General features: G+C 31.8%; 1 protein-coding gene, 1 long non-coding RNA gene and 1 pseudogene across 11 annotated transcripts; 2 read left to right on the forward strand and 1 right to left on the reverse strand.

The window, feature by feature from the left end:
- Positions 1–12,437: 12,437 nt before the first annotated feature.
- Positions 12,438–14,623, forward strand: LOC149520511 (uncharacterized). The gene is made up of 5 exons (XR_016343683.1): positions 12,438–12,587; positions 12,713–12,823; positions 12,979–13,053; positions 13,205–13,585; positions 13,669–14,623. It is a non-coding gene; the product is annotated as an uncharacterized LOC149520511 (long non-coding RNA).
- A 5,145-nt stretch (positions 14,624–19,768) lies between these two features.
- On the reverse strand, positions 19,769–34,239 carry LOC111312218 (vacuolar protein sorting-associated protein 45 homolog). 10 transcript variants are annotated; one of them, XM_022912280.2, is made up of 14 exons: positions 33,957–34,239; positions 33,311–33,358; positions 32,414–32,615; positions 32,220–32,299; positions 27,642–27,869; positions 27,283–27,408; positions 27,125–27,205; positions 26,902–27,043; positions 26,613–26,791; positions 23,406–23,561; positions 23,001–23,108; positions 22,795–22,916; positions 20,791–20,922; positions 19,769–20,210 (listed from the first exon to the last, which is right to left on the reverse strand). In XM_022912280.2, the coding sequence occupies exons 1-14, from the start codon at positions 34,044–34,046 to the stop codon at positions 20,150–20,152; spliced, it is 1,755 nt and encodes a 584-aa protein (XP_022768015.2). In that variant the 5' UTR covers positions 34,047–34,239; the 3' UTR covers positions 19,769–20,149. The 10 variants fall into 10 exon arrangements, with proteins under 10 accessions (XP_022768015.2, XP_089620120.1, XP_022768017.2 ...); XM_089763994.1 differs by having other exon boundaries at positions 32,414–33,166; positions 33,311–33,393; XM_022912282.2 differs by having other exon boundaries at positions 33,311–33,396.
- Positions 34,240–43,409: 9,170 nt separating this feature from the next.
- On the forward strand, positions 43,410–48,218 carry LOC111310733 (putative UDP-glucuronate:xylan alpha-glucuronosyltransferase 3; annotated as a pseudogene).
- The last annotated feature ends 23,871 nt before the right edge of the window (positions 48,219–72,089 follow it).

The raw sequence follows: 72,089 nt of genomic DNA on the forward strand, positions 1-72,089 counted from the left end.
AGAGTTTTTTGAGCTAACCATTCAAATGGTGGATGATGAAGAAAATAAAAGTCGAGATGAAGAGTTGTTTGTGCACCATTGTCCTATAAATTTCAAGCTAAATAACTAGAAAGTAGTAGAGCTGCCTGTTGTCTTTAAAACTTCTAAAAAGTAATGTGAAACTCTAATTGCTTTTATGAGCATTTGGTGATCGTTGGTGGTGTCTTTATGTTTGTCGTTTTAATAAAAGACTTAGAAGATGCATTCATATTTCTTTTATTATTTTCATCTTCATTTTGCTTTTCATTTTCTTTTTTTTATCATTTTTTTACTATTCCATTTTTGTGTGTCAATATTCTTTTCATCTTATCTTTTTGCAGGGTCTCAAATAATGAACATGAAAATAATCATGGCAATAATCTTGGATTTAATTTTGAAAATTTAATTCATGTTGATGAACTTGATAATGAGGAAGATTAAGATAATTACACATTGCCTCCTGATTTGTTAAAATTAATGGAACATGAAGATAAGCCAATTGAACCCCACCAAAAAACTATCGAATCAGTAAATTTGAGAGATGGTGAAAACAAAAGAGAGGTCAAAGTTGGTACATCTTTTTTACCAACTAAAAGGCAAAAGTTAGAAGAGCTGCTCTGAGAATATGTAGATGTGTTCGCATGGTATTGCCATGTTATGCCAGGACTCAGTACTGATATTATAGAACATAAATTACCTTTGAAACCAAAATTTTAAAACCAGTACAGTAAAAATTAAGGCGCATAAAACCAAAGATGCTACTGAAAATTAAAAAAAAAAGTGAAAAAGCAATTTGATGCAGTATTTTTGGAGGTGATAAAATATCCTGAATGGGTAACTAACATAGTATCAGTTCTCAAGAAGGATGAAAAGTGAGAATGTGTATCGATTATCGAGACCTAAATAGGGCAATTCCCAAGGATAACTTTTCTCTGTCCCATATTGATACTCTAGTAGATAATACTGCTAGGTACTCCATATTTTCCTTTATGGATGGTTTTTCAAGCTATAATCAGATCAAGATGGCTCAAGATGATATAGAAAAAACCACATTTATGACTATGTGGGAGACATTCTGTTATAGAGCCATGCCTTTTGGGGTGAAAAAATGCTAGTGCTACTTATCAAAGAGCAATGGTGACTCTCTTCCATGACATGATGCATAAAGAGATAAAAGTATATGTGGATGATATGATCGTAAAATCTCGTGAAAAAAAAGATCATGTAGTCAATCTTAAAAAGTTATTCAACAGATTGAGAAAATTTCAATTGAAGTTGAATCCTGTCAAATGTAAATTTTGAGCCAAATTAGAAAAACTATTGGGTTTTATGGTCAGTGAAAAAGGAATCAAAGTTGATCCAGATAAGATACAAGCCATCCAAAACTTATCTCCTCCCCATACCTTAAAAGAAGTATGAGGTTTCTTAGGGAGATTAAATTATATTGCTCGCTTCATCTCTCAACTCATTTATAAGTGTGATCTTATTTTCAAGCTTCTTAAAAAACATGATCCTAGAGAATGGAATGACGAATGCTAAGAAGCTTTTGATAAGATCAAAGAATACTTGTCAAATCCACCTGGTTGGTGCCACTAATGCTAGAAAAACCTTTGATTTTGTACTTGACAGTGCATGAAAATTCAATGGGATGTGTGTCGGGGCAAAGAGATGAAACTAATAAGAAAGAACGAGCAATTTACTACTTGAGTAAGAAATTCATTGATCACGAGTCCAAATATTCACCATTAGAGAAGATGTGTTGTGCATTAACCTGGACAACTCGAAGGCTTAAACAATACATGCTTTATCACACTACTTGGCTTATAGTAAAGTTAGATTTTATTAAGTATATCTTCGAAAAGCCCTCATTAACAAGGAGAATAGCACGATGGCAAGTTATGCTTTCAGAATATGATATTGTTTATATGATTTAAAAGGCTATTAAAAGGAGTACAATAGCTGAATTCCTTACTGATCGTGCAGTCAAAGATTATGAGCCAATGAAATTAGATTTTTTTTATAAGGATGTGATGGCCATTAAAGAAAATGAACTTGTTGAAAAATCATTGAGGATGTATTTTAACAGAGCTGTTAATGCTTTGGGTTATGGTATTGAGGCAATTTTGATATCTTCTGATGGGCATTATTACCCCATCATAGCCAAGTTAAATTTTAATTGCACAAACAATGTGGCTGAATATGAGGCCTGTGTTATGGGTCTACAAGCAACAATTGAAAAGAAAATCAAAATGTTAGATGTGTTTAAAAATTCAACTTTAGTTATTTATCAGTTACGAGGTGAATGAGAGACAAGAGACTCTAAGTTGATCCGATACCATAAATACATCTCTAAGTTAGTCAAGCAATTTAAAGAAGTTCAGTTTGAGCATCTACCTAGAGAGGAAAACCAAATTACTGATGCATTAGCTACTCTAGTTGTAATGATTAAAATAGATGCAAATACTGAAATCTAATCCATCAAGCTGGATATGAAAGATGTACCAGCACATTGCTTAGGTGTCAAAAAAGAAGTTGATGGGAGGCCATGGTATCATGATATCACGTAATACATTAAAAGCTAACAATACCCAGAACATACAACAAAAAATGATAAGAGGACTATCAAAAGATTGGCTATGAGTTTCTTTATTGATGGAGATATATTTTATAAAAGAGATCGAGATCAAGTGCTCTTAAGATATGTAAATGTAGTTGAAGCAAAGAAGATTATTGAAAAATTGCATGATAGAGTGTGTGGGCACATGCAAATGGTCATATGATGGCTAGACAAATTATAAGGACTGGCTATTATGGGTTGATAATAGAGGACAACTATATTGATTATGCTAAGAGATGTCATAAATGTTAAATTTATGCTGACAAGATTCATGCTCTGCCATCAACATTACATGTTTTGGCTCCTTCATGGCCATTCTCTATGTGGGGCATTGATGTCATTGGTCTCATCACTCCAAAAGCTTCGAATGGGCATAGATTCATTTTTGTGATGATTGATTACTTCATCAAATGGGTAGAAGCTACATCATATGCTAGCGTGACTCGATCTGTGATATATAGGTTCATAAAAAGAGAGATAATATGCAAATATGGGCTTCTAGAGATAATTATTTTTGATAATACCAAAAACTTGAACAATAAAATGATGAATGAAGTATGCACTCAGTTCAAGATCTGTCATTGTAATTCGGCATCGTATCGTTCGAAAATGAATGGGGCAGTGGAGGCTACGAATAAGATTATCAAAAAAATCTTGGAGAAAATGACTGATACTTGTAAAGATTGGCATGAGAAGTTATCTTTTGCTTTGCATGCTTATAGAACATCAGTCCGAACATCTACTGGGGTCACCCTGTTTTTTTTGGTATATGGAACGAAAATTGTGCTACCGATTGAAGTGAAAATTTCCTCGTTGAGAGTCTTGATGGAGGTAGAATTAGAAGAAGCAGAATGGCTTCGAAATCGTTACGAGCTATTGAACCTCATTGAAAAGAAAAGACTTACAGCACTTTGTCATGGTCAATTATATCAAAAGAGGATGATGAGAGCACATGATAAGAAAATAAATCCCCATTACTTTAGGAAAATAGATTTAGTGCTGAAAAAGATCATTTCAAATCAATATGATAATAATAAAAAAAATGGACACCAAATTAGGAAGATCCGTATATGGTGAAAAAAACATTTTCTAGTGGGGCTTCATTTTGGCAGAGATAGACGAAAATGATTTACCTACTCCCATAAACTTAAATACTGTGAAAAAATATTTTGCTTGAAAGAAAAAAAATAAAAAAAATAATGACTCATCTAAGCTGAAAACCTGAAAAAAGCAGCTTGGATGCAAAGAAGAAGCATCATTCTATAATACAGGGGCAAGTATAGTTTGATGAACTCTAAAGGATCAAGGAAGTCATCTAATTTAGTTTTAGAAAAAGAATCTGGGAATATTTTGTTCATGATTATCTTATGATCATTATTTGGGCACTTTTGTTTTAACTCAAATACTTTACCATGCACTTGTTACCAGTCTAATAAAATATGCTATCTTTTCTTTGGAAATAACACCTATCCATTCCTTTATTCTCATTTTTGGTTCACCATACGAATAAGAGAAATGTGTGATTGTATTTTATTGGTCTTGGACTTAAAATAATGAAAAAAAAAAAACAAACATGAAAGATCTTAGCCTTATTTTTTAAAAGTTGACAAAGGCAAATGAAAAAGGATGAAAAAAGCATGACAAGAAATTGATGTTGCAGACTTTTTAAGAAGAAAAAATAATTATGGTTAGATGTTAAGAACAGATTGGTCATATGAGAATGCTAATAAAAGAAGCCAAAAAATGAGAAATTTCAAGAAACTTTTTACTACAATGAATAATTTTGATTGCATTATATGCATTACATTTAGAACACTTAGTACATGCATCCATGAGCAGTTTTAATAAGGACAGAGACTTTATATTTCTTAATGAAAAACAAGATCAAACAAAAGATTTCAAAAGAGAGAAATTTACTTGTTCAAAGATAAAAACTTGATTTGAAGCTTTTTTCAAATGAGATTTTTAAAGTTGTTGAGCCTCTGCTGAGAGAAACTTTTTTAAGATGCAATTTTAAAGTTATTGAGCCTCTGCTGAGAGGAGCTTTTTCAAGATAAGATTTTTTTAAAGTTGTTGAGCCTTTGCTGAGAGGAGCTTTTTCAAAATGAGATTTTTAAAGTTGTTGAGCCTCTGCTGAAAGGAGCTTTTCCAAGATGAGAATTTTTAAAGTTGTTGAGCTTCTATTGAGAGAAATTTTTTCAAGATGAAATTCTTAAAGTTGTTGAGCCTCTACTGAGAGGAGCTTTTCCAAGATAAAATTTTTTTTAAGTTGTTAAGCCTCTGCTAAGAGGAGCTTTTTCAAGAGCTTTTTCAAAAGCTTTTCCAATATGAGAATTTTAAAAGTTGTTGAGCCTCGTTGAGATGAGCTTTTTCAAGAGAATTTTAAAGTTGTTGAGCCTCTGCTCAGAGGAGCCTTTTAAATTTTTGAAAATGTTGCTGAACTTCTTGAGCCTTAAAAAAAAATTTTTTTTTGTGCTCAATGTTTTTTTCTTTCAAGAACAAAATGATTATTTATTTGTCTTTGCCTTATTCTTGATTCTCAGAATTAGGCAAAGAAGGGCAGCTGCAAACATCATTTTTTTTAATTGTTATTATTATTATCATCATCATCATTATTATTATTATTTATTTTTCTTCTGTTTATTTTTTCTTTCTGCTTTCTTTCTTTCTTTCTTTCTTTTTCCTTTTTCTTCTTCCTTATCAAGTTCAAATCTAGTGCATTAAATGCACAATCCCTAACGTCAAAAATCACCACCGCTAGTTGCCAGCGGCCGACCGACAAGTCGCCTAACACGTGTGGTAAGTGTGAATTTTCGGTTGAAAAATAGGATTCGAATCCCAGAAGATCTGAGATTTGGATCCCAGCAAGCTTTATAAATAGAGCTTGTAATTTGCAAACGAAAAGAGGAAGAAACCGAAAAAAAATTGTAAAAAAAAATTTACAAAAAAAAATAGAGCTTTCTGTCGAAAAACATTTTTGCAGAAACAAAAAAAAAGCAGAAACAATCCCCTGAAACAGGGAACCCAGCATCAAAATACACCTACGAAAACACACAAAAAAGGCAAACCATAAAAACATAACAAAAAAAAAAATTTTGGCCGAAACTTTGAAGGTCGATCTGGGTCGTTTGGGATACTTTCAAGTGAAACGAAGGTTGAATCTGTGTTTAGGGGGGAGAGGAACATTTTACTCTCTTTTGATATTTTTCAACCATTGGTGACCGACAAACAATGACGACGACGACGGTCGACCGGTCTCTTTGGTTTTTTGTCTAAGAGAGAAAATGAGAAGTTTTTTTTTTTTTTTTGTAGAGGGGAAAAATGAATGATAAAAAAATTTTAACTTTTATATAGAAAACCAATAGCCAAAACGACGTCGTTTTGAGACTTGAGGATCTGCGCGTCGACCCGTAATTGACCCGGGATCCGCGCAACTGACCTGATGACCCGTTCACCCTTTTGACCCTTGACCGATCTAGGTGAACCAGACCAAACCGAATCAGACTGCGCTCAAACCGTTGAATTGACCCAGACCAAACCACTGACAGCAAACCGATCGAACCAGTCCAGACCTGCGTTGACTGGATCGTTGACTGGTCCGGTTCAAGTAAAAAAAAATTTTTTTGAATTTTTTTAAAGATTTTTTTTTATGTTTTATTTTTGTTATTTTAATTATTATTATTAATATTTATGCATGTAAAAATATTTAAATTTACCAAAATAATTTTTTATTGTTTTATAATATTAATTAATAAATAATAAAAAAATAAAATTTTATCCGACGATGAAATTCAGAGGTACTCCAAGTAGTGATACCTATGAAATCTCTAGGTGAGAATTTTTTTTTAATACTACCAGTGCATTAGAGTATTTATAAAAAATTTTCAATAAAATAAAATTTTTTTTATAGAATAATAAATAAAAATTAATTAATTTATTAAAAATAGTATAAATAAGAAAAAATAAAATTTTATCCAATGATGAGATTCTAAAAGTATTCTGAGTAGTGATACTTTACAAAATCCCTAGGTGAGAAGATTTTTTTAAAAATATTACCAGTGTATTTGAATATTTATAGAAAAACTTTAATACAATAAAAAAAAATTTTCTTCAAAATTAAAAATAAAAAAAATTAATAAAACAATTAATAAAATTTTTGAAAAAGAGAATAAAATATGTGCATCAACATGTTATTATTTGCATTGCATACATGACATAATTTTTTACAAAAAGTAAATTCAAACCTCAAAAGATGAGATTTTAAAGTATTCTGAGAAATAATGCCTAAGAAATCTATAGGTGAGAAAGAGTTCTTCTAATGTTACCAACGTACTGAAATATTTTAAGAATTATTTCAATACAAAAATTTTAATTTATTTTTCTCGAATAATATTTGAATATAAAAACAATAAATAAAAAATAAAAAATCTAGAAAATTAATTTTCAAACATCGAAAATAGGTCTGCTTGTTATCAAAATCAAAGGATAACACGTAGTTAATTGGTACCGTTTTAAACGGGTGCCGTGGGGGTGTTAATCCTTCCTCACATGTAATCAACTCTCAAACCCAGACTGTTGCGTAGACCCAAAAATTATCTTTTTAATAAATTTTAAGATTTCATTAAAATGATATGTTTTAATAGGTAGCAAATCGCACCTTGAGATTGGTGGCGACTCCATTATTTTTTATTTCATTTCCAAATTTGTCAGACGGATACAAAATCGTTACGACATTTAGTAGAAGGCAGAATAAAGTTTTCCTTATCCTTAAGCAATTTTTTAGATTGTTCTTCAAGTTTTGTATCTTTTAGGTGGATTTCTTAGAGTGGTGAACTTTTATTATTTTGTATCCTTAATTAGAATTCTTAGGGTAGTGTTTTTGTATCTCTTAGTGTCTAATCTTGGTGGTGAACTTTTATCCCTTTCAATTCAATAATCATATTTTGTCATTATTCAATTTCTTGTGAGTTGTCTTCTTTGTGAGCTTTTTCTATTTACAGTTATTCTTCAATATCTCAACTATCAATTCTTGACATCAATCATGCCTCCATAATGATAGGAGAGTTTTCTTGTTCCTCTCTTTTATGTTTTTTTTTTGCTTGATGCTTGTACATTGATGACAATGTGTTGTTTAAAAATGAGGGTTTGAGAAAATTTTCAAAAATTCTTAGTAAAATTTTAATTTTCCTTGAGCTTGGCTTGAAATTAACTTGACATGCAGTAGTTTAAATTTTTATTATACTTTATTTAAGTAGTTCTTTATGAAGCCAATGATACGTAGTGATGGATAATGAATATAGCTTTAAGAAAAGATTGAATGTGTATGAATTATGAGATGATACTTAGGTCTAGTGAATTCTTGAATATAGTAATCATTTGTGAGTGATGCTTTGAACATAAGATTGCATTTTTTATCTAGTATTGATTATGTGAGAATGAGATTGTTTTTGCATTGATTTTTAGAGTTTTGCTTAACGATTTTAGAATTTGTTTTGATTGTCTCTAGAGGTGAAATCTTGGAGGACACATAATTAAGGAAATGATATAAGACATCTTTGGATCATTTAAGCCTTTCTTCAAGCCAACCTTAACATAATGTTTCCATTATCACCCCATTTGAGTCGTATGATTTTTTTTCTTTATTTTGAAACCATTTTACAAGCCTATAGCTTTATTTTGATAATTTCCTATCTTTTTGGTTCCTTGCCCTATATGCATTAGGACATTCATGTACATTTGTGAGTTATGCATCATTAGGGTGGATTTTGGAAAGTTTGAGAAATAAAAAAAAAGTTGTGAAAACAAAAGAAAAACAAAAAAAAAGTAATAAAGCGATGAAAAAGCCAAAAAAAAAAAAAAGGAAAAGAAAAGAAAGAAAAAAACCTAAATCAAAGTTTGAGGGGTGATTCTTTAGTCAAGGCTACCATTTTCACCTTGAGAGCCCAATTGTTGATGATCTTAGACATTTGATGTATTGTTATCCTAAATGACTTTTATTATACCTCAACTCAAGCCTTATATTACAAGCTTAATAAAATCTTAAATGATCATTGGTCATGTGTTTATCTACATTAGTAAAGACAGATGTAATAAATAAACTTATGGAACATGAGCTTGTTTTATTGATCCTTGTTATTAAAGTTTTATGTTTTGCATAACATTATTAGATTTCATGCAAGGATGTGTGAGAGGTGTTACTTGATTGTAGAACCATAGTTAGGAATGATATTAGCCTAGGTTGATTCTTGTATACTATCACTTATTCACGATTTTGCTTTAGTTATATTAATTGATCAATCCATAAGGCAATTATGTTGAATGAAGCATTGAGAGTGTAGTATGATTTTGCTCGAGGACAAGCAAAAGCTTAAGTTTGGTGGTTTGATTGCACTTAAATTTTAGCTTTTTCATGCTTAATTTTAGTGCAATTTCACTTATATCTTAGCTAATTCTTTGGTATTTTTGACAAAAATATTTCTAAGCGTCTATTATTCTTATGTGTAGACACAATTAAAGAAAATGAGAAATATTGATCAATTTGGATACAATGTGAAGGATTTTTTATGCAAATGTGTGCAAATGGCCTTCATTAGTGTCAATAGATCACATTGACACTTAGGGAGTTTTCTTAACTTTTCTTGTTTTTTTTTTGTATTATTTTAATTTTTTTTTAGAAAAATATATGATAAAAATGTTCATTAAGTATTGGAATTTTTCATAGAAAAAAAAATGAAGGATCCAAGAGACGTTGATGCAAGAAACATGCATGTAATGCATGGGAAGATTGAAGTAGCTTGCAAACTGCCTATGTTGGATTGGAGTGTACCAAATATAAAAGGGGCTAATGCGGCATATTGGAGGGATTTGATTGGCTATTGAGTTGACTTGGATGAAGACCAAATTTGGTTGAAGGAGAGCCACTTACAAGGGGAAGAAACAAGACCCAGGCATGCAGCAGCACCAGGTGAGCACGAAATCTCTAGATATTTTTAGGATTCAAGGTCCTTCCCCTCTGCCTATAAACAGGGGAAGAGGGTTGGCCATTAAGAGCACTGAGCCTAGCTTTTAAATTTCTGTTCTCTCTACATTTTCTTTTCCTGTTCTTAAATTTTTCTAGCTTTCGAACAACTGTTTTCTAGATTTCCTATTTAAACTCATTGCGAAATTACATGTTTCTATGTATTTTGTTATGATCTTTTCTTACAACAAAATTTGTAGTTTGAATCAATTTTCAAATTAAAACAGTTCATTTCCATTTAATTTTCAAAATGTTTGTGAAACTGATCAAGCTGACCTAAATGTGGCTCTTGCATTGAATCTCTAGCAAATCTGGTTAGATTTTGTTTAAATATTTTTCACAGGTTCCTAAGCTATAGATATTCAACATGTATAAAGTCTAGATTTAAACTTGCAGTAGAGAATTCCAGATCAAAGCTGAAAGGTTTAGCTAGAGGAAAGTGCAGGTGCCAAACGTGACAGTCCACTTTGGTGTGAAACCTCTCTCATCATAGAGTTCAAATTGATCTGTCTTCCTCTTAGATCTATAGTTTTATGTTTAGCTTGATAAATTGTGATTGAATGACTTGATTTTAATGGAAATCAGCTACTGTTTGGTTCAAGTATTTGTGAATAGATCCTGTTTGTTGCATATTAGTACACTATTTTGAGTTTCAGTTTGCTGAGTTGATTTTATATTTGATTTTTATGATTTTCTTATAGATTCTTGTGAAATATTTGTCAATGTAGCTATTTTTAACTCAGTTGAAGATCTCTTGCATTTCAGGATCGTATGTTAAATTTTTTTTCTTCTAAAGTTTATGCAATTTAGTTCATGCGTGAGTTAAAATAGTTTTTGGTTAAGCATTACTCTACTGTTATCAAGTTTTCTGCTGTATTTTAGTTCTTAAATTTTTCTTACAAATTTCAGTTAGATATATGTTCATTTGTCTAGCTTAGATTCATTCTACATTGCATTTTCATCTTCTGTTCATGCACATTCAATAAATGCAGTAGCTGTAGAAAAGTTCTATTTATGTGTTGATCATTGTTGTCCCTTTCATATTTGGTGTCATTTCAATCGTGCTATTTGGATGGGTATAAAAGGGGGACTTAGAATTTTTGGGCTTCATTTATGCTATTTGCTTTTGAGGGAACTTCTTGCTTTCTATTTTCTGTACTTTCCAAAGTTTTCTTCAAAAAACTTTCTATGGGTAATCTTTTTTATTTCTATTTTTTGTTTGTTTTGTGAGAAAGGAAAAACAATGACACCAAAAAGAAGAATAGTCATTTCTATTGATGAGGGTAGGGCACCAGCCACCAATATTGGTGGTCAAGATAGGAGGGAAACGGCTGAAGAGGCCTAGGATAAGGCAGAGGAAACATAGAGGAAAGGCCACGAGGGCCAAAGTGGGCGAGCTAGTGTAGGTCACGGTCGTGACATAATGATTAGAGTGGTGAGGGTCCTTTTGGTTGATGTGATCATCCTTGCCGCTACTAAAGGGAAGGGGAAAAAGAATAAGGGAAAAGAGGTCATCTTGTAGGAGCCCAAAGATTTTGCTCTCGATTCGTGGCCACTAGATAGGCTCCATTGCCACAGTACTCGTTCAATGATGGAGTCAACGGTAGACTATGTGGCCTTCAACTTTAATAACCCAATGTATGAGGTTTCACTGCCTCTTCTACGATTCACAATCAGCCAAATGGTCGAATTCAATGGCATGATAGGGTTCTACCTAAATAATTTTAAGTATGGGTTCCATCTTCTGTTGACCTGTTCTTTCATTTGCTGCAGGCCACTTTCAATGTTATAATAACACAAATCGTTCCAATTAACTGGGCGATCCTAGTGACGTATTTAATCTTCTGCAATATGAATGAGTGGGTCCTTTCAGTGAATGTCATCATCATTTTGTACATGCTGAGAGAGACTGGTAGTTGGCTATACTACCTCAAGGCGCGAGGTAGATCCTGCATAGTAGATCTTCCCTCCAACAACCATTCATACTATGATCGATATGTGGTGGCATGCATCAGAATGCTCGGGGTAAGGTTCCCTTTTAAAGTCACGTGGTTGTACGTTAGCCCACTAACAAAGAAGGCTCCTAAACTTGGAAAGGATGAAGTCAGGCAACTGCATATGTCTCGGGTCGAGATTTAAGTTTTGAATTCGTACGATTTTGAGATTTGGACATTCACTTTTTCGACGTCCCGAATCAGCCTGACCATCACGGTTCACACCCTTGTGAGGTATTATCCGCTTTGACCCCTTTGACTTTACGGTTTTGTCCTACAAAAGACGTCTCATAAGACGAAGGTGGTGTGAATCTTTTTATACCCCAGGGACCTTCTTATTATTTCGATGTGAGATTCAGGACTCTTCTTTAGCTCCGTGACATTCTCTCACACCCAACCTCGTGACGCCCTCATTACGGAGGCCGGCCACCCTACCTACCTCCCTCGAGGTGCTTGGCATAAATCAAACGGTTTAGGGTTGGCTTTGATACTACTTGTCACGGGTCGAGACTTAAGCTCCGAACTCGTGCGGTTCCGAGACCCGGGCATTCACCCTTCCAACGTCTCGAATCAGCCTGACCGTCACGGTTCACACCCTTATGAGATATTATCCGCTTTGACCCACTGATCTCACGATTTTATCCTACAAAAGGCACCTTATAAGGCGGAGGTGATATCAACCCTTTTATATCCCAAGAATCCTCTTATTATGTTCGATGTGAGATTCAGAATTCTTCCTTAGATCCGTGACACATACGTTAAAAGATGCTAGGATCTCCTTCAACAAATTGACCACTCTCGAGATCATCATGATTACTACCTCATCCCTAGGGAAGACCAAACTCTGGCTGCTACTGTCTAGGAGGTATTAGATGAGGAGAAGGCAAGAAGAAAGTGGCAACCAAAGTTAAGGATGCAGAGGCTCTTCAGGGCAAAAGATGTAAGTTTTTAATTTAATTGTTGTATACACGTGCTGGTGTTGAACTATCTTATTAAGGTTGATGTTGTTGCTGATTATGTGGTTTGCTTTTGATTTTTGTTATTGTTGTTACAATAATGAGTAAGGCTGTCAACGCCAAGAAACTTGAGGCCTGCCACGAGAATCCTTCTACTGAGGTTGTAAAGCCTATCCCTAAAGCAGTCTCTATGCAAGTACCTATGGAAAGGGTAAAGAAGGTAGAGGGTTTTGAACTTTTGAGGGGTAGTGAAGGAGATGTGGGGAGTGTAGGCATGCTAGTTAGCAAAGGCCTTACTAAAAGTAATATTTGATCATGTGATTGACTTTTCTGCTTGTGAACTAATTCTAATTGTTGTACATTTATTTTACAAAGATGGATCGTGCTGCCAAGCTCCAAAGGTTTATGGGTCAAGATGGGTAAAAGGGGAAAAGATCTATGATTCTTGTTGTGGGAAGCTTCAGCTCGCTGATTTTTGCTACTGTAGTGTCTACATTAACACCTGCCCCCACTATTGTGGTGCCCACTTCTATAACCACAAAGGTACCTTCCACAGCTTCTGTTGCCCTTCCACCCCCGAAAGCTCCAATAGCACGCCAAGTCTTGTAAGGTCAAAAGCAGACACTATTGCTACTGCATCAAGTCCTGTCGTTACTTTTGCAGCCCTAGATATATAGTGCTTTTTCCATCATCAATTGGCATATCAGCAGCAAGGGTAAGTGCTGATGCTGACAAGCTTACGATGAATAAATAGAGGCTATCTTAAGGGCCTAATGCCTTGGCTGCACGCCACTTTGGTGACAACCTGGACTGTTTATCCTTTGCGGACTTCACAGCGATAGATGAAAGGCCTTTACTTCTATTTCCTAATAAGGCTGCCTGTTTGTAGGCCACAACTAGCCTCTCTAAATTCATTAGGGATAGAGTGTAGTGGTTACCTCTGTTGAACAACCTTCAGGTAGAGTTGTGCGTGGCTGCAAAGGTAACTTTTTGAACCAAATGTGTTGTTGTTGATTATGTTATGTTATTCATTGACCTTCGTGTATTTTTTGTTACAATCCTTAGCAAAGAAGGTGCGCATCTACGAGCAAGTAAAGCTATTTGTGAAGGACCTACATGGGAAGTCAAAAGGACTTGTAAAAAAAGAGACAAACAAGGGTTGACTTAAAAGCCCTGGTTAAGAAAAAAGATGCCTTAATTGAAGGGTTGGAGAATCTCAACACCTCATACATAAAGATTATTAAGGAGTTAAGACGCCACGCCCAGGTGAAAGAAACCACGGGTAAGAGTCTGGCCATACAACAATTATTGGATGGAACAAAGTGCCCGCTTTAAAGAGGTGAAAGAAGAAAAGAAAAAGCTTCAAGGAGAGCAAGTGGTGGTGACTGCCCATGCCAGCCTAATACAAGTGAAGAGGGACCAGGCTGTGGTGGAGGGAGACAAAGCCTTAATGTGTGCCCTTCAATCGAATGAGGAGTTGGCAAAACTAAAGGCAGATTTATAGGGAGAAAAGGCAGAGTCTTTAAGAAGGATGGAATAGTAAGATGAGGAGCCCACTGAAGTTAGCGAGATCACCAAGTAACAGTATAGGCTCTCACTCTCTCTGAGATAAGGCTGCCTCTTTAGGGGTTCAACATGGAATTCTCTGAGGACTTGGCTCTGCTAGAGGGGGTTAAGATTTCTTAAGGGTTGGGTAAAGTCTCAGTAGGTCATAACCTTAATGTTTTACCTGCCCCAACTGATGATCCTGAGGCTAGTAGCTCTGGTGCTAAGCCTGCTCCTGTGGGTCGCAGGACTGAAGGTGCTATTGCTGCTCCTAGCCTCCTACCCTTATAGTGCTAACTTAAGAGGCCCCACCTATTGTTGATGCTAAGCCTACTGCTCCTCCAGTTTCCTTTGTTGGTGAAGATGTTAGTAGCGCTCCTTAGGATGATATTTGTTTTTCTTTATATTTTCTTTCCTTATAATTTTTATGCTTGTACACATATCAGTTGATTAATAAAAGAAGCATTTTTCACAATACTTTGTATTTGCACTTTTCATTGCTTTGTGCTGGATTAAATATGGCTTTGACTTTGTGTTTGCTGGTGTATTAATGACTAAGTTAAAAATGTTCAATCACCATGACTTTGCGCAGAGTTGATTAAACGAAAATGTTCAATCACAATTTGATGCAAAATTTACTAAGTTAAAATATCCCATCTATACAACTTTGTTTTTTTCTTGGATATGTTAACCTTACTAATGATTTATGAAGACTAATTATGAACATGTTTAAATTGATGCCATTTGTGACTTACTAAATACTTAGTACTGGGGTCATGCCTGAGCGTATCAACATTACTAAGTTTTCTTGTGCAATCAACATTAGATAGCTCACACATTATAGACTAGCTTATTCATCAATTTATGATAAAGCAACTTGAACTAGATTGTACACTAAGTTTTTCTTTACTAAGAGGGTAGTGCCTCAGACTTATTACTATTGTATAATAATCTGTTGGTTGAATTCAAGGATCTTGCAAAAATCCTCACTTCAAAGGTAGGCATTATCTAACACACTTAGGCATATTGGTGGAAACAAAATAATTTGTTAAAATTAACAAGTGTGTGTACCTTATTGTGAGGCAGTTCTTTTACTATCATTTTTTCTTGGTGTATGAGCTTTGTTTTAGCTATATTGGAGTGGGAGTTAGAGAATGGCGCTCAGGGCGTATAAGACGTATAGGCAAGGTGCATTGTGCATTGGCATAGAACCTTAATGCAATAAGAAGACATGCAGGGCATGTTAGGGGTGTTGACGTAGAGCCTTAAAGTAGTAAAGATGGCACACAAGGTGTGTTCGGTGTATTAGCATAAGGTATTAATGCAATAAATATGCAAGTCGGGGAGCATGGTCGCCATCATTCTTCATTAAGGTTTTCTTGTACAAAAGTTGCTTATTAAGGACAAGAAAGGGCTAGTGAAACCCAAATATACAACTTGAAAGAAATATAAATATAAAAGTACTTTATAAATTTAAAGGACCTGATGATGGCTATCTATCAAATGTAGTACTTCTTCAAGTGGACAGCATTCCACGTCCCTTGTATGGGGTTGCACTCATGTCTTTTAAGCTATGCGCCCCAAAACTAATGATAGCTGAAATTTGATATAGTCCTTCCTAATTGGGTGAGAGCTTTTTCCTTTCTCTTGCTGATTTATTGGTTTTATAGTTCATGAGTACCACGTTACCCACTTGAAAATGTCTATGCTTGATACGATAGTTGTAATATTTGGCAACCCGTTAAGCCATGGCAGCCATTTTGACCTCAACTAGGTCTCTAGTTTCTTGCAACAAATCTAAGTTAGCCTTGAGGGCTTCTTCATTCTAGCCGGGGTTAAAGTGTGCTATTCCAAATGTGTTGACACCCATCTTAACAGATATCACTACCTCGATGCCATACATCAATGTGAATGGTATCTTTTCGATTGTTAGGTGATCTATGGTTCTAACTCCCAAAGTATTCTAGAGGCTTCCTCTACCCAAGCCCTTGTGGTTATATCCTGAGAATGCATCTATAAAACTCAGATATTTTTGACTCGTAGAAGAGTCAACTAACCTGTCAATCAAAGGTAGAGGGAAGCTATCTTTGGAGCGCGCCTTGTTCAAAACTGTGAAGTTTACGCACATTTATCACTTCTCGTTGCCTTTTTCACCATAACCATGTTTGTGAGCCATTCTAGGTACTTTACTTCTTTGAGATAACCAACTGTTAGTAATTTGTTAACTTCTTTTTTAACTGCCTATATTTGCTCAGGGATGAAACTTTCGTCTTCTACTTCGCAGGTTTGGCAGCTAGGTCTACATTCAAATTTTGAGCAATAACATGCTTATCTATGCCAGCTATGTCTGTCGCTGACCATGCAAACACATTCGTATTTCACTATAGGAACTTGTGTAGGATGCCTTTTGCCTTAGCATTCAACAAAAAACCTGTTTGAGTGATCAACTCTGGGTTTAGTAGGTACAGCTGTACTAGTATGGTTTGCTCGACATTGTGAGCCTTGGATTCCCTTACTTCATCTCTAACGTCCAAATTGTCAATACTTAATGTCTGGGCTAAGGCTAGGTTTATTACGTGTACTGAAGATGAGGGGTTAGGATGTGTTTCAAGTTCTTCTGTAGATGTGGGTGGTGTGTTTGCTGTTTGATCTTTTTTTTTTAATCAACCGAAGGCTTAGGAGGTGACACTCGGGAGCTATAACTGGGTTTGTTTTCATATACCCTACTTTTGTGGATGTAGGAAACTTGATCTTTAGACAGTAGATAGTTGTTACCATTTTGGCTTTTTTCATTAGTTGGCTACCAAAAATAACACTATAGGCCAAAAGTTGGTCTACTACTAAGAAATTTGCCAATGTTGTAAGTGTTTGCTCATTGTCTCCCATTGTTACCAACAGGGTGATAGATCCTTTCACCATGATGAATTGGTTGGTGGACCCAAAGATATGTTTTGATGACCTCAAATCTTTATTTGGAAATCCCATCTGTTTGAAGACTTGGTATTATGTCAAATCAAATGCATTCCCACTGTCTACCAAGATTCTTTGCACTTGGTAATTAGCAATGGTTGCTACATTATTATAGGATCATTGCCATAGAATATCAATGTCCTCTTCGGAGAATTAAACATGCAATCTTCCATCTTTTGTTTCTTGAAGCCATATCAATGGCCATAACACTGTGCAAATGGGATTTACGCTTCGACTTACTATTAGCCCAATCCTTTGTCGCCTCTACAATCACATGAATTATTCCTTGGATTGGGCGTTTGCTTGCAACTTTTCTTGCCGAGCTTCTTTAGTTTAGAGAGAAGAGCCTTTGCCCTGTAGGCAAGTGGGTGTGTCACATATTTGGCGAGGCGAGGGGTTACCATTTTGGCAGGTGGATTGAGTATTTATTAGGCCCTTAAATCTTTTAATCTCCTTTTGGAAGACAACGCAGTCATTAGTCGAGTACCTCTAGGTTAAATAGTAGTTACAGTGGTGAGGTTTAGTTGTTAGGTCTTCAAGGTAAAAACCTCCCCTAGTTGGGTCATTGGTTTGGGCAAAGCGTTAAGTGATGGCATTAAGGGTTCTGTTTGAATTTTGATAATGATTGGATTGTGACTGGGAGGTATGATTTTTGTTTTGCTAATCTTTTCTTTTTTTATTGGTTGTACGCTTGGCAGTTGTCATGGAATCACTGGCTCGATGAATTGGTTCGCCTATTGTCATTTCACAGACGGTCGGGGCATTGTTCACGCCTTTCGGCTCTATCTATAACCTTGATATCCTCCGCCTTATCAAACTTTTAGGCCCTTTTATAAAGCTGGTACAATTATTCTGATTCGTTGACAATCAAAGAATATATGATATGGTCATGTCTGACCCTAAAAGGTTAAGGCGTGAATGGCTCATTCAGTATTAAAGTCCTTAATCAACATGGCAGCATTAAGCCTCTTCAAATATTACCGTAAAGTTTTATCTGGTTTCAACTTTACGGCTACTAGGCTCGTAGAGGAGCATACTGTGACTTTACTATTAAGAAAGTGGGCCAGCAATTGTCTATCGAGGGCATTAAAACTATGGATAGTAGCCAAGGCCATGGAATAAAACCACATTCTTGCTCTTCCTCATAGGGTGGTAGGGAAAACCCTACACTTTACTGTGTCAGAGGCGTTATATAGGTCCATAAAGGTTCTAAAGTGATCCAAATGATCCTCTGTATCAATGGCCCCATTTTACGTGTCTTTGGGAAGTGTTTGGGAGGTGTGAATGTTTACTTGTCTGATGGTTGGTGGAAAGGGGTTGTGATCATCTTCCAATCACCGGAGATCTTTATGTTTTTTTTCTCTTTTCAAGTTAGTTAATTGTTTGCGCAAGGCAGCCATTTGGGCAATAAGTTCATTGTCAGGGTTAGAATTTATGTGAACCTAGTTGTGTGGTAGGGTCATGGTGGTAGATGCCATCCTGTAAGGTTTGGAGGTAAGTTTCTTCGTGGTGGGTAGGGTTTCGTAGTGGTTCTCTGAAAGATGAAACTAAGCTTTCTCTAGGTTTTGGGTTTTTTAGTGGTTGTTGGATGGCTTGTTGGTATTATTGGAGCAGTCTCTGTTATGTGGCCACTTATGCATTTAAGAGTTGTATTTGGGTAACAAGTGCCTGGTAAAAGTTTTTTTTTTTTTTTTTTTGGGGGGGGCGGGGGGGGGGGGGGCGCTATTGCATGTTTGGTCGATATATTGGGATATGTGGAACAGGGAATGAGACATGCACAATGGACATTGCAAGGAGAATGTTTTGCCAATGACTTGCATTAATAGGCTATTAGGATTGGATTTTTGTAGTTGGTGGTTAGGATACTGAGTTTGAGGGTCCGACTGTAATAGTGTGACTAACAGTGGTGGTAAAAGCCTAGAGGTTGTGTGGTCCAAACATTTAATGAGAGAGGGTTGTTGGGGAACAAGAAATTCCAAGAACAGATATTTGGTCATCCTTACATTCACTTATTTTTTTACAAAAATTATTTAATGAAAAAAGAAATAAACTAAATAAACTAAAAAACGGGGAGGGGCAAAAAAAAAAATGAAAATGAAAGGCTAAAGAAAATGAGCGTCTTATTTTTCTTAAAAAATTTAATGTATCAATTTAAAAAACATAAAAAAGCTAAAAAAAACAAAAACTTTAAAAAAAATTCCCTGAAAAAAGATTAAAAAAAATATTCGAATGCTACGTAAACACCTGCATTTGCATTCTTTTATTATAAAATTATGTAACTTAAAAAAAAGATTAAAAAATCTTTTTTTTATAAAAATATCAAATGAACCCCGCATAAAAAAATTTTTAAAAATAAAATCTAAAGATTTAAATCTTCACGATACTAAGCTGAAGTTCATTTTATAAATATAAATCAAATATATTTATTAATATTTTAAAATATGCCTCGATAGAATATATATATATGATAACTCTAATTTCACTGATAGATTTAGGGGCTATACTAATAAAATATGAAATTATATATATACTTGATTTTGTTCTTACTTTTAAACAAAAAAAAATTTAGCCAACAAATTTTTTTCTTAAGAAAAAAGTGACGGATTCTATTTCCTACAGGCAAAGCTGAACATATCAAAGAGGTATAAAGTATACCAAAAAAAGAAAAAGAAAAAGTGAAATTTCGTGTACAAAATTACAAAATATTCTGTATTTGTTCGTGAGAGTATAAAAATGATAGAGAAGAAATATAGGTGATAGACAATACCAAATCCCCCCTCCCCCTTTAAAAAAAAAAAAGAATTTAATGTGGTTTTAGCTGATTTTACCTTGACTTGTACTCTCTGCAAGTGCAAAATAGTGAATGTCGTACCATCTTATCCGAGGACTATGCGCTAATTTCCACAGTCTCTCCTTGTTATATTGCTGTTTAAATTCCAGACAAAACAGTGTCACTGGCAGTCATCTAATCCGAAAATCCTTTACCAAGTTATTTACATGGTTCTCAAGTGGTTTATGCCAGCATTTGAACTTATACTACACTGGTGCTGGTTCGAGATATCCTCTGAGCTTCTTCTAGGTCCTTCAAAAACCTGCATTTAAGCCAAAAACAATAATTCAAGAAAAGCCTGCCAGGCAAAGTTCGGCAATCATTAAACCAACATCTACTCTACTTATAAAGCAGTTTTTATATTTGATTTAGCACATAAGATTGACATCTTTAGACTTAACAATTTTAAAAATAACATGATGATACAACATGAAAATAATATGAAAAAATACATGAAAACAACACAATTTAAAATTTTAATAAAAATTGTATATGGGTTTGAAGAAAACCAAAAATTTGTTTCATGTTTGACAAGTGGACACAAATTGTTACATGGTAATTTTAGAATTTTACACATATTTGACACAAAATAGACACAATATAGATACATGAACTGCCATGTCTTGGACAACTTAGAGGGAAATGAAGGAAAAAAACTTTCTAATCTTAACTCATTAAAATCAGAACTCAACTACTCGGTACTGGCTCCATAAATCTTATTTTATACTTTTGTCAATAATTCATTTTGTAAAAAAAGGACTACATACAGATCACTAGGATACCTTTTTCAAGCATATTGATATGGACATATGTACAAGAACAAGAGAATTTCCACAGCCTACCTCTTAGAGTTGAGAACTGCCGACCCCCCAAGTATAAAACGAATTCCAGAATTGTTGGCATTTTGCAGAGCTACAGAACGAGACTCCTCATAAGTTGTTCCGCCAACAATGAATATAATTACCTCCTGTGGCCTGTGTAGAGGTGGAATATGCATCATTGAAAAATTATTAATTGATCTTCATACATCTTTCTTTCCTCATATATGTTTTTATCAGTAATAACATAATCTTACACAAGGAAGACTTTTCCTAAATATCAACGAAGTTCCACCCAAAATGTGTGGTCTGCCAAAGGCTGCTCTCATGGATTTTGTATGTTGTTTAATGCAACAAGTAATGCTAGTTAATGCTAGTTCTGAGGCTGCAAATGAGCCAAGCCCATGTGGTTCGGCTCAGTTGATAGTGTTGCTTGGTTCAGTCTAGTGTCACGGACCTAAGGGGAAGTCCTGAATCCCATATCGAACATAATAGGAGGGTCACTGGGGTATAAAAGGGTTCACACCATCTCCGCCTTGTGAGACGCCTTTTGTAGGACAAAACCGTGAGGCCAGGGGGGCCAGAGCGGACAATACCTCACAAGGGTGTGAACCGTGGCGGAAGGCTGATCTGGGACGCCGGAAGGGTGAATGCCCGGGTCCCGGAGCCGCGCGGGTTCGGAGCTTGAGTCTCGACCCGTGACAAGTGGTATCAGAGCCAGCCCTAAACCGTTCGATCCACGCCAAGCACCTCGAGGGAGGTAGGCAGGGTGGCCAGCCTCCGTGACGAGGGCGTCACGAGGTTGGGTGCGGGAGAATGTCACGGACCTAAGGGGGAGTCCTGAATCCCATATCGAACATAATAGGAGGGTCACTGGGGTATAAAAGGGTTCACACCATCTCCGCCTTGTGAGGCGCCTTTTGTAGGACAAAACCGTGAGGCCAGGGGGGCCAGAGCGGACAATACCTCACAAGGGTGTGAACCGTGGCGGAAGGCTGATCTGGGACGCCGGAAGGGTGAATGCCCGGGTCCCGGAGCCGCGCGGGTTCGGAGCTTGAGTCTCGACCCGTGACACTAGAACTAGGTTTGTATGCAAGAACATACACTGCAAAAAAGTTCCATTTTCAACTAATGTGCACCCTAAAGATCACAATTGCATCATGTGCCCAGAATGGCTCTCTCAAAAAATTTTATTTTTCATCATCTTCCTCTTCTTTTTGGGGAGCTTTACTTCATCTTACAACTAGAGAAAAGAGGTTCTTCTACTCATGCTATACCACTAATAGCATTTCATGATTTTGTGGAGTGGCTTTTTCTCTTGAATTATACTTGCACAAATTTAGGAAGTACATCAAATGCCTCCAACTACAACAACAACACATTAAGCCTTATATCCCCTACTCTAGGGTCGGCTGTATGAAAGACCAAATAACGGAATTATGTTAGGTTGTAGTTTGAATCTTTTTGCGCCACTCATTTCTATTAACAACCTTTTCATCTAATTCCTTTAACCATTTTATCATTTTTTATTACTTGCATCCATCTCTTTCGTGATCTGCCTCTAAAAGTTTTAATCTCTCCTAGATCTAGAGACTCAATTCTTCTAACCGGTGCACAGCTAGGCCTACGTTTCACATGTCCAAACCGTCTCCCTCTCTCATCTTCTCCTCAATTCAGACAACCCCTAATTTTTCTCAAATCTCTTCATTTTGATTTTGTCTCTTCTAGTCTTACCACACATCCATCTAAGCATCCTCATCTCCGCTACGTTCAAGCCCACTCTTATCAAATGCCTCCAACTAACTTTTAAAATTAGTAGCCACATGGTACTCAAATCATCCACCATCAACTTCACTGAAGGCCAGCAGTGAACTAAACATGCAAGTTTAAATATCAAGGGGCATCCACATTAAAACATTAAATAGCTGATATTAAATTTATTGTAACCATAAAGATATTCCATAAACAAAGAGATCAATTGCAAACTTTCCCAACAAAGTTGGAAAACTTTATTATGTAGTAACAGACCTGCCCTGCTGAAAATGATTTCCAACATATGGGAAGTCAACATCTCGCAACCGTCCTTTGGTTATGCTTTCCATAGTTTGGAACAGAAGAGGCTGGTGCTGGGTGTAGACATTCTCAACACCCTAGTAAGAAAAGTTGAAAAATGATCTATAAGCAAATGAAGAAATATCTTTCCAAGCAAATAAGTAAAAGCTTTTCCAATAAACCTTTAGTCCACGAGCCATGTTGCGAGCAATATTCAGAAAATCACGATTTCCATAAAGATCACCAGTACGCTTATCAACCCCTGCTTGCTTTAGGAGAAATTGGACAAGCTGTTCCACAATTGCCAACAAATTAAAACCAATTTTCTCTCATTTAAACACAAGGATTAAATAGCTCTTAACATAATTGCTGACTAATTCAGCTTCACAGAGAGAATTGACCAATGAAAGAACTGCAATGGGATATAAAACAGCTACAGCTTAAATAGAAAGTTAATTTTTACCAACAAAAAGAATTTTTAATTAGATCACTAGAACATCAAAAGAGAGATCTGGTTTTATGAACCATCATTATGATGAGCATTACGTGAAATGCAAGTAGAACAACGTGCATGTTGGTTATGTTACCCCAGGCTTGTACTTGGCAGATCGAGATGCCAGTTTGTTGAATAGCTGCATCAATTGCACAGGGCTCTCCTTCTCATAGCGCAAAGCATACAGCATTACAAGGCGTAGTCGGTCAATATCAGAGATACTTTCATTGTTTAGAAGATTTGTCACTGCCTGCAAAGAAGGTAATCAGAGATTGTCAAATGCACCATGTGTTTATTAGGGATAGCAAAACTACCCATATCTAACAAGTTCCAACTCACCTGATCCGATAAGAGCTTTTTTTTTTTTTTTTAAATCAAGGTAGGGCAAGGTAGGTAGGAAGCATGGACAGGGACACCCAATACGGCTACAAGAAGACACGGACACAATGACACGACAATTTTTAAAAAATGATGACACGGGTGTGACAAGACACGAGACGAAAAAATATTATTATATGTTTTTATATCTATAATTTTTATATAAATATAAATTAAACACAATTAAAAAGTAATTAATGATGTATATAAAAGCAAAATAAAATAATATTATAAACACAATTAGAATCGTGTAGAAGAAAAAATTAATAAACACAATTATAACTTTATTAATTTAATTTTTAATGCCAATAGATTATAAGATATTAAATTTATTAAGTAAATTAAGTATTTTTCCTTTTTTCTTTCTTTTTCCTTCTTTTTCTTCTTCGCACCTCTTCTTTTCTTTTTTTCCCTTTCTTGCTTCCCAGACACACCGTTTAGATGCTGTTATAAATGACCCGTATTTTTTTTATTTCATTTTTTTTCTTCCTCCCTCTCTCTCTACATCTCTCATCCCTATCTTCTCTCTTAGTCCATTTCTTCTCTCCAGATTTCAGCATGCTACCCAAATTCAGACGCGCTACCACCGGAACAGCTGCCACCGAGCACCGTCATCCAACAGCTTTTTTCAACCAAAAAATCACCCCAAATTTGTCTTAGCCTGCTCTTTCTTCCTATCTAGCTAGATTTCCCAAAAACAATTAGAAAAGCCTAGATCTACAAAAAAATCCTCGGTCTCTATCCCCTTTTTTATTGTTTTCCACCACCAAACTCGTGTCCAAAGGTGTCTTGATCATTTAGGAACTGTGTCCAAGTTGTTTTTGTTTTTTCCATGTCCTGTACATATTCTGACACATCAGCAGCGTGTCTGTGTCCGACACCAGTATGGGAGGGTAGATGCCATGTCCATGCTTACTAGAGGGTGGGTTTTCATATAACAATAGTCAATGCAGGTCGGATGCGGATTTAAGGGTACTCCACTCCAAGGTATATATATATAGAAATATATATTTTATTATTTATTTAATTTTAAATTTATATATGTACTACATTAATTAAGATACTAGCTGATACTTTAATTTAAGAGATTAACTTAATAAAATATTATATTTATATATAATTAAGATGTAATTTATATTAAAAAATACTATTTTTTATGAATATTATACTAAATTAAAATTATTGAATTAATTCCAAGTAAAGTCGGGTCAAATGCAGATTATACATATGTGTTGAGTTGGTTCAGGTATCAAAAGTAATGATCCAATCTCAGGTCGGGAGGGGCAAAGTCGAATAGAACTATTAAAAAGTCAAGTCGGGTGGAAGCAAGCATAAACCAGACCAGCCCAATTGCCACACCCAGTATCATTCCAAATCATAATGTAAAATTTTATTCTATGATCATCTCCAAAATATAATAGCTTAAATGGAGTATCATCTATATGTCAGACCAGTAAACTAAAAAAACTACAACTGAATCAAATGATTAAAACAAATACTGGGGACAAATTTTGATGTGTAAGTAGTAACCTAAGGTAGATTTAATGAAACGATGGGTAAATAAAGAACTTGATTAGCACTAAATGAGGACAAAAATAATTACTGCATAATATGTGTATTGTAAATAAATCATGGTTTCCATTCCAATGTAGTGCATTATTTCTTTTGATAATGAGGTCAGGGGTATCCCCAGGCTTTACCCAGCCATAATCCCTTTCCTAGGATGATCTAAGGGTGCACTCCCCCACTTTAGTTAGGTGCATGCAGGATTTTACTCCTAGAGAGCTCGCCAAAATGACAGAACCCTCATTGATAAGGAAAGGGAGCTCCTCTCCTTACCAACTAGACAAACCTTTGTGGGTATAGTGTGAATTATTTTTTGTCATAATCAGTTAAATATACATTTGGTATCCAATTATACACTATTGATCATCTGCAGCAAGAATTCAACAATATGTAAACTTGGTCCTGATGACCTATATTTCTTCCGTCTTTGCTCCTTATTTCTTCATACATTTTTGGCCAAAAATATTCCTTCAGACATCTGTTTGGAAAATTAATGCTCTTTTATTTCATTCCTTCGTCTATTGGCCACTGTTTCAAACAATATCACAACTATGTTGCTGCTTGTGCAGCATAAGAAATTGAAAATAAACAGGAAAACATAATGGTAAACCCCATTAAATAGGAATAATGGTAAACCCCATTATTACCGGCTTCTTACACGTTTGGAGGCTCTGTGAGTTTGCAGTCTCTATCATGCACATAAATAAATAGCATCTAGGTATTTCGGCTACAGCTAAAATATTATTTCTTCATTCTAAATTTTTGTTTATTATTTAATGTGTAAGGGACAAAATTGCTTCTTAGTTATTCTTCTATAAACTCCTTTGTCAAAGCCATGTAGCTCATTCTTCTCCAAAGTGCAAGAATCCTTCTTTACTTTAAACAAGAACACAGTAAGAGACAAAAAATACGCTCATTTATTGATCTTGAACCAACACTTACCCCTTGAGAACAGTTTCACTTTCAGATATATCCAATGCAGCTTGTTCATCTATTCCTTTCAACTGTGGCTTTTATCAATCAATCTCAACCCTTGTAAGAAGCTTTTCACCTTTAACATCCCAAAACAACAAATTCAAACATATTTCATTCATAAACCCGTTTTTCCCTGCAGTGACTCCTAGGATCCAATCCTTTGGTCTAACACCACTTAGTATATTTCAGATTTTCCTCTGGTACTGGTGGTCTTTCCTCTTAATGCTTCTACCACAAAATCACCACTTATAATAGCATTAGATTTGTAAAATATCTTATGTATCTTAATGTAGATCTAATTGACATATTTACACTCAAACAAATATGGTGCTAAGAAAAATAAAATATAGATAAAACAAACACATGTACAATTGTACACTACCTCAAAAGCAGCAACTTGCCCCCCATTGCAGGCCAGCTCCTGCTCAGTTTCTGAAACCAACATAAGCTTTCTCTCTTCAACTATCTTGCTCATTTCCGTTACCAATGTCACATGCTTTGAAACATTCCCATGCATTTTTCTGTACTCAGGGTAATTGTCTACAAATTTGGCCATGTCTTCTGCAGAAATTCAAAAGATAATTATTTAATGGCCTGTCTCAGCTCTCAGTAATAATTACCAAAATGAATTACTAATAAATCTGCAGTACTCAATTTTGTTTCATACAAACCTATTGTCTGAATAGTTTGGTTACTTTTAGCAACTTGCTGAAAATCATCTACCATTCGCTTGATATTCATTCCAATATCTCCAAAGTTTTCATACATGTTAGCTTTGAAGAAAGCATCTTGTTCTGATGAAAGCACGACTTCCTGTAAGCATGAGACTACAAAGATAAACCACTGCAATATATTAAAACAAATATGTCTGGTGGAGGGGAAGATGCCATCAACCTCTTGATCTTTGGGAAATTTGCCGATGCTTCTCAAATCCACTTTGTTATCCTGAATACCTATCAATTCATTGACCATTGCCTACAACAGATAATTCAGCAAATGGTGATGTTCCTATCCATAAGAACTGGTGACATATCAGTCAGAACTACATGTACCTGATAGGTCCATTGATTCAGCAATGGAGTCACAGGATCATCCCTTCTGTCAACTATCAGCAACAATGGAGACATTTCCATCCGTCTGAAGTCAAAAAGACCACTTTCTTGCTGGTACATTAGTTTCTGTCAAATCCCCAGAAAATCAGTGCCTTTAATGACTTCAAAATTTGTGGAAGAAACTTAAAGTTTCTTATCCATAATAAAACTTTAAAATATTTTAAAATATGAACATATAAATATATTGAAGGAGTCTTGACACAATTAATTAAGCAAAACCTAGAACAGTTTTATAGAAAATTCTGGCTGATTGATGGTATAAATGTTTATAATAGTTGCAGTAGTGCAATTTTACTTACTGCTGTTTCATTCGCAATCCTTTTTGCAATATCAGAGGTTCTTGAATATCTAATAATTGGTCTTCGTTTTAATGCCAAGAAAACTGCAGCAATGCCATCAACAGCTCGGTCACAGAAGTGCTGCAAACTAGAAGGGTCCACAACTGCTGGGAGCATATAATGGTGATTTGAGGGCATATTTAAAGTGAAGTGGTAAGGATCAACTGCAATGAAGTCTGCATAAAACTCCTGTAAGATCAAGATGACAACCATATAAGAGTTCAAAGGTAAACTTACAAATCTGGTTTAAAAGTATAGGGCATACCAGAAATACTCTTAAAATGTAATTAGAAGCAACAGAAACATATGAACAAGTCTATGCTATTAAGGAAAATACACATTGTCCCACATAGGGAGGTGAATTGGACTATAAACATATAACATATTCATGTCAGTATACAACAACACTTAAATCAACCCTTTCAATTTTGGAAATGCATCATTTATAGTCAAGAAGAAAATATTCCCCATTGATACTTAGGTCAAACTATTACTAGAATGACCTCGTCATGATGTTAAAGAGTTTGCTTTATCACACACAGCTACTCTTAGAAAAGCATAGTCCTTGATGGGGGGTTTAAACATGGTCCTTACTTAAAGATTTATCAATTAAACAATGAGCTCTCAAGAGTTCAACCTATCCCCTTGGCATTCAGAAGATCTCAATGATGCACCAAAAATGGCTCTCTTTTTGCATCTTCTAGCAAATTTACTATATGATAGTTTATGTGGAAAATCGATTACTAACCAAATTTGATTAGCTGCCATTCATTTAGTATTTTGGTTGTTTCCTAAATAAAAGGGATTTGGTTTATTGACCAAATTCCTACTTGGTAGTTTCCATTTATTGTTAAAGGATTTTTAGGTGATTTGTTATCATCTCTAGGATATCATGGGATTTGCCAACAATTTTCCCATGTGTGTCCTGCCTTCTAACAGTGGTCACACCATGGTCTGTTACCTTTCTTTTGTCGATTTTCACCACCTTGGTAGGATTTTGGTCTTCATGCAGCAAGGGCTGAGTTTTCTATCTCTTGTGCATTGCATGATGCCCCTAGCATCACTTTCCTTCTACTCTCTTCCCAACGGACCTCAGAGAAAACTTCTCGGATGCTAGGTAATGGCTTGATGCTAAGAATTCTCCTACGAACATTATCAAGGCTCTTGTTTAGACCAAGTAGAAACTTATAAACTCAGTCCTTCTCCACTATTTTCCTGTATTGTTGGCTATCATCAGGACACTTCCGTGCTATTTCTTCAAAGATATCTAATTGCTGCCAATAACGAGTTAAAAAATTAAAATATTCTGTGATAGAGAAGTCTACTTGCCACAGGTCATGTAGAGTGCTTTTGATCTCGAATATTGCAGACATATCGTCTAAGTTGGAGTAGGTTTCTTTCACAGCATCTCAAATATCCTTGGCAGTTTTGTAGTACATGAAATTTAACCAATCTCGTTGGTCATAGAATTGATCAACCACGACATTACCATGCTATTCTCCAACTTCCAGGGTCGATACTATGGGTCATCCTCACTGGATGAAACAGCCATTGCTGTTAGATAATCTTCCTTACCTTTTCCACAGACAAACAATATCACTGATTGAGATCATTGGATGAAGTTTTGTCCATTGAGTTTGTGATCAATGATAGGCAAAATAGAGGGCTCGGACACACCTATGCTGCTGGCCATGGCGTAGATAGAAAGAAAAAAATATATATAGGTTTTGATGATTCAAGATGAACGCTCTGATACCATAAAGATATTCATGAGAATTTTATTTATGAATTCTTAAGAAACATTCTAGAGTACAAGAGAATATATATAGCCAAAACATCAGATCTGGCAAATCCGATGATATCCTAGAGATAATGGTATCAAAAACCTACCCTCATGTCCAAATCATTTCCTCCATACCAGTCAAAGTGTTCGGATGTACTATCTTTGTTCATATACAACAATAACGACGTAGTAAACTAGACCCCAGATCACTCAGGTGTATATTTCTTAGCTACTCACCTAACCAAAAAGGCTACAAATGTTATTCACCAACTACTCGAAAGTTTTACACTTCCATGGATGTCACCTTCTTTGAGAATCAACCATTCTATCCCAAAGCCAATATTCAAGGGGAAAGTTCTAAGGAATATCAACTTTGGTATTTTGAACTATCATTTGATCTTTCCTCTACTTGTCTACCAATTCAAATTCCCGTTTCAAATAATTCTTCTTCTTTTTCCAAGTCAACTAGTCATCCTGAGTCTCAAAAATCTCCTGAAATCGCACAAGAGACAAAAGCTAAGGAAATGATTGTATACTTAAGGAGACCGAAATCTCAAAAAAGAGATGGCGACCTGTACATCTCCAACACAGAACCAAGATTCTGAACCAAATCCAGAGATTTTTGAAATTCATACAGGTAACACAATTACTGAACCTATCTCTAATGATGTTCCTAGTGATCTTGATAAGCCCCTTGCTATAAGAAAAGGTGTGAGATCATGTACTCAGCACCCTGTTAGTTACTTTGTTTCCTATGAAAGGTTGTTTCCTACTTACTAAGAACTGGTTACATCATTAGCTGATGTTCATATACCGAATACCATCCAATAAGCGCTCGAACAAACAAAGTGGAAAGCTGCGGTAATGGAAGAAATGCAAGCACTACAAAAGAATGGCACATGGAAAATTACTGATCTTCCTAAAGGAAAGAGCCTAGTGGGATGTAAGTGGATTTTTACTATCAGACACAATACAAACAGAAGTGTGAACAAATTCAAGGCTCGTCTTGTGGCTAAGGGGTTCACTCAATCTTATAGGATTGATTATGAAGGGACGTTTACTCTTGTAGCAAAACTGAATTATGTCCGTGTGTTACTATCACTTGTTGCAAACCTAGATTGGCCTCTTCACCAACTCAATATCAAAAATACATCTCTGAATGGTGATCTAGTGGAAGAGGTCTACACAAAGATTCCTCTAGGTTTGACAACCAGGACAACATCAGCAAGGTGTGTAAATTTCAAAAATCCTTATATGGCCTCAAACAATCTCCTCACACCTGGTTTGATCATTTGACTAAGGCTTTAAAAAAGAATGGGTTCTTACAATGCCAATTTGACCACACTATATTTGTCAAACATTCACCAAATAGCAAGATTGCTATTATGATTGTTTATGTTGATGATATTGTCCTCACAGAGGATTATGAAAAGGAAATAGTTGGATTGAAGACTCTTCTAGCTAAAGAGTTTGAAATAAAGGACTTGGGACAACTTCAATATTTTATTGGCATGGAAGTAGCTCAATCAAGAAATGGTATTTTAGTTTCACAACAAAAATATGTACTCGATCTTCTCAAAGAGACAGGGATGCTCGGATGTAAACCAATGGATACTCCGACGAACCCAAATGTCAATATGGGAACCAGAGATGAAAGTTCTCTTGCAGACCAAAATAGATATTAGAGACTTGTGGAAAAGTTACTTTATTTGGCGCACACTAGACCTGACATTGGCTTCTCTGTAAGTATGGTGAGTAGATTTATAAAGAATCCTACAAAGACACACATGGAGGCAGTATACTGGATCCTTCAATACTTGAAAAAAAATCCGGGCAAAGGGTTGCACTTCAGAAAAACACTAACTAGAGATGTGGAGATTTTCTTTGATGCAGATTGGGCTGGTTCTGTGACAGATCGAAGGTCAACTACAGGGTATTGTACAAATGTGTGGGGCAACTTGGTCACCTAAAGGAGCAACAAACAAGTAGTGGTAGCTTGAAGTAGTGCTGAAGCTGAATTTAAGGCTATGTCTCATGGCATTTATGAAGGAATTTGGCTTCAGAGAATGCTACAAGAACTGAAAAAGTCAGCTGGGAATTCAATGAAACTGTTTTGTGATAATAAAGCAGCCATTAACATTGCCAAAACCTTGTTCATCATGATCAAACGAAACATGTAGAGATTGATCGCCACTTTATCAAAGAGAATATTGAAAAAGGCGCAGTCAAACTGGTCTATACTCCAACAGAACATCAGACAGTCGACATCCTCACCAAGGCTCTTCATCGTGGCAATTTCAAGAATTTGAAGTCCAAGTTGGGTATGATTGATATCTACCACCCAACTTGAGAGGGAGTGTGGAAGACCAATTCCTAACCAGATTTGATTAGCTGTCATTCATTTAGTATTTTGGTTGTTTCCTAAATAAAAGGGATTTGGTTCATTGACCAAATTCCTACTTGGTAGTTTCCATTTATTGTTAGAGGATTTTTAGGTGATTTGTTATTATCTCTAGGATATCATGGGATTTGCCTAATTTGATGTTTTAGCTATATATATCCTTTTGTACTCTAAAATGTTTCTTAAGAATTCATAAATAAAATTCTCATGAATCTCTTCAATTTACCCAACTATGAATAAAATCTAGACCTGGTAGTTACGACCAATTTTATTGTTAAATAAAGTGCCAGATAATGAAATGCAAACTATACATAACTTCCAGTCAAGAAAAACAGCGGCAGCATATTAGAGTTACCTGGACTTGCTGGACAACTTCCTGTTCATCTGAATCGGCTAAAAGATGAATCTCGGTATCCTTCAACATGTTTGAGAAAACTGCAAAAATCCACTATGAAATGAAAAAGGACTACAAGGAAAAAATGTCAGACTGGGTAATAAAAAATTTGCATATTTTCAGAGTAAAATCAATGAAAGATACAAAGAACTTACACAAGTGATACTCTCCAAACCTAGGATTTGATAGCTGACGCCGCATATGCTGAATGTTTTCTGAAGTAGGCCGAAGGAAATAAACTGCCTTGAGATGCGACATAGATTCTTTTGACTTGGAAATGGAGTCTATCAATTCTACCAAAAATACTTCTTTCTGAAGTAGCTCTGACTGTGAATAAACAACACTCACAATGCTTACCTGTGACTCAGAGAACAGAATAAATTACCCCGATTCAAAACCACATTTTCTTTTCCTTTTTGAAGACTCGTTTGTTAGTATTATGTTGATCCATGAAGAAACCTCATTTGCTAGCAACAAAAATGCAAATATACTAATGTGTTTGGTTGGAAACTTTTGTTTATGGGAGTTATAGATGACCTTAGGGACTTAAATTGTTACGTACAGTTAGGACTAGAAAAAATTAGTAAAGACTCCAGCACATTTCCAGATATCTATTGAGGTAAAGAGGTCATTTCTCTAGCTAATTCCCCGGTTTTCTAGCTTGGATTGTTCCTTGATGTCATAATCTTGGAAAAGATGCATTTAGGCTTTGTTTGGATTGAGGGAAAGGGGAGGGAGAAGGAGTGGTAAACCCCGCCCCCTTTTTCACCTTTCTTTCATTTCCCTTCTACTCTTTTTCTTTTTTTTTTTTTTTTTTTTGGGTGAGATACAAATAATGGGAACTTAGAACCCCTCTCCTCTCTTCTCTTCTTCCTCCATTGCCCTTCTAGTTCTTAGACTACCATCAACTACATCAAACACATCAAAAAAGAACGAAAGTCAGATTTTCTCCTTAAGTAGTTTAATAACATCAATTTGGTATAATCCAAAACCAGTTGTGGTCGCAAAATGAAGAAACCAAAAAACTTGACAATCATTATAAAGTTGTGTACCATCATAGCAACCATGTCTGCTTCCAAATTTACATGAATCCCAAAGGCCTGCAATAGAGGATGGAGATGATCTCCCTCTCCAACTACTTCATTCAACATAAAATTATCAATTTCCAGCTCAAACAGTCAAATTACTTACATCTACATTTAGCAAGGCTTACAAATTCTCAAATCTACACCAGAAAATCAACAAAAATCATGTAAGAAACAGTCAAACAACTGCGTTAAGCTTCATCCACCAAGAACTAATAGTAATTTGCTCATCAAAAAGCTACAATAAGCCACACCAGCCGATCACTCATAGGCTCCGCAATAAGAAAAGATCCGTTTTATACACAAGCAAACCGAAAAATGATAACAATAAACTCCCCCTAATTAACTAGCAGCAAAATTCGAGGCCTCATTGCTAATTAAATGCCAAATCTGTTTGTACTAAATTGAAAATGATCATTCAGTTCCGAATTATCTCTAATTTTTCTACCCTCAGATCATAACAATTTCCCACACTACACTATTTCCAATTAAATTGACAAGATTTTTTGAAATTAACGATAAAAATAAAATCAATAAATTTAAGCAATATTTTAGAATTTATTCAGATTAAATTAAAGTAAAAAAGGATTAAAAAGAAAAAAATTTTGCTTACCGTTTGAGAATCGAGAATAAGGACTTTCATGCCGGAGATGTCCTGTAGCATCCGATTGACATAATCCCGTACGGCCGATACCAGCACCATCTTCGAATTTTCTCTAAACTTAGCCCTTTAAGACCGGTGGCTGTGATTGATGATCAGGTAATGAGCTGTGATGTTCCCGCGAAGTTGGAACTTTTTTTTTTTTTTTGGAGCAAAAGAAGATTCAGATCTGTTTAAGCGTAGAGGGGATAGAATTTTTAGAAATCTGAAAAATGAAAATACAAAATGAGAAGACGAATCCAAACGCCGTGTTTCGCTCTAGTTTGTGTAGTGTCAAACGCAGCGTTTCACGTTCTATGTCCTTTTCTTAGGTTTGAATTGTAAGAGATTCTTTTACGTTACGTACATTTTTTTTATCTGTCCAATTAGTCTAATTGTCCTTATCCAATCTTATATAGCATTATGACCGGATAAAGTTGCCATACCATACACATCGTGAAATTAAAAAATGTCCTTATTTGGAAAACCTTGGCGGGCATTTGATTTCGAGAGTGAAAATAATATAAAAAAAATAAAATTTTTTTAGTAATCCATGATTTTTATTATGATGAAAATATTAGATTTTTAAATTTAATTTACGAAATCTCAAATTACGTAATAAATACATTTTAATATAATGTCTTTTATGAATAATACATTATCGATATTTCAACTGTTAATTATGTTATTAAAATTAAACTTATAATAGCTATTAAATAATAAAAATAAAGAAAATATTTATTTTTATAATATTAAAAATCATATGGTATATTACAAAACAAAAAATATAAATAATAAAGTTAGAGATTACGTTTTTTTTAAATATAAACGTAGTCATTGACTCAAAAAAATATAACATCAAATATAAAGTCAAATACTATGCTTTTCTTTATATATATATATATATATATATATAGACAAGTCCTCTTAATTGGATGGTAACAAAATTAATTGTGTTCTCATCTGTTTTCTAATCTAACAGTGACAATTATCTCACTTATGACAAATATCTCACCTGTAATAATAAGTTTGTTTTTATGGCTTTAGGGAAGTTACATCAACTATTAAAAGGACATTACAAAGAGCTTAAGTCATTGGATTTTGGGGTTGTGATTTAATGTTTGCTTTAAAACTAAAATAAATAAATAAATAATGTTGTGACGTACAAGCTCATGAACCTAACCGTCGTATTTAGGGAATGAAAAAAATAAGTGCTAAAAAAGCATTTTTGAGAAAAACCAAAATAAGGAGTCATCATCAATTTTTTTTAAGGTGTGATTGGTCATTTAAAAATTTTATTCTTTTAATAAAACATTTAGAACGAGTTTAAAATTTAATAAAAAAATATTTTTACGATCTACAAAAATCAAAATTAAGTCCGAGAGTTGGTTATACCAGGAGAATAATTAGTACCCCATAACGCCTATCAAAGACGATATCAATTAATTAAATGTTATCCTTAGATTTTGGTAAAGATGTCCCACTTTAATGTTTATAAACTAGTTCCTTTATTTATTCCAAAAAAATCAATTTTTTCTTTTTTCTTTTGAAAGCAAATCATTTTTAAATTTTTGTTTCGAAAGCAAAACATTTTTTTTGAATCAAAATGAAAATATCCTAAGTATCAAAATACTTTTTTCACTCTCTTATATTTAGATAGAGTTTCAAAAATATCTTTAACTTAAAAGTTTTCAAATTATCTCACAAAACTAAGATAATACCTCACATAAAATAATAACCATTAAGAGTCTTCTTACACTTAATTAAGATTTTAAAAGCTATATTTATTTGAGATATTATCTTATTTTAAATACTTTTTTTTTGAAAAGCCTTATTTAAAAAAATGCATGCATGCATGAATATAATAATAATAATATGAATGCATGACAATTGAACATGAATGACAAGGTATAAAGGCATAACAATTTAAGAATGCATGTAACAACAAAGTAAGATGAGATGCAAATGCATGAATGGGATGAAATGTTGGTTTTAAGGTTTGAGGGTTGGTTTAGTTTTTTAGGGTTTAGGGTAGGTTTAAGTTTTACGTTAGGGTTTGGTTTATGGTTTAGGTTTAGGATTTGGATTTGAGGTTTGTATTTGGAGTTTGGGGTTTGAGGTTTAGGGTTTGAGTTTTGGGGTTTAGAGTTTTAAGTTTAGGGTTTAGATTTAGAGTTTAGGGTTCAAATTTGGGGTTTAGGGTTTAAGGTTAGATTTAGGGTTTGGATTTGGGGGTTTAGATTTGGGGTTTTGGGTTTATAGTTTGTAAGTAGGGTTTGGGTTTATAGTTTGTAAGTAGGGTTTGGATTTGAGATTTGATGCTGAGGGTTTGAATTTGAGGTTTAAGATTTAGGGTTTGTAATTGAGGTTTGTAATTGAGGTTTGGATTTGAGGTTTGAGGATTTATGGGAAATGCATGTGAAAAAATTACAAGAATGTCATTGATAAAAATGCAAACTTTGATGCATAGGTGTAATGTGACAAAAATTACCAAAATGCTATCAATGAAATGCAAACTTTAATGCATAGATCATGTATGAAAACAAATATATTATAAACTTAGGCATATTTACAAATATATTACAAATTCAACATACATGTAACATTGAGGTAAAAATGGATCAAAACCAAAAGTTTTAAAATTTTAAAACATGTTCTACCATTTTTTTTTGTTTTGAAATTCATGCAAACAAACTAAAATCACTAAAAAGTCTACTAATTCAACATTTTTATTCTTTGAAAACTATGATTAGATTAGTGGTTTGTGTATAGTGTTTGGCTAAATAATGATGTTTTTTCATGGTTTCTCTATTAAGTACTTTGCTACATGTTTGATAAAATTTCTCTTGAGATTAAAATGCTTCTTTATCATAGTTGCATAAGTGTTTGATGTTTGTTTTATCTAATTAAAATCCATATACATAATTTAAAAGCAAGGAAAACACATCATAAAAACCAAAAAGAGGTTCAACCATAAAGAGAGTAAGCTTGGCCGAACCTCCCAATGGATGTTTCAATGGTGGATTTTGTTTTCTTTGATCTCTCTTGTCTTATATCAAACTATGGAATAGTTGATTGAATCGTTAGATCAAATTTAAAGCTATAAACATAAACAACTATAAATTTTTTTTAAGAAAAAATTAAAAAAGAAAGCAAACAAATATGAAATAATATGAAAATGCAATGAGATGTAATAAAATGTAAGGAAGAAAACTAGTAAAGATTATACCACCAAGCAAGCTCCCAAAATTTTTTTTATTTTCTTTTTTTTCCCATTGTTTTTCATGCTACCCAGCTGCTTCCTTCCCTTCATTCAGCCGTAAATGATGAATTTATAAGCCATGCAAAATAAAAAATGGCCCTTGATCATGAGATGCATCTTAAGGCTAAAAATCCATCCTTGTTTATTCATAAAGCAATCACCTTTCACCTTTGGATCAAAGCTTTCAATTGTCCAATGGTCCATGATAAATTCAGTATAAAGTGAGGCTCTAAGTGGTACTGAAACCTTGTGAAAAGACTAAATTACCCTTATTAAAGTTTTTACCTTTTGTGCCATTTTCTTGGAAAACAATGTTTCCTTCTTCATTTTTGTGATTTTAAAGCACCAAAAATCTTAAAATATTATGAAATCATAATCTGAAAGTTTTCTTGAAAAATCAATCCTAAAAAGGTCAAATTATGCAAATACCCCTAAAGGTATTTTAGTAATTTTACACCTCTTGGGGTGCGATTTGGGATTTCAATACATCAAAAATCATAAAATAATATTTAAGTGTGATCTAAAAGTTTTCACGAAAATCCAACTTCAAAAAAATCAAATTACAAAAATACCCTTTAAGGAGATTTCGATAATTTTATCATTTTCGAAGTGCAACTAAATTTTTCAGTGCATTAAAATCACAAATATTAATCCCAAGAATTATTAACACCATTTGGTTGTGAATTTTGAAGATTGACCCTTGCTCGATCCGATTTGACTAATTTTGACTACATTTGACCAAGTTTGATTCTATTTTACTAGGTTTGGCTAAGTTTGACCTTAGAATATTTGGGTCAAATTGGTCTTAAATTCAATTATGAAAACTTGTCAAAATTAAAAAATATATTATATTTAAAGTGGGTTGGGTTTTAAAAACTTCACAACTATTCAAATTTTATTCAAACAAAATTAGATCTTTACAAAGTTGAAACATAATCTTTGCTCTAAAACCAGAAAAAAAAATAAATAAATGACTACATTTAATGACTACATTTTAAAAGTCAAAATATAACCTTTGCTTTAAAAATAGAAAAAAAATGACTATATTTAATGACAACATTCTGAAACTCAAAACGTAGTCTTTGCTCTAAAACCAGAAAAAAAAATAAATGATTATGTTTTAAAAGTAAAAAACATGGTCTTTGTTATTTTATCAATGATTACCTTCTTATGCCAGAAATGTAGTTAATGATATTAATTTACATTTCTTACATAAAAAAAATGTATTTAAAACACTCTAAAAAAACGTAGTTAAAAGTATCTTATATCAATAACTATGTTTCTATAATAAGAAACATAATAGAAACATAGTTATTGATATATATAAATTTATCTATTTATCAAATACTATATTTCTTATATAAGAAACATAATTAAAAGTAACATAAATATTATATTTTAATATTATATCAATTACTACGTTTCCAAACTAAAAAACGTCATTGATTTGAAAATATCTATTTTATTATTATTTTAATTGATCTATTATGTTTCATATATAAAAAAACATAATGCTTTTGAAAATAAAAAAAAATATTATTGAAGTTAAATGTAGAACAAAATTAACTTTCCTGTTAAAATCTTACAAAACCATATAAAGAGGTAGACTTTTGATTTTAGGCTATTTGAACATTGTTGGGAATCTTAGAACAAACTCAGCAATCAGACACCGCAAACCAAACATGGGAATTAGATTACAAAAAGTAAGATTTTGGGAAAAAATCTTAGATTTCCCTAAACCAAATACCCTTTTAATGGTTTCTAATAGAATACTTGTAAAAATTTTTATGTTTTTTAAAGGCAGAGAAGTAAGTAGATGTTAAATTATCTCAATGATTAAGATATTTGAGCTCGTTTGGATAACTTGTGTAGAAGAATTTATTCAAGTGTTGCATAAGTTATTGTTTAATAAAGATAAACTTTAGTTCGTGATACATGGTATTAGATACAATTGATAACTACTAATGGAAAAACAAGAATGTCTGCTATGAGAAATGAGTTATATGACACATGGATTAGAATTCATTCAAGTGTCGCACAAATTATTGCTTAATGGAAATAAAACTTAGTATATGACACGTAGTATCAAAGATAATTATGATGTGCTAATGAAAAAACAAGAATAATTGCTACAAGAAATGAGTCATATGACAAATAAGAAATTGAATAGCTTAAACCCGTGTGGTCACTTTGAAAACTCAAATGGTAACACATGGTCTAAAAAGTGAGAGCAAGACAGCCAACAAAAATAATGTGATACATTAACTACCTTGGGTGATGAGATCAGAGAAACTATTAGCTTTCTCTAAAACCAATTTAAGGAGCTAAAGACTTAAGTAAACCTGATGGTAATGTCCATTGGGAGGTTCAATTCTAGCTCAGGGAACAAAGAAAAAAAAGGCTAAAGTCCTAGAACTATGGGGATATGAAGGGATAGTGTAAGCAAAAGAACTTGAAAAGTTTTTATTCGACGTAGAACAATACTTTTAAGTTATTAGCATCAAATCAAAGAAAGACAAAATGGCGATGGCCTCCGTGTACTTTATGAGAGCTGCCAAGTTATGGTGGCATTCTAAATTTCTAGGTAAAGAGTGATTGATCAAAACTTAAGCAAATCTCAAACAAAAATTGAAGAGTTTTTTTTTCCTAAAAAATGTAGAATATATATCTTAATAGAAACAATAAGAATTTGTGTGATAAGGTTGGTGTGAAAATTTGTAAAGAGCTTCTCTACCTTGATTTGGATCTCAAAGACATATTCGAAAAGGAAAAAATATTTTATTTCTTTGATGGCCTTAAGCCAGGCAAAGTTGCAAAAATAAAAGGTACAAGACGTGGCAACTATAATGGTTGTTGTTCAACATTTTCATAACTATATTGATGGATTAATTAAGTCAAAGTACTCTCCATTGAATGATAGTAACTCTAACTTTGGTAGTGGGAGAAAATTTGTCAAAGTGGACAAACCTTCAAGTAAGGAGCTAGTAGGAAACCACTTGATAAAAACACCCAAAATAAAGACAAATAGTGCATAAAATGGCAAGCCAAAATTGTCGTTAGCCTGCACCGTGTGCAAAAAACTGCATCAAGTTATAAAGTGTCCACGTAAAGCTACTTTAGTAAATTACAAGTTTTCTCTCAAGAGACATCTCATCTCATCAAACCACCGAGGATGTTAAGAAAAGCCAACAATGTTTGGCTTTACATAGTATTTCAATGCCTTTCATCCACAGTTAAGAAAATTAAAAAAAAAAAAAGCCCAATAAAGCCTACTGTATGTTAATGTGGCATTGATAGACAAAACAACAAAGGTCATAATAGACACATTTGCCATCTACATGTTCATCTCACCAAAAGAAAAAAATAAAAGTGTGGTATCAAGGTAGACAAGGATTATGAGCAAATAAAAGTGACTAACTCACCAACCTCAATAATCACTAGAGGTTCCCAAAATGTGATGACCAAGCTTGAATTATAGGAAGAGGTGTGAACTTCATAGTTTTCCCATGGATGACTTTAATGTTGTCCTAAAATTAGACTTCATGATCTTGGGCCTTATTATCTAATTCCAACCATTAGTTACTTAATATTCTTGAAAGAACATCTATGTGAGTAGAGCTGGTTTCACCTTTATCATTCTCATTTAGGCATATATTTGATTTTAAGAGTCATCACTAAATCTTTAAAAAATAGCCTAAGAAAGCCTTATGTATTTTGATGTGGCATTTATTGATAAGAAAACAAAGGTCATGATAAACACATATGCCATCGACTGTTTATCACGCCAAAAAAAAACCAAAAAGTGTAGTATCAAGGTAGACAAGGATTATGAGCAAATAAAAATGGTTAACTCACCAACCTTGATAATCATTAAAGGTTCCTAAAATATGATGACTAAGCTTGACCCATGAAAAGAGGTGTGAAATTCATAGTTTTTCCATAGACAACTTTAATGTTGCCCTAGAATTAGATAAAATTAGACTTCATGATCTTCAACCATGCTATCTAATTCCAACCGCTAGTTGGTTATTATTTTTTAAGGAATACCAGTGTGAGTAGAGTTAGTTTCACCCTTATCACTTTTGTTTAGACATATATTTGATTTTAGGAGTCATCATTAAGTTTATGTTAGAAATTGATAATTGGTTATAAACATCAAATTTATGTCAAAAATAAAAAACAGATTATAAGCACCAGGTCTATATTAAAACAATAAGTCATAGAAATCTTAGCAATAGGGTAACCATAGTGTCTTATAGACTAATCTAGGAGTATCTAGTCAAATGGAAGGACTTAGGACCAGAAGAAATCAATTAAGAAAGAAACCATGATTTAAAGGCCTTTAAATGAAAAAATTAAATAATTTCAAAACACTAAATTAACAAGTACGTGGATAAATTGAATGGAATAAAATGTCATGAGTCATTCATGTATAGAACTATAATCTAGTAAATATGCCATTGGTATCATGTACTTAGGAAAACTTTACCCATTTTGAATACTTTAATGATTCATTATAGAATAATTGTAAAAGCTCTTATATTCTTTAAAGGGATAAGTAGTTAGTAGATTTTAGGTTGTTTTACTAAATAAAATATTCAAGTTTTCTTGGTTGACTTGTGTAGAAGAGTCTATTCAAGTATCGCATTGGCTATTACTTGATTGAGACGAAGCTTAATTTATGACACTTATGTAGGATCTAATGAATTTCTCATGAGTTCATGAGAAATCACCTTTCCATGGCCTCTGAATGGATTAAAATTTGAGAGAAAAAAAACTCTCTTACCATTTAAGTTAATATTCATTGATTTTTTTTTATCTTGATTAATATTTAATATTTCAAAAAAAAAATCTATCCACCAACCTAACTCAATTTTAGCTTAACCAAACTGTTTGTTGCATTTCTTTTGATAATGGATTTGGAGTAAGAAAAATTTAACAAGCACAACCTTAGATCTAGCAACAACAAAGGTAAGTCTCTCTTATCATTCCGGTAATTTGAAAGGAAGATTCATCAAATTTAGATAAATAAAATCGCACATAAATTTTAACATGGAAATAGTGTTAATTTCATTATTATCTTTAGATTAAAAGCTTTTCTTTACCTTATATTTCTTACATGCATAAAATATCTAAAGATAGACCAATGGCTTAAATTCACAATTTTATTTCTCTTACATTGTTTGACCCTATTGAATAGGAAAGGTTATTTGAGCAAATATTGTTAAAAAAGTGTTCTAAAAAAAATTGAAATAATGTTTGACAATTTTGATTTGGCAGTGCATTATGATGTAAGTAACTTTCCATAGAAAATATACAAAATGCTAATGGAAAATAGAAACATACATTATATTAAAGTACTTTTATTATTAAAAACTATTTAAAAAATTTATTATTAATAGAAAAAAAGTCTAGTCCTTTCAATTTAAAAAATTCAATACATCAGAAAAAAATTTCTCACTACATCGTTCTATTACAGTAAGTAACATCTTATCATAATTTATTTATCAAAATTTACATGATAGATATCATCCATAAGTTTGAATTTTTTTTATTTGCATCCGACTTTGATTCATAACCTCTTAATTGTACCCAAAGCATAGCATAATCTGGGTTTGCCCTTAATTTTATCTTCACCATAAAAAAAAAAGCGTTTTAGCTTCTTTCCAAAATCATAACCAAAATGAGTTGGTGTTGACTTTGATATTAATATATTTAGGGAGTATAAAATTCTAGCTGGCAAACATGCTTGGTGACATGGCATTGCACTAGACTACAAAACTAGAGCAATAATGAGATAAGAACCTATTCTTTCTCTCTTTAACAACCAACATAAAATATATTAGGGTTCACAAAGCCCATAGCTTGTTTATCATTATTAGATAATTAAGTTTTGATCTTGATTTGCTCATTCTTATGTTGTTATTATTATTATAATTAATACATTTTTTTATAAAAAAATATATAAGGAAAGAAAATGTTTTAACTTTTAATGCATGCTGTTCTCACTCTGTTTTCCACATCACATAACAAAGCCAGCTTTCTCTTTCTTTATTATTATTATTTTTTAAAAAAGCAACTAATAATTTGAGTAAAGGCTTTAAATCTTAAAGTATAAACAAATGATAATTTCAACTTAGCTGTTCTCTAAAAATTTTGTAAAAATGAAAGGTCCCTCCCTCAATCTCAAAAAACATTATCTCGTGTTTTTGTTTTCGCATAGGTTCTTCTCTTATTTCCTCTCATTTTTTTTTCTTTCAATTATCTCATTTATTCATCAATACTTTTAAGTTACTGCCTACAATTAAAAAAAAACCTTAATTTTTTAGTAAAAATTTTTTTTACCTTAATTAGCTTGTTGATTTTAAACATAGTTGTTTGTTTCACTAGAAAATGCAATGAGATTTGTTAATTTGGCTGTGATTTACTTTTTTAATTTTTTCCATTTACGTAATAATTGTTGTAATTATGGATTTCTTGAAGAAATTTCCTATCATTATAGGTATTTATGCACTTTAAGTTAGCTTTATAGCTATTCAAAAAAAAATTAAATATGAAATATTAAGCAAGGTCTAAGTGGCACTCTCTAACTTTAACTGCTTATGCTTTCAACTATCTACATTAATTCTGTTTATTTTCATTCTCTTTTTTGCTGGTATTGCTATTTGCTTTTAGTATAGATAATGCTTTACTAAGTAAATGTAATGTGATCTTTTGACTTGTTATTTGATGCAAGCTCCATAGAGTGAAAGTTAGAAATGAGATCTGGAGTTGGAATATTTAGTGAAATTATGGAAGCTAAAGGAAATAGCATGATTAGTGTGCTTTTGTTATGCAAATACTAGTTCTGTTAATGTTTTGAAAAAGTTTGAATATTGTTTGCATTATTTGAAGTTAGTTTTCTTTTGCAAATAAGGTGTTTGATACTTCAATTTATCTCTATATTGACGTTGAATTTGTAATGGATTATATTACTGCTCTGAACTAAACTATAAACATGACTTTTTCTATTAAACTGCTTTTAGTATAAAGAACCTTTGTTTTTCATGTTTTTGAATTTTCCCTCGCTTTTATTTGCTTTATGTGCATGGATTGATGTGACACATAATTAATTTCTTACAATGGAGATAGAAGTAGAAGAAGGTTTCAAAGAAACAAAGTTTTTAAAGATGTTGGAGGACCATCCATGTTTCCATTCGATATAGGAACTAGAATTGCAAGATATATACCTTATACTGGTTACAATTCTATTGGGAACTCTCTTTACACTTTGTTGCTCTACTATAGTTTATGTTTCAAATCACCCATCCAATTTTGTATCTCGATATATTCTTGTTAGGGATCACTATAACTATGATACCATCAGTTAGGCAAAAAGCCTTAATCCAATCATGCCAGCAGAAGCAAAATCAAATAATCAATCAATCACACAAGAGACAATAATTAAACGTAGTTTGGTCCAGCTAACTTACATCCACGAATAAAAAATAGGATCCACTAGTTATAGAGAATTACAAATAAATAATCTATGTCAAGTACTTATAATTAATACCCATAGACCCTCTCAATCTTCTCTTATCCTATGGAGTATTCTTAACCTAAACAAATACATACTTATATGCATCTATGCACCATACCTATATGAATTTATGGGTGTGTATGTTTGTATGTTTGAAAAGACTGAGAGGATCCATCTTAGTCTCTTCTAGTCTGTTGAAACATGCAAACATACACACTTAAAAATCTCTAATAGCCTTATGAGGTGTCTATCTCTTAAAACTTCATAACTTTCTTATATTTTTTTCTCGTACCTAATCTTATTGAGACTTTACCTATTTATAAGTATACAAATTTGCCTATTAAGAATGCCTTTTCTCTTAGGATTCTTTTTTTACAAGTCAAACTTACCTATTAAGAATTCTTTTTTTTTTAAATTCTTCTTCTGTAAGTTTTCTTGTTCATCAAACAATATCTAGCCAATCCTAAACAAATTTGTTATGGGATTTGAGTCACTATTCTTAACAATTCTAATGTCAATTTATCTTTCTGCTTGATATATTCTAACGCCAGTTTATCTTCTGTTAATTGTCATATCCTAATTCTAGTTTGCTTTCTTGTACTTTAACTATTTTTTGATTGAAAATAAACCATGTGTGTGACTGTATCTAACCAACTATCCATCTAACATGGATAACAACCTCACAAATTTTGCTTTTAACTTTAACTCTTTGAATTTTTAGTACTAAAAAGCTAGGAGTTGGGAGTTTGCTTACATATATGTTTAAAATTATTCTTGTTTATGTTCTATCTTTTAGTTATTTGAAGTAGAATTTCAATACATACAAGCCTAGTTTTGTAAACAGATGGATAAAGAGACTATAAATTCATGTTATTTATTAGTGTTAGATGTAATTTAGGACCAAATATTAAATGTTATTGATAAACTGATAGACAGGGATGAACATCAGGGAATTGGCTTGTTGAACTTTAATAATGGTGAAACTAATAAATAGAAGCAGTTGCTACCAGAAGTTAAACATCTTGTTTTGCTATTAGACTATATGGCAGACAATATAACTTAGGAATCCTTATATCTTAAATGGATAGATGAAGAAGAAGAATTTGAGGTTCTTAATTGTCTTTCTATACCTAATTTTCAAGTTTCTAAAAAACCTTGGATTGATTTTATTACTGTCAAGCTATTTTACAATAAGTCAGAAAAGTGGTTAAAAGATGTTGCACGTCTACACTTTCAACTTGCAACTACAAGGCTTGCCACATCCATTAAATGGTTTCACCCAATGCATATGCTTTCTATTTAACTATTTCCCTATCCCATATCTGTTTACTTGCAAGGACCTTATTCCACAAGAAGGGAATGCTTGGCTGTATACACCTATCCTATGTTAAGAGAAAAGATTCAATTACCAGTAGGGTCATGTGAATGTTCAGTTCCTATCTAGGCTAAAGGTTAGTTTCAAACTAGTTTCGTCTAGATATTTGTTCATACAAATTCTTTTACTCTTAATATTCTTGAAGCTGGCTGGTTGAAAGTTTTATTTCACTATCAACTTTTTACAAGGTTAGTTTCAAACTAGTTTCGTTTAGATATTTGTTCATACAAATTCTTCTACTCTTAATATTCTTGACGCTGGCTGGTTGAAAGTTTTATTTCACTATCAACTTTTTACAAGGTTAGTTTCAAACTAGTTTCGTCTAGATATTTGTTCATACAAATTCTTCTACTCTTAATATACTTAAAATTGGTTCATTGAAAGATTTATTTCACTATCAACTTTTTGCACGTCTATAATTTTTTCACTAAAATAAGAAACCTTGTTGAGGAAATTTGAATGCCTAGCTATAAAAAAGTAGCAAGATTATTGTTTTAGTTAGTGACAATGATTAAGTATGAAGAATGGGTCAATGACATCCTACATTACTAATCTAAATTATCTTTTTTATCTTTATAGTTTTTTTAATAGTTCTACAAAAATACTAATTATTGATGTTTTCCCCACTTAATCTTTTCTATGTTTTACTATACTTTTTTCTTGTTAATATAGAAATTTTCCATCTTAGAATGATAAGTTGAAGTACAACACCTATTAATGGATTCTAGAAGGTTTAAACTAACTGAAATTTTTAGTTTTCTTACATTTGAAAGGCTTTAAACTAATTGAATAAGTTTGAATAAAGTATTTCCATTCAGAGAAAGCACACTATAAAACATATGCAATAATCTTACACTCTACTTATGTACATATTTATGGGCCATTACTGCTACTCAAAGTATCCATATGTCAAGTTCAATTAGAGACCTTGTGATACTTGTTGATGACTTAATCAGTGATTATCATAGAGGCAGCTAGGTGGAAAATTTATACAATCCATATAATTAAGAATCCAAAAACTAAACCTGAGGCATATAATGAATGGAATTACAAGTTTCATTTTTAATAGCTGGTTGATTATGACAAGATCATTTTCATTGATGTTGACCTTCTTATTCTTAAGAATATCAATTTCTTATTTGAAATGCCAAAAATTTCTACTGTAAGGAATAATGCTATGCTTTTCAACTTTAATGTGATGGTTGTTACGCCATCAAATTATACATTCCAGTTACTAAGGGATCATATTAATAAGATTAAATCTTACAATGGTAAGGACCAGGGGTATCTAAACAAAATCTTCATTTCATGGCATTATATTCCAAAACATATGAACTTCTTGAAGCATTTTTAGGAAGGTGATGAGGAGAAGAAGAAACAAATAAAGACTCGACTCTTTGGAGTCGATCTTTTAATCCTTTATATCCTCAATTATTGGAGTAACAAACCATGGCTATCCTTTCAAGACTTTGATTGCAACTGAAATATGGATATTTTACAAGAGTTTACTAGTGATATTTTGCACACAAAACATGTTAGAAGGTACATAATGCTATGATAAAATAGAAATACTATTTATTTAGGTCTAAGAAGAAGGCATAGTTAGAGTGGGATCGAAAGCAAGTTGAGAAAGGGAATTACATTGATGGTCATCAGAAAATTAAGATAAAAGAAGAGCATTTAAATACATGTTTTGAAGACTTTTACTTGTAGAAAAGTATATTGTGGCATTGGGGCAAAAAAAATTAGACAAACAATGCAATTGTTACCTTATCTCTCCCTCTTACCAATGAGGCATCTTTTTTTTTGTTATAAATTTTTTTCTTTCTTTTTTTTTAACATATTTTTTATCCAGATCACATAGTCAACACTTAAAAGAAAACATATATGCATAGGTTTTTTTTTTTGAAAATTTTAATCGACCATTAATTTTCAACTCCTATTTACTTAATTCACCTAAAGAAAATATAATGTGCTCAAGTTTCTCAAACTTGCAACATTCAAAAGTTTGATCAACATACATGTCAACTACTATTTAACTAGCTATTTACACTGAGTTCTATCTTATAGTTATTCAAAAATGTTAGTTTTGAACTTTTTCGAATATTCAGTAACTTTTGTAACATGCAAAGCTACTCATTAGTTTTCTATGCATTTTTGGTTGGAGTGTTTTTCTTCCCCACCCCTAAAATTCATTATCACAATAGTAGTTGATGCTTGATTTGCAATAATTTTTCTATGAAAAGCTCTAATCATCATTCCAGTATTGCTATCATTAGCTAGCAAAAATTATTTGTTTAACATTTTTTTAACTTTAATTTTATTTTGCTATAGATTTTGACCTCAATCTAAAAGTTTAGATTAAGTTTAACATGTCAAAATTTTGAAAAAATAACATTAATGAAGGTAATTTACTGATAAAGATTGTGTACCAAAGATGTAATTCCAATTTGCATCAAAATTTATAATAGATTTTACTATTAAAGTTACGCCACCCAACATTTTAGCTGAGTGCATGATCCTCTACTAGTAGGTTGAAATCTTCATTCCCCAAATAAAAAAAAAAAGTTGTTTAAAGGTTAGATTATTATTTAGGCATGTAAATATGCATATTTAAAATAAAGTTTAAAGTTCAAGCCCAACATGATTTGACTCAAAGTTATTTTTTTGTAAGATAATGTTAGAATAATTTTTAATTTATAGTAAAATATTTAATATGATATTTAAATTTTAATAGTATTTAATGTGATATCACAACAAAAAAATGTAATTTTAATGGTATTTTTTTTTTAGGGTTTGAGAAATCACCGAAGCTTTTCTTTAATACTTTCTATTTTCCTAATAAAAATGAAACTATTGTTAGTCAATAATGATTTAAAGACACTAATAACCTTCAATAGTAAGAAAGAAAAAACTTTACTCACAAAAAAAAAAAACTCACGTGATTTTATTTTTTCTCATTTTTATTCTCTTTTCTTTTGTTTTTCTCTTTTCTTTTCTGATTGAAAAATTAGAAAATCCAACCTTAACTCTTAAAAATCAAAATATCTCTCAAATCACTCTTCTCCAATATGATTTCAAGCTATTATAAATATTTTTTTAAAATCAAACCTTAACTTTTGAATCGTTAGTTTCAACTTGATCTTCATCATCTTTTTCATCAGCATGGTTTCCTAGCTAAATGTAATGAAAATCCTTAATTAGCTATAGACTACAAATCTCTCTTCGATTTTTTCTACATTTATTTGATTTTCATCCATTGTTTTTTAAATCTAATGAATCTTTCCTTAATTTTTAAAATCTTAAATTTCTTTACTCAATTTTTGTGCAACAGCAGTTCGTCAATTCATCAATTGTTGTGCAAAAGTAGTTCCTATTTAGTTTGTTAGCTTTTTATCTATTAGTGCAGGAGTAGACAAGGTATCTTTCAAGCTTTTTTATTTTTTTGAGTTTGTAAAAGCTGTTTAAAACTATGATATTATTTAGGCCTAATTTATTTAGTTATATTAGGTACATGTTTTATTTTATCCTAATTTGTGATTATTTTTGCATTTGATTGTCGATTCACATTTATTAGTTTTTCTTTCTCCATAAAAACATAAACAAAAGGTACAACAGTGATTAGTGTTTTCAAGATTTTATCCTTAAAATGACTAATAAATTTGTCAATATAGCAATAATCATATGAATTTTTCAAGTTCCAACTAAACAGATAGTATATTTTAACAACATTTCTTTCGTCTTAATTGTAACATAGAAATCAATTAGTGGTCCAATGTTAGAGAGCAGATTGCATTCTAATGGAAATGAAACTCTGAATTGAATGTTTGATATAGCAAACCATATATATCAAATATATATAATATATTTTACCATACTTAACATGTTTCAATTAATTCTTATTAAGTAGGTTCTAGTAGGAATGGGTGCCTACCTTTTATTTTATTAACTAGTTGAACACATTTCCACTGTATTGTATGCCAAAAATGTTACTACTATTGGTTTTTATCTGTTATTGTGTAATTTTTTTTAAATGGAAATACACTAAGGTTTAAGTGGATAGAAGGGTAATTAACTAAAAAGTGAAATCCTAGACGTTACCTCCGCTGGTCTTCATAAAATTTTGACGCTAGCTTGGGGGTTTATTTATGTACCAACATAATAATTCACAACTGCTATAACTTGCATCATGTGTCCTTTTTACCATTTTTCTCCATTGTCTAGCTTTTGTAGCAAACTATCAATTTTCTTTTAACATAGAGGTTGCACACATTCATTTTGGGACATGCAGTAAAAAAGAAAAAAAAAGAACAAAACCTTTATTTTGGCAATAAAATCCATGAAATTCTTCACTTAAGTTTAAATAGAAGATTGCATTGCATTTGCACAATTCCATTAAAATAGGGCAATTTAAGCATGTGCATTTCAGGGAAAAAAAAAAAGGTCACCATCTAACATACTACTTGATTATTTTGAAAGAGGAAAAAAAGGGTTTTGTTAAATGAAGTTAACTACTTAAGGATAAAAATAAGTCATTAATTCATAATATTGTGGTTTTAACTTCATATGCATTTTTTATTTCTATGTAAATGAATTATATGATCATAAAAGTACAATTTCTTACATCAATGATTGTAAGTGACCACTAGTTTTTAAAACAAGATGTTCATAAATGATGCTACTTGCCTAGTTTATTAAAGTTTGTTTCTCATTTTAGTAACATAGCATCAAGCTCTAATAAAAACAAAAGAATACTTTTAATCAGATTACTTTTCTGAATCTAAACTACTTAACCTATCTTTGTAATTGTCAAGTTGTATACCATATTTTGTTATAAGTTCTATTGCTATTATCTCGATGTTGAAGACCTAGATATGTTGGACTTATCTCATTCCTTATTTTTTGAAAAATATGTTTGAAGGTATTACAGATTGTTATTACCTTAAGAGTTTTTTTACTTGAATTTTTTTATTCATATTTTAAAAATAATTAATTATGCTATATTTTTGGGTGAGTGGGAATCTAATAGTAACATTTTTTAGCTTATTTTTACATTGAATTGACAACTTATGAAAAGCAATATTTTAATTTTTTTGGTGATGTTGAATTTGATGATGATAAATGGTAGTTGATAAAGTTTTATCTTGCTTTAATTTGATATATAATCCTTGGAATTGATTCATTTTTTCAGAGAGAAAGTAATTGTCCCAAGTTTCAAGCCATATTTGATTTAACCCTTCTAGGTAATTTTCATGTGCATATAACCTTTTAGAATATATTTTTGGGTGAGTGGGAATCTAATAGTAACATTTTTTAGCTTATTTTTACATTGAATTGACAACTTATGAAAAGCAATATTTTAATTTTTTTGGTGATGTTGAATTTGATGATGATAAATGATAGTTGATAAAGTTTTATCTTGCTTTAATTTGATATATAATCCTTGGAATTGATTCATTTTTTCAGGGAGAAAGTAATTGTCTCAAGTTTCAAGCCATATTTGATTTAACCCTTCTAGGTAATTTTCATGTGCATATAACCTTTTAGAATAAATTTGATTTCTATTATGTTATAATTATTTAAAGTTGCTTTATTTTCTATGTTGTGTCCTCCTTTGTCATTGCTTGGTTTCTTTTTCCATAAGTATTGCAACCATGGATAAGAGTTGGATTAAAAAGTCTAGGTTTAGTAATGAATATATGCAATGGGTTAGCCAATTTTTAAGATTTGCATTTGAGAATGCATGCCGAGATAGTATGATCTTATGTCCATGCATGAAATGTGTCAATATGCATTGGATACCATTAGAAGTTGTACAAGTGCATTTGATTTGCAATGGATTTTTGTTTGGTTATACTAATTGGATTTGTCATGGTGAAACTTCATTTCCTGTTTATGAGTCTCATTTACTGGAAGGGTTTTTTCAATTTGAAAGCTCACAAGAACTTCAATTTCTTAATATTGAGAAGATTTTATGAGTTGATGAAAATAAAAATATGATTGATTTTTCTTAATTTTTTGGTGAAAAGAGTGATAGTAGATAATCCCAAGAAGAGCCAAATATTGAAGCAGTTAAGTTTTATAAGTTGTTAGAGGATTATAACCAAGAATTTTATCCAAGATTTAAAAAATAATCTAGATTATCTATCATCTTAGAATTGTCTCAGATAAAGATTTTTTGTGGGATGAGTAGTGAGCCATTCAATTCTCATCTTTCAATAATAAAAAGAATTCTTCTCAAGTGTGAAACCTTACCTAATTCTTATCGTAAAACTAAGAATATGATTAAAGAATTAGATCTTGGGTATGAAAAGATTCATGCTTGTCTAAATGATTGTATGTTATACCTAGATAAAAAGACAAATGAAGACTCGTGTTATGTGTATGGTGCGTTTAGGTGGGTGCAAAATGATAATGTTGATTTGAAAGGCAATTTTGGTGGTTAAAAGAAAAAACCTATGAAGGTGTTATGTCATTTTTCCCTAAAACCTAGACTCTAAAAATTGTTCATGTCTCTAAACATGGCTTCTGCCATGGTATGGCATGATAAGGGTCGTAAAAAGATGGAAAGGCTAAGCATCTAGTTTACTCTCTTACTTGAAAATATTTTGATTTATGGTATCCTAATTTTACCTCAAACTCTTGTAATGTGAGGCTAAGGTTAGCTATTGATGGATTTAATCCATCTAGGACAATGAATAATAAGTACAGTGTTTAGACTGTTATGGTGATACCAAGTCATTTGCCCTATTGGTTCTCCATGAAAAATTAAAGTTTTATTCTTTCCTTAGTGATTCTAGGTAAGAGTGGACTAGAAATGATATTAATGTTTACTTGAAATCTCAAGTAAAAGAATTAAAAGAATTGTGAAAAGTTGGTGTAAACACCTTTGATACTTTTACTGGAGATAATTTTTAGTTACTTGTTGCTTTATCATGGATGATAAACGACTTTCATGTATATGGTGATTTGTCTGGTTTGAATGTTATAAGTCAATTTGCTTGTCCTCATTGTTTTGATGATACATGCCATTTATGGCTAGATCAGAAGGGTAAATATTGTTTCATGGGTCATTATTGATTTTTAGATATTAATCATAAATTCTGACCTGATTCATCTTTTAATGGCATTCAAAAACTAAAGGTTGCCCCAATTTTACTTTCAAGAACTATGACTTTAAGTCAAGTAGAACACATGCATGTTACTTTTGAAAAGAAAAATCCAATTTATTCTAATACTTGAAAACAGAAGAGCATTCTTTTTAGTTTATCGTATTAGGAGGATAATTTGTTATGTCATAATCTAAATGTGATGCATGTAGAAAAAAATATGTGTGATAATGTTTTGGGAGCTATATTAAATATCAAAAGAAAGACTAAGGATAATTTGAAGGCATGTCTAGACTTGCAACCATTGGGTATACGACAAGAACTATATCTAAAGGAAGTGGGGATGGTAGATTTCATATACCTCTTACGTGCTATTGGATGTCAATAAAAGAGAAAGATTTTTTTTAAGAGTTTTAAAAAGTATTAAAGTTCTTGATTGTTACTCTATAAATATCTCTCAATGTGTTAGTCTCAAATATCACAAAGTTTTACCTTTGAAAAGTCATGATAACCCACATATTGATAGAAGAGTTTCTTGGACTAGCATTGTGTAGGTTTTTACTTAAAAATGTGACCAGGGTTGTGGTTGAATTGGGTCAAATTTTCAAGTCATCATGTGCTAAAATTCTCTAAATAAAAAAGTTTAAGCAACTTTAATCTAAGATTGTTCTCACTTTTTGTCGATTGAAAAAGATTTTTCCTTCTTTATTCTTCACCATCATGGTACATTTTATGGTCATTTGGTTGAAAAGGCAAAAATTGCAAGACCTATTTACTATATATAGATGTATCCAATTGAAAAGTATAATTTAATAATTAATGTTTTTTTTTTCATATTCAATTTGGTCTTTCAATTATTCAATTTAGTCTTTTCTTTATATTTGTTCCTTTTATTATAGTTTTCTTTGTAAATTAAAGTCTTATAAGACTAATAAAGCACACCTAGAAGGTTCAATTATAAAGGCTTACTTGGCTGAAGAGTGTATTGTCTTTTGTTCAAGATACTTAGAAGAGTTTGAAACCTGATTCCATTTCATAGTTAGAAATTATAACAACCCTAATGAACCATAACAAAACTCAAGCTTATTTCCATGTTTAAGTAGACCATTAGGAAAAGTAAAAAGAGCTAAATGAAAAAAAGTGGGTACAAGCTCATCGTAATGTGCTATTTCAGTGTGAAGCAATTCAAGAATTTCACTTGTAAGTTTTCTAGAAAAGTTTTGTCCTTTTTTTATAAAGTATTTTAATTAAACTATAGTTAACTTGATTAGGTTCTTTACAAGGAATTTGAAAAAAGTGTAAAAGGGCAACAAAGGCATAGTCAAGCTCATCCAATTAAAATAAATGATATGATGAATTCTACATTTCATGATCGGGTTAGTAATTTTCTAATTTATCATTGTTTTTTTCTAATTTAAGGTTAAAATAACAAGTTTTATACATTTCAATGTTAAATTAGGTTGTAAAATGGATCCTTTGGAAACTACAAAAGACATTAGGTATTTTTCTTAAAGTTCTAATAGGGTGGCAACAAGATATACAAGTTATATTATCAATTGGATTAGGTTTCATACCAAAAGTCATGAAAAGGATAAAAAAACTCAAAATGGTAGAGTAGCTATGATTGTAAGAACCACTCATTATCTAAATTTTCAAAATAGAGATCCACATGGAGGATACCTATTATGGAGCACTAATGGATATAATAAAATTGAATTACTTTGATAGATTTAAGATTGTATAGTTTAGATATGATTGGGTTAGCCTTATTAAAAGCAAAGGCATTAAGAAATATCAATTTGGATTTACCTTTGTGAATTTCTCAAATTTAATTCATACAGGTAAGGATATAAAAGATGAACCTTTTGTATTTGTATCCTAATAAAAACAAATATTTTATGTTCAAGATCCTTGGTATGAGAATTGAAATTTTGTATTAAATGCAATATAAAGAGATTTGTATGATATGGGTGTGGATTCAAATAAAGAATAAGGTTGAATCTACTATGATTTTGTTTTCTTGTAATTAAAAGATTTCTTCAATGATCAAATAGGTAAATCTTGAATTTGTGTTTTCCTCTTCACTTTATCTTTATATATGTATTCCTTTTAACTTCATTTTTCTCTTTTATGCAGGTTTACTTAGTAGTGCAAAGGCCTTTTTTAAGTTGACCACTCTTTGCCTATCTTCTAAGGTAACATTTGTAAAATATTATCTATAGAATATTTTACTATTATAAAGAACATCTTTCTAGTGCTTATATGGTATGCTAATTGACATTCTTTGTGCTATAGGTTGGATTGGCATAGCATGGCTTCCTTGTTCATATTTGTGACTTCCTTGTTCATAATTATGTAACCTGTTTTTTTCTCTTTTGTATAGGTTTACTTCATTAATCATCATGGTGAAAACTAGAAGCATGTGAAATTGTGTAATTATGACTGAAGATATTCAAGAAAAACAATGTCAAGAGAATGCTTCACAACAACATTAACCTCAATAAGATGCTATTGAACAAATGCATAACTTATTTTTACTGCATGTTGATTAAATTTTATGTTTAATTTTCTTGCTGACTTTTCTACTTTTAATTATCATTGAAAGATCCTACTAGGAAGCGTGGCACTTATGGTCATAACAAAATGATTGATGTTTGGAATCTTTTTCCCTAACAGTAAATTAAAGTATGATTTAATAGTAGAGGTTAGCCCGTAGCATGTCATCTTATCTTGGGATCTTAATAAGATATTGGTATTTACTCTCTTTGAATTATAAGACTTTGAAAAAGGTGCCTCAAATGTACAAGATGGACACCTTGAAACATATAAAGGTACAATTACATAATCTACAAATACACACACTATGTGATTCTTTTACTTCCTTTGAATTCATTTTATCCTCTAGCTTCTTAAAGAACTTTCATTTTTTGATTAGATATCTCAATAATTTGTGCTTTTTTATAGGAAAAATTGTTGCTTCTTGAACATTACACTGGTTGGTTATTCAAGTCACTAGGAAAAAAAATGGAAGGATTATAAGGCCGAGCTAAAAGTCAAGTACTTCCACTCCAACAACAAAGATGATTTATTGCAGAACAAACCTTTTGACGTCTTGAGAGATTAATGGGCATTTCTTGTAACATATTGGCTTTCACTTGAAGGAAAGGTAAAGTTTACATCAATTGTCAAAAATTATTCGTGTTCGAATTTCATTATTTATTTTTCCTATTTTTTAATGATTATAGACTCTTGCTGAATTAAATAGTGATCGATGAGCCAAACGAGCTATGCTTCATACTACAAGCTTAAAAAGCTTTGCGACTCTTACAAATGAACATGTATTTTGTTTTGTTACTTTATTTTTAACATTTTTTGTTTTCTTATTGAACACACAAAGAAAGTTCTAGTCATCAAGGATGGGCAGATTATATTCATTTTGTAACAAGTTAAAGGGAAATGTTAAGGTGATTAGCAACTTTGCACATCTTATTTTGTTGCATTCTACAAATTTACAATATGTTAATATATATAAGGATTCATTGAATCTACTTTTGATGCATAATAGTACTAAAAAATATATTTGTTTCATTAGTAGTCAGAAAATGGTCAATTATAATTATATATGTGCCAATTTACCAAAGCTAGTGATTAGTGGTCATTTCAATTTAGAAAATATGACAGACAATATTCATATATAGCTTCTATATAACATTTTTAATTAATTTACTAGATTTTCATTCTATACATGATCTGATTTACATGCTTTTGTAGGGTCAATGTCATCAAAGCATGAGGGTGATCATTGAATGCTAATAGGGCCCATTAATTTCAATTTCTTAGATCTATTTTGAGAACTTCCAGGAAAAAAATTATGGATTTAGGCTTGGGCTTTAACTTTTAGAAATGAAATGATTCTCCTTGTAAATCAAGCCTTTTTTCATAGGCCTTCTTTTAAAATGAAATGATTTTAATTATTTGTTAGGCTTATTTGTGAATAGTTTGTCAACTATTTCAAACAAAGGAGAGAAATAAGTATTTAGTTAGTAAAATTAAATTACACTCACATTATGAGCCTTTAATTTCAATTAGAAGTCTAGAATGGTTTGTTGCTTGTTCACTTGATGAATTTCATGCATAAACAACTTAAACAATCAATGATGTTTGATTTTTGGATTTTTAATGTTGAAATTTTGTGTTAATAAAAACAAAGCAGTGGGAAGGAGCCAAACAAAATAAAATTGTTTGTGAAGACTTGTCAACATAAAAATGGAAGCTTTGTGGATGTTGTTGCTACACAAGCTGCTATAAGTGGTTACTGGATTATAAAATTACATTTACTGATTGAATGTCCATTGCTGCCCTCACTAGTTAAATGTTTTATAAGAGAAGTTAAAGGAATTGTTATCTCAATGCTCTACCAACTTAGAACAATCACAAGCAACAACTTTTTTAGTAGATGAGATTTTTGGTGAAGCCATGGAAAAAGAACATCCTGGTCATGTACGAGGCTTGGGATTAGGCTCTGCACCTACAAAGATTTGGGGTTTGTCTTCTCACCACTTCTAAACCTTGAATGAAGTTAAAAATAGTAGAGATGAAAAAGTATTTAGGGTGCAAGAGAAGTTGGAAACTATGACAAATAAGGTAACCAATTTAGAAGAAAAAGTAGCTAAAGTGCCAGAGTTGGAAGAAAAAGTTTCAAAAGTGAGCGAACTTGAGGTCACAATAGCTTCACTTAAAAAAGGTGAATGCTAAGTTAATTAAATTTGTAAATGCCATGCAAAGGAGATTTCCATATACGCCAAGCATGGACATCAAGTCAGTTACTACACCAATGGGCAATAGAGAGGCACAACAATAAGTAGCATATTAATTAGTAAATAATAGTTATTTACTAATTTAGAAATTATATTATATCATAGGTTTTAGATGCATCAAGTTCATTGGGATCACTACGTGCAAATAACTAAGGAAAAATGGAAGCTTTGAAGATGACACTATTGCATTTGTATTTTGATAATTTTTGGTAATTTGATAATTTTAGAATGATGTTCAATGTTATACTTTGAGGATGATACTACTATATTATTGTTGATAATTGGTAGTTTGATAACTTTTTGGTGTAGAGATAGTTTCAGTACTTGTAATAGGATTGCTATTAGGTTACAATTTACCTGTGATGGTTATTTGATGTTCTTAACATCTTGTAGACATTGACAAATGACACTACTATTGAATTTTGTTGATTTTAATACTTATAAATCATGACAATGACAACTTTATTCCTAAGTCTTGTTTCTATAGTTGTTGAGGAAAAGAAGAAAAAACAATAGGATGGTATACAAATATTTAGTTTGTTTGAAGTTAAAATGCTCTAATGCTATGAACCATTTTGTAGTTATGTTTGAGGACTTTTGTTAACTGGTTTTCTATATTTGTTGAAAGTTTTATGTTTCACTATATCTATGCCCAAGTAAGTATAAGAATGAAAAGTCTTGTTGGTTATCTGATAAAGCAATCTCTTTCAAGCAAAGACTTTTTAAATGAATGCTTATCTTAAGAAAACCATATCATATTTTAAAGAATCTACTAAATGGGCCAAGTTGGCCATTAGTCATGCCACTTCTGTTTGAGAGATTTTCCATTCAGCATGTTTATTTTCTTTTAGAAGCCCATAAATTTGGGTGTGTTGAATTAAGGGTCTGGGATTGCACGTGTCAAGTCATTGTCATTATCAAGACAACAGAAGTTATCTATCTTCAAGTTACCACTAACTCTTGCATCATCATCATGGGGTTGGATTGCATTTTTTTTTGTTATAGAGGAAGTGGATTGGGATGGTTTAAGAGAAATTAGGATTACATTTTGATGTGGTTTTTTCCAAGTAAATTTAGTTGTTGGAATGGATAATAGCACTTGAAAACATCTCAAGCATTGCATTTCACCATAATTTCAATTGTTACCAAAATCATGCATTCATAAATTATCTTTTTTTTAACATGAAAATTATTTTTTAAAAAATAAAGTAATACTTTTAAGGGCGGTTTTAAGTGTCAATATATCACACTTAATAAATATAAAAATTTTGAATAAAATGTTTTTTTAGTGGCATTTTAAAATGTTTTTAAAAGCTTTTTACTTATAACAGCAGTTTAAAGTGTTGGAAAAAGTCTTGTCATCAAATACATATGTAACTCCAACATCGATGGCTTGATCACCGAAAAGTTTTCACCGATACTTACCTAGTTGGCGATCAACTGGTGTAGACATCCATCTGTGTTCGAGGTCAATTGGGGTCATTTTTTACTACCAGTATTGTATTATAGTACAACATAGTATATTATTTTAGTTTGTGTACGATTATTATATTATATGATATTATATTATCTTATTATATTATATAGTATATTATATTAGTATTACTATTATTATTATTATTATTATTATTATTGTTGTTGTTATTATTATTATTATTATTTTATCTTTTTTTATTTTTTTTTTCTAATCGATGATCAAAAATTGAAATCTGAAATTGAATTTGGTCAAAGGGCCAATCATAACCCAGATCAAGGTATTTTCATTTAATCTAGACAAGCCAGCAAGAATCTAGCCATGAATCAAGCGCGGATGAACCAATCCAAGCTTGAAACCTAGGATTGATTCTGTTCGTTTCCTGAAATTGGTTCTAAGGCTGCCTATAAATTGAACTAGCCTTACAAATGACAAGGGGACAGTGGATTTTATCGACGAAAGGCTGGAAAAATTCTGGATAGTGGAAGTTTTCTGAAAATTATGATTTCAAATTTTTGGATTTGATCTAAAGTTTCTAGGGTTTAGTTTTAGGTTTCCAGAGTTTGGATTGAAGTTTAAGAAAGGTTTCGAAGAAATCTGAAAAATCTGGGAAATTTTTGGGTTTTTTCTGGGAGATCAGGGCTTAGGAAGAACATTCAAATTTTCCGACAAGAGTTGAATTCTTTGTGGGATTCCGGCGAGATTTTTAGAAACCGATGGATTTTCTAGTTTTTTATTGAACTTTTTAGTGTGTTTTTCAAAAACTAATGGGATTTCTAGTTTTCGGTGAAACTTTCAGGTGTTGTTATTGAGATTTTAGAGAGAAAGCAAATGATTTTGAAAACTAGACAGAGAATGGCTTAGGAAATTTTGAAGAAAATGCAGAGGATTTAGTTTTTATACCGCCTTGACTTTATTTTATTTGTATCATAGGTTTTCTTTTTCCATTTTCTTTTTTTTGACTTTAATTATTTTGTATTTTTAATTTAATTTATTTTTAATTTCTTTTATTCTACTAATTTCTATAATTTATTTATTTATATAGAATACTTCATAAAATTCTACTTAAAAAAATAAGAATAATAAATAAAAAAATTTTTTCAAATAAGTTTAAAAATTCAAAAAAACTATTTTAAATAGGTTTATGGAATGCACCAAACTACTGAAAAATTTTATAAATCAAATATAAAAAAATAATAATAAATGAAAAAATAAAAAAGTTCCTTACAAAATCAATTCATGAATTTTACCAAACTGTTAGAGAATTTTCATTGATTTAATTTTTAAAATGAAATCTACCAAACTATTGTGAAATTCCAAAAATCATTTTTTCAAAAAAAATAATAATGAGAAAAAAATAAATAAATAATTTTTATCCTCTAAAGTATTGGAGGACTATTTTTCAAAGTAAGTCATACCAAACTGTTGGGAGACATTATTATTATTTTTTAAACAAAATAAATTAATAAATTTGACGATAAAGCTTTTTCAAAGTGTGACACTAATCTCTATGAATATTCCTGAGGTAAGAGAATTATCTTAAATTGCTACCAAATTATTAAGACAATTTTAAAACTAATTTTTAATATTAAATATTTGGTAAATTATAAATATGATCAAGTCTTGGATAATCTAAAATCAAACTGGTACCATATTTTGGATAGGCACCGTAGGGGTGCTATAACCTTTCCCACACGTAACCACACTCTCGAACCTAAACTCTGGTTTCATATATTAGAATATACTATTTAAAGACACCTAAGTGAATCTTAGGACTCATCTTTAAATGGGATAGATTCAATCAAGTGACCAATCACACCTAAACAAAAAAAATTGATAGTGACTCCTCCATTCCATGTATAGTGATAGGTCTATAGATCTATACATTATGACAGTTTGGTGACTCCATTAAGGATATTGAAAGTCAGGCTAGTAAATGATTCTTTATTATCCAAGTCTTGCTTAATAAACTTGAAATTTATTTTTTTTCTTATTTTATTTCTTTTTATTGCTTATATTTGTGTTAATTGTTCATTTATTTATTGTATATATTTGTCATTCATTTATATGTGTATAACATAAGCTTTCCACCCGAGCTCTACCCTTAGGAATGAGTGAAGTACCTATGTCTTTGTGAGATTTCATGTCGCTGCATGAGCTTGTGAAACACTCCCATTCAAATTGAACCCTTTTCGCTTGTAACCTATGATGAGTGAGGATCGGAGTGCTTTACTAGTCTATAATAGATAATGATGAAAGGAACAATTTGGGAACCTTTTAGAGGTAATCCAAAGCACATATAGTTAACTTTAAGAGCCTAACCATAGATAGAGCCATGTCCAATCACCTTTTATAGTTAACCAAAATCTAGGGTCATCTTGTTATTTTACTTGTTTTATTGTGTATATTTTTTATTTTTTTATTGAGGTGACTAACCAATTTTCTTGTCTTCCTTTTGTTACTTTTCTTCTCGTGCATATTCATAAACATATATGCAGATTGCATATTATGCTTACTAACCCTTTTTTTTATTATGTATGGATGCATTCATACATCACTGCATTCATTCTTATGCATAATCTGAAAGTTTCATAAACATCATTTTAAATTTACACATTGTGAGAAATTAAGGTTTAAGGATAGCTCAACATTAGTACTACACTCGAGCTAAAGCCAAAAAAATAGAACAAGATAATGCAAGTCATCTCAAAAAGATAGAAAAGACCCAAGAGATATTTGAAGAAAAAAATAAATAAAAGAAAAGCAAGATTTTGGAAGCTTTGAAAAAAAATAAATAGTGGAAAAGTAGTAGAAGAAGACATCCCATACGAAGATACTAAGCCACTATATCCTTTAGGTTTTGCATCGCATCAGACCCAAACCATTCTTAGCTTTTAGCAATAACAGACCACATTTCCATATTACAATCAAGGGAATGTTTAGAGCTACACCATCATGTTTTCGTTAAAAAAATAGATGAGCTTATCCAAATTCCCAAAATGGATGAGACCAAAGAAGAAATGAAGTTGCAAATGACTATGTCCCGATAAACTTTAAGATCAATCAAGCTATGTGCATGATTGAAGAAAGATTACAGGCTGTAGAAGGCATTAATTTTTATGGATCCATGGATGGTACCAACCTTTGATTAGTTTCAGATGTTGTGATTCTTTCAAAATTTAATGTACCAAAATTTGAGAAGTATGATAGTACCAAGTGCCCCATTACACATATAACAATGTATTATTGTAAGATGACAGTTGACACCAGTAATAAAAAGCTATTCATGCATATTTTTCAAGACAGCTTGATCAAATTTACTACAATATGGTATGTACAGTTGAATAAGACTCGCATTAAGTAGTGAAAGGATCTAACTTGGTCCTTTATTAACCAATATTGTCACATCATAAATATAGCTCCTAATCGTCTTTCATTACAAGGGATAGAGAAGAAAGTATTTAAATCTTTCAAAGAGTATGCCTAAATATGGCAAGATGTCACCGCTCAAGTGTAGCCTCCTGTAACTGAAAATAAATTATGATTTTGTTTGTAAGCACTTTGAAGTCATCTTATTATGAGAAGATGACAGGGAACACAACAAAAAATTTTATTGATATGGTGATCTTAAGGGAAATTATTGAAAATGCCATCAAAAGTGGCAAGCTTGAGAAGAGAAAGACTAATAGTGCCAAGAAATGTGGAATGCCTAAGAAAGAAGAAGATAAAGCCCAAACAATGAGTTTTGAGAGGCAATAATCCATAAGTTATGCTCTATATCCACTATATGTTCATTCTACTTACTATCCAGCAACCAATAATGTTGCACAAGTTCATTACCAACCTTATTTCCTAACCATAAACAATATTACTGTAAGTCTTCATCAACCAACTTTTCAAGTACTTACATATGGGCCTAATCCTATTACTTCATTAGTTTTAAGGCCTAACAATCAAACGAGTGATTTAGGAAGACCTAGGGGCAAACAAAAAAAAGCTCGCATTGATTATATTCCTATAACCTATACTGAGTTATTTCCAAAATTGATCAAGAATGACCTCGTATCCTCAGTCTTTTTGGAACCATCGAAGCCACCCTACCCAAATGGTACAATGTTAATGCCATATGTGACTATCATAATAAGAATATGGGTCACTCTATAGAAACTTACCTTATTTCAAGCATAAGGTGCAAAGTTTAATTCAAGCAGGCTTAATGAGCTTCAATGAATCCGAAAAGCTGAATATCCATAAAAACCTTTTGCCCAATTATCCAAAGGCATGACTTTGGAAAGGCTAATTGAAACTAATTATCATCTTAGGATTTTTTAAAAATATGAATTTCTTTTATATACTTAGATTTCATCTTATTTTTTATCATTTTAATAAAAATGATAGATATGATGTATTTTTATGACATTTCTCTTTTTTGTGAATCACCATCATCTACTTTTACCTTCTTATACCCCTTTCCCATTTTTTATTTCCAAATAATGAATGTTCAAACAGTCATGATGATAATTTCGGATTCAATTTTGAAAACATCATTCATGATAATTTGATTGATAGATAAAGATCGTTGATTCATTAAGACTGTTGAATGAAAAGATAAATCTGGAGAAGAATTTCAAAAGCGATACAATATATGATCCTTACAATCATTCACAAGTCTACTCTTAGTCAATGAATGTTCTTCACTGAAAGTATTCATTTTTGAAATGAGAAATGGCCATATTTTTTCTATCCTTCTAAAAAAAAAAAATTATCCCTTGCTACCCTATTTAAATCGGTGAAAAAGTTTTTTTGAAGAACCTTAACCAAGGATCATCCCTACATTTGAGGGCAAAGTTTGGGAAATTTGATCATCATTAGGGGCAAAGCCCTTTTGTGCTCATGCATTCTTGACAAATGAAAAAGAAAAGAAAAAAAAATAAAGGCAAAATTGATGGGGGCAAAATGCCAACATCTACTAAGAAAAAAAAAAAAGATTAAGGGGGCAAAATGTCAAAATGCTCCATATGAAGAAATGATCCTTGATTTGATTACTTCGCAAATACAATTTGGGCCAATTTTATCCCTTTTTTTGGCCACCTTTATCTTAGCCTACGTTACATCCCTTAAAAGTTTATTTTGATCAAACGTGAATACTCGATTTAGAGAATCATGAATTAAATTAAGACAGATTTGCCATTGGATTGTTTAAAGCTTTGATCAAGTGTCATTGATGAACAAAAGGAAAGAGAAATGAAAAAAATGAAGAAAAGATATGCTAAAAAAAAAGTAAACAAAAAAAGGATAAAAAAAGAAACAAAAAAAATTATAAAAAAAACAAAAAAAGCAAGAAGGAAAGAAAAGAAGGAAAAAGAAAAGGAAAAAAAAAAAAAGGAAGACTTAAACTAAAAATCAGAAAAGGCAATTTAAGTAAAAATAAAAACTTGAAAAAATAACTTCATATGAAGGTTTTAGGAATGAAGATGATGATTAGCTCAAAGAAAATATTAATGAAATGTGTTTTCAAATGATGATATTGAGTTTGAGTTCAAAACTATTTAAACAATCGTTATTTTGGGATGTTAATATCCTGTTTGAATAATCATAACATTTTGCCTTTGTCCACTATTGAGCTGTTCTTGACCCTACTTTTTATTCTTTTCAATAATAAAGGCCCATTCTTCTCATTCTTTACCAAATATTCCCAAAATAAATCAAGAAAATATATCATGTTTGTCATTAATTTAAATAATGATAAATAAATGAATGTTACTGTGAGTAAAAGATTTTCCATTCTTTTGAAAAAAATCCAAGATGAGGTAAATGAAAGAAGCATGAAAAAATAATTTACAAGAGGGCAAACAAGGTGAGCTAATGATGGATTTAGTTGACAAAACCTGTGAGTTATGACCAGATGAGAAGAATGATATGGATCTACTGACAAAATTTACTGAAAGGCTATTAATATTGAGAAGTTAAAAAAGACTAGTGAAGTCTTGAGAACCTTTTCACCACAATTGAAATTTTATGACATCAGCATTACATACATTGTGTTTACATTTGAATCCCAGATAAGATATCATTTGCGTCATCACATTGTCACTTATCACCAATTCGATCTCGGCTTAGTCTAGATCATTTTTTGACTTATAGTTTCAACCTTGTCATTCATTTTTAACCTCGACTTAGTCATAGTTGATTCATTTTTTGACTTGCGGTTCAATTCTGATAACTTATTTTGATCTTGGCTTAGTCCAAATCATGTTTTTTTTACCTTTGTGAAACTTGGAATCTTACAAATCATTCTTTTTTGTGAACCTAAAAGTCCTTACGAATCTAAAATCTTTACGAATCTAGAACTTTTGCAAAACTTGAAATCTTGCGAGTCTTTTTTTTTTTTTGCGAATCTAAAAGTCCTTGCGAACTTGAAATTTTTGTAAATCTAGAACCCATGCGAAATTTAGAGTCTTACGAATCTTTCTTGCAAATCTGAAAGACTTTACAAACCTGAGATCTTTGCAAATCTAAAACCTCTGTGAAACTTGAGATCTTACAAATCTTCCATTCTTGCTAATTTAAAAACATTTACAAATCTTGAATCTTTGTGATTTTGTTAAACTTGGAATATTGGGATATTGCAATTTCTATTATGGAACCTCACCAATTTCTAATTGTCCAAATTGTGAATCTTTGGATTTAGAGTTAAAATTTTAAACTTTATTTTTTTTTACCCATGGTACTATCTCTGTTATTCATTCGATCTTGGCTCAGTCTAGATCATTTTTCAAACTTACTACATCGTTTCGATCATTCATCTTTGATCTCGACTCGTTCTTGGTCACTTTTAGACTTGCAACATTGTCTCGATCATTCATTTGATCTTGGTTCAGTCTAGATCATTTTTTAGACTTATGGCATCATCTCAGTCATTCATTTTCAACCTCAACTCGATCTTGGTTGCTTTCTGACTCGCAGCATCATTTCGGTCATTCATCTATGACCTCGACTCGGTCTTGGTCACTTTATCTTAAAACTTATGGTTTCGTCCCAATCATTCAATCTCAGCTCAATCTAGATCATTGTCCTAACTCACGATTTTGTCCCGATTATTTGATCTTGGCTCAGTCTAGATCATCTTCTTGACTTTTCAATCTTGGCTTAGTCTAGATCATCTTTCTAACTTTTTGATTTCGATCATTTTTCTGGCTTACGACTCAATCCCAATCATTTTAATTTATTGCTTTGACTTTTGGAATAGAGTGAGTGTCTAGGTCTTTGCATCATCCATGTTTAATAAGAATATACAAAAGAGGTAGCTACAAATACCCATCTGTGTCCGGCGTCAATTGAGGTCGATTTTTACTACCAGTATTGTATTATAGTATAGCATAGTATATTATTTTAGTTTGTGTACTATTATTATATTATATGATATTATATTATCTTATTATATTAATAGTATATTATATTAGTACTACTATATTATTATTATTATTATTATTATTATTATTATTATTTTTATCTTTATTCTTATTTTCATTTATTTCATTTTGATTTTTTTTCTTTTTCTAACTGGTGATCAAAAAGTAGAAATCTAGAATTGAATTTGGTCAAAAGATTAATCATAACCCAGATCAAAGGATTTTCATTTAATCCAGACAAGCCAGCAAGAATCTAGCCATGAATCATGCTTGGATAGAACCAATCCAGGCTTGAAGCCTGTGTATAATTCTATCTGTTTCCTAAAATTGGTTCTAAGGCTACCTATTAATTGAACTAGCATTACAGAGGGCAAAGGGACAATGGATTTTAGAGAGGAAAGGCTGGAAAAATTTTAGATAGTGGGAGTTTTCTAGAAATTGTGATTTCGGATTTTTGGATTCGATCTAAAGTTTCTGAGGTTTAGTTTTAGGTTTTTGGAGTTTGGATTGAAGTTCTGGAAAGGTTCTGAAGAAATTTAAAAAATCTAAGAAATTTATGGGTTTTTTCTAGGAAATCTGGGCTTAGGAAGAACATCTAAATTTTTCGACGAAAGTTGTATTTTTTGATGGGATTTTGATGAAATTTTCAGAAATTGATGGGTTTTCCAGTTTTTTATTGAACTTTTTAACGATTTTTCCAGAATAGGTGAGATTTTCAGTTTTCAGTGAAATTTTTTGATGTTGTTCTTGAGGTTTTAGAGAGAAAGCAAAGGATTTTGAAAACTGGAAAGAAAGTGGCTTGGGGAATTATGAAGAAAATGTAGAGAATTTAGTTTTTATACCACTTCGATACGACACCGTTTTGAAGGTCTTAGGATTCGCATGTGACCCGCTGAACCGCGTGCCAACCCGTGCTCCAACCTAACTCGAATCATAGGTTTTCCTTTTCTATTTTCTCCTGATTTTTTTTATTTTGTATTTTTAATTTATTTTATTTTCAATTTCTTTTATTCTACTAATTTCTATAATTTATTTATTTTTACAAAATACTTCAGAAAATTCTACTTTTAAAAAAAATAAAAAAAGAATAATAAATAAAAAAAACCTTTTCAAATAAGTTTAAAAATTCAATAAAAATAAAAAAATTCAAATAGGTTTATGGAATTCACCAAACTATTGAAAAATATCATAAATCAAATTTCAAATAAAAAATAAAATAAAAAATAAAAAATTCTTTTTCAATTAAAAACCTTACAAAATAAATTCATGAATTTTACTAAACTATTGAAAAATTTTAATGGATTTAATTTTTAAAATGAAATCCACCAAACTATTAGGAAATTTCAAAAATCATTTTTTCAAAAATATAATAATGAGAGAAAAATAAATAAATAAATAATTTTTATCTTATAAACTATTTGAGGATTATTTTTCAAAATAAATCCTACCAAACTATTGGGAGGCTTCACTAATTTTTTAAAACAAAATAAATTAATAAATTCCACGACAAAGTCTCTTCAAAGTGGGACACTAGTCTCTATGAATACTCTTGATGTGAGAAAATTATATTAAATTACTACCAAACTATTAGGATAATTTTAAGACTAATTTTTAATATTAAATAATTTGATAAATTATAAATATGATCAAGGCTTGGATAATCTAAAATCAAACTAGTACCATCTTTTGAATGGGTACTGTGAGGATGCTATAACTTTTCCCACGTGTAACCGCACTCCAAAACCTAAACTCTAGTTTGTAGATCAGAATCTGCTATTTAAAGATACCAAAGTCAATCTTAGGACTCCTTTTTAAATAGAATAGATTCAATCAGGTGGCCAATTATACCTAATAAAAAAATATTGATTGTGACTCCTCTAATCCATGTCTAGTGGTAAGTTCATGGATCTATACATTATGACAGTTTGGTGATTCCACTGGAGATATCGAGAGTCAAGCCAGTAAATGATTCCTTATTATCCAAGCCTTGCTTAATAAACTTGAAATTTATTTTCTTTTTTTTATTGCTTATATTTATTTTAATTGTTCATTTATTTATTATATATATTTGTCATTTATTTGCATGTGCAAAACGTAAGCTCTTCACCTGAGCTCTACCTTTAGGAATGAGTGAAATACTTATGCCTTTATGAGATTTCATGTCTCTGTATAGGCCTACGAAACACTTTCACTCAAATTGAACCCTTTTCGCTAGTAGCCTATGATGGGTAAGATCAGGGTGCCCTACTAGTCTATAATAGACAATGATGTAAGGAATAATTTAGGAACCTTTTAGAAGTAATCCAAACCACATATAGTTAACTTTAAGAGCCTAACCATAGATAAAGCCATATCCATCTACCCTTTATAGTTAACCCAAATATCGGCTCATGTTATTATTTTACTTGCTTTATAGTGTTTATTCTTTATTTTTTTATTAAGGTGACTAACTGATTTTCTTGTCTTCTTTTTCTTGTTTTTTTTTATGCATATTCATAAACATATATGCAGATTGTATATTATGCTTACTAACCCTTCTTTTATTATGTATGCATGCATTCATACATCACTGCATTCATTCTCATGCATAATTTGAAAGTTCTATAAACATCATTTTAAATTTACACATTATGGGAAATTAAGGTTCAAAGATAGCTCAACACTAGTACTACACTCTAGCTAGAGTCAGGAAATAGAGTAAGATAATGTAAGTCATATCGAAAGGATAGAAAAGGCTTAGGAGATACTTAAAGAAAAATTAAGTAAGATTCTAGAAGCTTTGAAAAAAAATAAACAGAGGGAAAGTAGTAGAAGAAGACATCTCATATAAATAAACTGAGCCATTGTATCTTTCAAGTTTCGCTCTGCATCAAGCCCAAACCATTCCTAGCTTTTAGCAACAATAGACCATGTTTCCAAACTACAATCAAGGAAATTTTCAGAGCTACACCAATCCTATCTTCATTGAAAAGAAAAATGAACCTATCTAAATTTCCAAAGTGGATGAGACCAAAGAAGAAATGAAATTATAGATGACTGTGTCTTTAGAAGACTCTAAGACTAATCAAGCTATGAGCATGATTAAAGAAAGATTATGGGCTATAAAAGGCATTGATTTTCACAGATCCATGAATGCTACCGTCTTTTGTTTAGTTCTAGATGTTATGATTCTTCTAAAATTTAACTTACCAAAATTTGAAAAGTATGATAGTATCGAGTGCCTCATTACACATATCACAATGTATTGTCGTAAGATGACAGTTCATGCCAACAATTAGAAGTTGCTAATGTATGTATTTTAAGATAGCTTGATCAAGTCTACTGTAAGATGATATGTCCAGTTGGATAAAACTCGCATTAAGTCTTAGAAAAATCTAACTCAGTCTTTCATTAACTAATATCATCACATCATAGATATGACTCCTAATCGTCTTTAATTACAAGAGATGGAGAAAAAAACATTCAAATCTTTCAAAGAGTATGCCTAAAGATGGCTGGATGTTGCCTCTCAAGTGTAGCCTCCCTTAATTGAAAAGAAAATGATGGTTTTGTTTGTAAGCACTTTGAAGTCACCTTATTATGAGAAGATGATAGGGAACGTAATAAAGAATTTTATTGATATGATGATTTTAAGAAAGATTATTAAAAATGCCATCAAGAATGGTAAGCTTGAGGAAGGCAAGACTGATAGTGCCAAGAAAGATGGGATGCCTAAGAAATAAAAAGATGAAACCCAAGTAGTGAGTTTTGTGGGGCAACAATCCATAAGTTATACTCTATATCCACCATATGTTCATCATGCTTACTATTTAGCAACCAATAATGTTTCACAAGTTCATTACTAACCTTATTTTCCAACCATGAACAACATCACTGTAAGTTCTCATCAACCAGCTTTTCAAGCACCTATATATGGGCTAATTCTATTACTACACCATTTTTAAAGCCTAATAATCAAGTGAGTGCTTTGGGAAGATCTAGGGGTAATCAAAAGAGAGTTCGTATTGATCTTATTCTTATAACCTATATTGAGCTATTTTTAAAATTGGTCAAGAATGACCTAGTATCCCCAGTCATTTTGAAACCATTAAAGTCATCTTATCCCAAATGGTGCAATGTTAATGCCACATGTGACTATCATAATGATAATATGGGTCACTCCATAAAAACCTGTCCTACTTTCAAGCATAAAGTGTAAAGTTTAATTCGAGTAAGCTTGATAAGCTTCAATAAATCTAAAGAGCTAAATATCCACAAAAATCCTTTGCCCAATCATCAAGAGGCATGACTTTGGAAAGGCTAATTGGAATTGATTATCATTTTAGGATTTTTTGAAAATATGAATCTCTTTTATGTACTTAGATTTTATTTTATTTTTTATCATTTTAATAAAAGTGATAGATATGATGTATTTTTATGACATTCTTCTTTCTTGTGGTCACCATCATTTATTTTTACCTTCTTATACCTTTTTTCCATTCTTCATTTTCAAATAATGAATATTCAGACAGTAATGATGATAATTCAGGATTTGATTTTGAAAACATCATTCATGATAATTTGATTGATAGATAAATATTATTGATTCATTGGGACTGCTAAATAAAAAGACAAATCTAGAGAAAAATTTTAAAAGTGATACAATGCATGATCTTTGCAATCGTTCACAAGTCTGCTCTTAGTCAATGAATGTTTTTCGTTGAGAGTATTCATATTCGAAATGAGAAATGATCATATTTTTTTATCCTTTAAAAAAAGAGAAAAAATTATCCTTTACTACCTCATTTAAGCCAATTAAAAATTTCTTTTGAGAAACCTTAACCAAGGATCATCCCTACATTGAGAGGTAATGTTTGGAAAATTTGTTCATCGTTAGGGGCAAAGCCCTTTTGTGCTCAAGTTTTATTGACAAATGAAAAAGAAAATAAAATAAAAAAGAAATTGATAGGGGTAAATGCCAACATCCACCGAGAAAAAAAAAAGAAAAAGAAGATTGAGGGGCAAAATGTCAAAATGCTCTATATGAAGAAATTATCCTTGATTTGATTACACCGTAAATATAATTTGAGCCAGTTTTATCCTTTTTTTTTTGCCACCTTTTTCTTAGCCTATGTTACATTCTTTAAAATTTTATTTTG

The sequence above is a fragment of the Durio zibethinus genome, chromosome 1, assembly GCF_047325235.1.
Source record: "Durio zibethinus cultivar Kanyao isolate XHJ-2024 chromosome 1, ASM4732523v1, whole genome shotgun sequence".
NCBI classification, from domain to species: Eukaryota; Viridiplantae; Streptophyta; class Magnoliopsida; order Malvales; family Malvaceae; genus Durio; species Durio zibethinus.

Excerpts from the sequence above, each read along its gene's own strand:
- LOC111312218 (XM_022912280.2), bottom strand. The coding sequence starts at position 34,046 with ATGGTGCTGGTATCGGCCGTACGGGATTATGTCAATCGGATGCTACAG. Across the intron at positions 33,359-33,956 it reads TTATTCTCGATTCTCAAACG|GCCTTTGGGATTCATGTAAA; the intron begins GTAAGCAAAATT and ends CCTCTATTGCAG. Across the intron at positions 26,792-26,901 it reads CCAAACTATTCAGACAATAG|AAGACATGGCCAAATTTGTA; the intron begins GTTTGTATGAAA and ends GAATTTCTGCAG.